The 72,089-nt window shown below is 37.1% G+C and overlaps 1 protein-coding gene across 1 annotated transcript; it reads left to right on the top strand.

Annotated features, from left to right (window-relative positions):
• The first annotated feature begins 20,566 nt into the window (after positions 1–20,566).
• LOC140246651 (beta-1,4-galactosyltransferase 4-like) lies at positions 20,567–42,478 on the top strand. Its single transcript, XM_072325990.1, has 7 exons — positions 20,567–20,714; positions 23,494–23,571; positions 30,064–30,332; positions 38,731–38,847; positions 40,641–40,828; positions 41,325–41,549; positions 42,319–42,478. Exons 1-7 carry the CDS (start codon positions 20,567–20,569, stop codon positions 42,476–42,478), a joined length of 1,185 nt encoding a protein of 394 aa, XP_072182091.1.
• Positions 42,479–72,089: the final 29,611 nt, after the last annotated feature.

Raw genomic sequence — 72,089 nt, 5'->3', positions numbered from 1 at the left:
ATTAATTTCAGCCCACCTATATGTAATGCACTTACGAAGCGTGGCGGTGTAACATTTTTTTTTTTTTATGAGACATCAAACTTTGATTTGCTATTCTTCACATCCAATGCCAATATTGAATGTATAATATGAACGAACCTATTAAAATATGGTGTCCCGGCAGACAGAGTGCTACAAAATTGTCTCTTATTTAAAAAGATATGAGCGACTGAATGAAATCCTTACATTATTCAATAGGAAAAAACACCTCAAATTCTATTTGACACAATGATAATCAATCTTCGTGCAGGCGCTTTGATCTCCATGAAAATTTGTGATTTACAAAATCTGTAACTTTTGGGCACTGATATCCTACTTGACTGAGCGATAGTGAAGCCGATAACGATAACGAATGCGTCCAAAATAACTACTGAAAAGGGATAAAATGAATGAATGCAAGTGAATGCATTTTTGGGGGTACCTTTTTGAGTGGCTCACAAACAGAGTGACCAGTCTTTATCATCGTTTTTTCAGGAAAAATGATTATAGAATCGAAACGCCTGCGAGAGAATTGATGATTGCGGTTTCAAAATAGGAAGTGTTCTTCTATCAACTATAGGTTTTCCCGGCCAATTTCGCACTTTTGTCAGTCCAGTTCTTAATTGCTGCATTCAATTTAGCAAAATATAGCATAGATGACAATCCGCATGTTCGGTAGTTCAATTTTATGATCTCTTCATTCAAATTCATTTTGGAGCATTCAAATTACCTTTAGCCTCATTCTAATTGACACTTTTCAATTGAAATTCGTAAAACAAGCACCATTTCGTTATTCGTTCATTCAGTTTAGAATGATAGTCACGTCATCACGGGCATGCTGCTCTCGTTCATTCAAATTCATTTTTGGCAATCAATTTAACATCTTTTGCAGTCAATTTAGCAGGCATGTTTATGGTCTGGTTCTTTCTTTATTTTTTTTAATGTAGTTATTGTTTTCCAAGCGTCATTACATTTCATATTTTCGTACTCATTTTAGACATTTTGGCAACATTTTCTTTCTTTAATGTGCTTAGTGACTCTTCAAGTCCGAAGATAATGCAATATGTGCATGGCCACAACTTATCTCGCCGTTGAGCGCTTTATTCCGTATGTCGGCCAGTTCTAGGAAGTCAAGGTTATGATCATCAAATATTCCTATAATTCTTTTTCTGTCCCCTTGAGAAAATTGTAATACGTGTGTATCTAACTTGTGCCGTCATGACTGGAAGAAGATGAAGTTAAACTATATAATAGTGTTGGTAAATGTAGGCCTAAAATGGCATGTATGAAAGAAAAGGGGCGTTACAGAACAGCAGACTCGAGTCATGGTCAAAAATACGATACTTTTACTGCTTAACAGTGCGTGGATGAAACAATAAGTCACATAGAAATACGCGTTTAAATGTTATCAACCTTTCAAAAAAGAAAAACATGACATTAATTATTTTGATTGAACATGTTAGGAATTTGACTGCCCATATGCGAAATTAAATGACTGAAGTACCCTTTCGCCAGTGCTGGCGATTTTGAATGACTGAAGAGCACGTGCCAATCTGAATGCCCGTTTCACGAATTCGAAAGGCACATATGCAAATCTCATGGATCGGAATGCTAATTGAACGAGCAACTTGCAATTTTGAATGACAGAATGTGCAGTGACGAGGATTTCGCTAAATTGAATGAACCTTTTATCAAATGGACTGACAAAAGTGCGAAATTGGCCGGGAAAACCTATGCTAAAGATAATTATTTCTTTCGTTCATTCATGCTTTTGCAATTAATAGTCAGTTTTATAGTACTCTTTTGGGCCATGCCGTATTCAAGTGTAAATACTGAATTGTCTTATATGAATAACTGTAACCAATTCTTCTTTCACTCGATCACTGTACGAACCTGCCGACCCGTTCGATGCAAGATCTTACACAGATCGTGTCATGTCGAGCTGGTCTAAGAAGTCTAGTAGAAATCGAGTATTGACCATGTAGCGATCGTGTATTGATTGTGTGTAGATCGGGATGTTCGAGTAGAGAGCTATGTGGTTGTCGAGGAGAGATTCTGGAGATGTCGAGAATGGTCGGGTGTGGATCGTACAAGATCGAATAGCGGTCGGGAAGGGATCGTGTTGAAGGACGATCGAGCATTTGGTCGGGATTGCTCGGGTAAAAATAGGTCATCGGGATTGATCTCGCTTGATCGAGTTGATCTGATCGGCAGTGGGAACGGGGTATAAAGTTGTTCATTAAATAGAATTGATAGAGTCGAACAAGTTGTATCGCAGCCGAGTTTAGATAATCTGGAACTGACAGGTGGAAAAAAAAATCAATTCCGATCAAATTAGATCTCTGTACGATAATTTCCGACCAGCTTGACCTCAACTAGACCAATACCCGATCGCTGTTTGATCGCTTGCATTCTCGACCTCTACACGATATATTTTGACATGTCAAAAATGGTCGTGTGGAAAACCGGACAGATGCCGATCAAGGTAGATTGACCCTGATCGCTCTTTGCGGAGAGATCCCGACGAGGCCAAAACAGGTTGATCGGACTTGAAAGAGTTGATCTATAGTTGGCAGTGGGAACCCACCTTCGTACGAGCGAGGAACAAATAGCACCATAAGGAACGATGTTATATAGTGACTGAGATGATGGTCGAATACTTTGTACCCCTTTTCGTGTTATGATATCCATATCATATTAAGTCTGCGGTATAGTAACAATGTATAGGCAGAACGAAGGTGCGGGGTAATACAGATCACCAAACCCCGAATGCATGGTTGACCGATGAAAACGAATAAAGGGCATTTCAGATTATCAAAATGGCACGAAGAAGAGAAAAAAAGATATTTGTTTGTCTGCACCTTCAAGCGCGATCAAGTCTTTGTACCTCAAGTCCACCTCCATAGACGTTCATTGTGGTACCAGAGCGAAATCTTTCGTCCCCATTGTCACCCTCAATGTAATAAATGAAGTCTGACTTTTCTTCTTCTTCTTTTTCTTCCGCACTAATAAATACGTTGAAAAGGAAACCTTGAAGCCTTCGAGCACACTGTTTGCCTTTTTTTTTTAAATGTACACCTTTTCCATGCGAATGATTTACCAACAATATTTCAACACAATGCGCGTTCGAAAGAAGCCATTTTGCTCAAACACATATCTCACTCTATATACATGCAGAGTGAATGTATCACTTTCCACGAATTGGAACAGTTATCTCTGAAAATACAGTTATGTTTACCTGACTCAAAGGGTAGAGAATAATTTGCCTCTTTAAACAACTATGGTTATGACAACTTTTAAGACATGTTTTTCTACATCCTGAACGGGGACAGGGTTCATTGCATCTTACCGCTTTCTCAAATCAAAATATTGGCATGTATGATGTATTGCTGACTGATATTCAATAGAATAAAAGTCAATACATAAATTACCTTTCAAAGATGAACCCATCGACGTTCCTTTGTTTGTTTGTTTTCTTTTTTTTTTTGGGGGGGGGGGGTTGAGCGAGGGGGGCTTATGAACATACTCTATGTCCAATACAATTGATGATATCTTTGAATGGATGCATGTAGTATATACAATATTTCTACCACGACTTAATTAAGAAATAAGCGATTTATCATTAGTTGTGTTTGTCTCTCTCAGTGTGTAATTAAACTGCTTCAAGGTGAACTTGATCAATAAAAGCGTGACAAAATCCACATCAATTTTGATTAATTGTCTAGTCCTACTGTTCTGGTATTAACTCAATAACAATTTTTGTCGGTTATTCCCGTGCAAAAAAAAAAAGAGTTTAAAATGATCATTGTATGTATTTGCTCAAATTTGTCAAAGGTAATCTAATTATCGGCAGGTGACTGAGTTTTGAACGCTGATCAGCTGTAATTGCCAAATGAGAACAGACATGAGCTGTCATATCAATACCGCGGAAGATAAATTTAGTTATCAATCAACTTTTTGTAGCACCACGCAATTTCAAAAGATATATACCTTTGCCACTCAAAAACAATGCACTCGTTTATGAATGAATTACGTTTGTCCTTCACATTCAAGAACCATGTAGAATTAAAAACAAACAAACACACCACCTTCATCAGTCATGTAATTTGCATGTCACAAATTGCCAAACGACAACACTAGCCACGTTTAAAAGAGACACAATGGACGGGCGAGATTTCCGGTCACGTGACTGCGGCGCGTGGAGGGGAGGGAGAACTTGTTCATCCATTAACCGGAAGCTGTCTTTTTCTTTTTCTTTTTTGTTTAATCCCTAATGAAGGATAGTGAGCGGAAGAATTAATGATCATCGTTGCATCGCTGCAGCGTGTTGGAGTAGACCTGTCACAGCCTGTGCCAATGTATTATTAAGCATCTGATTGTCGTCGTACCGTCCCATTCATTGAAAGAAAATGTGATAAAATCGTGGAAGTTGCCAATAGTACGCACAACGCTCTGACAAAAAACTTCCGCTATCGACAAAGGTGGAAGTACACAGAAAGTGACAGTTTAGATCTCACAACTGTAAACAATTCTCCACAAGCTCACATGTGGAGAAACAAGCAATTTACATTGTACCCAGAGATATTCGATTGGTCTTAGTGCCTGCTTAGACAGTTCTCAGAGGTCCTTAAACGACGGGAAAGTTTCCCAAAAAATAAATCTGGATTGGGTGAATGCAGCAATATTAGTAGAACACGTCAGTGAAAAAAGAGAAAAATCAGACAATCCGTTCAAAAGGTATGTAAGATTTTCTTTTTTTAAAGTTTCGGTGCCGCCATTACCAGATGAGAAGACTACAACAGTTCATGACGTAACAGAAGAACAGCACGATACAAATAAAATACAAAGACAATTACTCAAAATCAAATCTTTTAACGTAATGAAAAAACAATTACATTACCTTTTTCAGAAAGTTGAGGGACAATAATTATCCTTAACAGGACGCACAGGAGGAGTGCTTTTACATGAAAAAAAAAATGTCTTTTTTTTTTTAATTTTTGAATTCTTTTTAAAATGTCTTTATATCGTTTTCCTGCAGTGACGTCACTAACTGCTGTAGTCTTCTCTTCCAGCGAATCTGAATGATTTTAACACTTACAGCCTGACATTAGATTCACAGCAGTCAATTCATGCCGCTAAGGTATATCCGATGCAGCCTAGTCCAGTATTTGATTTATTGGAGGCATATGAACATGAAATGCCATAATTTACAACATTGAAGCCCCGATTCAAATAAAATTATTAAGCATGACATTTTAGGGACATCCGGAATTCTAAAGAAACTGGTACTTCACCATGGGTGCGGAAAGACAATAATATTTTTTATTGTAGATAATTAAAAGCATTTATGTTATCTGATTTATATTGCTGCATAAAAATTAAATTGTAAGAGGGTACAAATTATTTTCACAAGTAGTATGCGGGTATAGAATCGTTATTTTTTCAACAATAAAACAAAGAACCATGTGTTCAGCCCGGTTCGTAACCATAATAGCTTCGCAGTATTCAAAATGTCACTATCGCTTAATTGTCAAGACTTCATAAAGCAACATTTAATTTACGAGCAAAACGTTCTGTCGGATCACATCCGAAACAAAAATTAACCTTATGGTCAGCTTCGACTTAACGTTTGAATATCTTCTTCAGACGCAAATTTGCAGACTGAGTTTACGTAAGCCATCAATTTGAAATGAGTCCTTGGTATTCTTTGTTGCTATAGTTTTGCCCTTAATCGATGTGGCTTCACGAGCTTGCTGGTAAAAAGTTTAGACGAGCCGAGCATCTTTCCGATAACCACTTTTGTAATATGGTGATTTTTTGTTTGTAATTTTGGATTCCAGTGGAACATAGACAAGCACAATGAGGACAAAACTTGCCCTTGTTGTTGATTTTGATATAATAGTCATTTTTCATGATTTTGCCGACCATAGGCCTATACAGTGTAGAATTACGTCCAGCTGGTTCAAGTCAAAGACTTCATCACGGGGAAAATGTCATTCATTTTCATTTCATACCATTTACTCTTCAAATTTTGGTCACATACATAGCAAGCAGGATGCATTTTACTCGAAAAGTTTTCATAGAAAAATGTTTTTTTTTTGAACGGCACAAAGCTTCTACATGGGTGTAATATAGGTCTATAGCTTAAAGCAACTATAGTAAAGCTCGGTGAAATGACAATCCTCATGAACCTTCCTTAACCCTCTGCGTGCCAAAGTGACTACTTGTGTCCATATAGGTTTGTGTGTAAAATGTGTGTATACATTGTACACATTGACACGGAAATGGTTAATGAAATTTGAAATCTTGAGGTGCTAGCACAGGTCTGAGAGCAGCTGGGCGCGGGGAGGACCAGGGTGTGTCGTCACAAAGGAGACGAGAGGACAGTTTTGGGCGATTGCGCACATTGTACATTTAGGCATCGTAGAATATTATTTCACATTAAAAAAAAGCACAGATTTTAGTTGATGGCGCTCAAACAGTGTACAAGTCCACAGGGCGTTCATTAATGATATAAACCCTTAACATGTACGTTTTATGTTAATAATCCAAAACTAATTATCATTCCTTCAACTGATATTACAGCACCCTTATCTTCCGTATATAAGGGTGTTTATTGATAAAAACTCTAAACGTACGTTTTTACGTTAATTTGAAACCAATTATCATTTTTCAGCTGGCATTTCAGCATCTTTATCATTTAAAGGACAAGTTCACCTTCATTAACATAAGGATTGAGAAAATGTAGCAATATTTGTAGAACACATCATTGAAAGTTTGAGGAAAATCGGACAATCCGTTCAAAAGTCATAATTTTTTGAAGTTTTTGTGCAGTCACCGCTGGATGAGAAGACTACTGCAGTGTATGATGTCACATGCGTATACACAACAATATAAGGAAAATATAAAGAAAATTTCACAAAATTTCATCTTTTGAAAAAAGTACACATTCCCTTGACTCGTTACTGACATATGTTATGGGTAATATTATTCCCATTGCCTTTAGAAAGAGGCAAGTCAAGTGCTCTTTTATTATGCGAAAAAAGTGAATATGTTGAATTTTCTTTACATATTCTTTATACTGTTGTACTCATATGACATCACAAGCCTTAGTAGTCTCCTCATCCAGCGGTTCCAACACAAAAATTCTAAAAATTCATAACTTTTGCATCGATTGTCCAATTTTCCTCAAACTTTCACTAATGTGTTCTACTAATATTGCTGCATCCTCTCAATCCTTATGTTTATGAAGGTGAACTTGTCCTTTAACCCTTTACACGACACTAACTGAGGAGTGCTATATACTAGCTGCAAGTGCTGTGATATATGACGGATAATAAGACCAACGGGTCTGAAACAAGAAATTATCGGTTCCAGATGAAACCTGGTGCATTGGCGCCTTTATCCATGTTTTCACCATTACACATACACTCTTCTTGTCTAATTGGATGTTGGTAAACACCAAAGAGTTTCTAAGTATAATAGAGTAAACCCTAACCATTTAGGTGCGTACAAATTGAGAACAGAATAGTCAACTGACAATGGCGCGCACGCACGAAAGAGGTCCACTCACAGAGCCCAGAATCCGGGAGCGCCTATGATAATGCATGGAAAACACAGCTGCGTTGGAAAAATCATTTTGATTCAAAAGAAAACGAATATTTGCCCACATGCCGCTACATTTCAGAAGGACATACGTTCACGTTTACCACAAGAAAGTACATAAAGCAAGAAAGTAAAGGTGAAGTGGTCGCCCTACCCAACCACACAAGAAAACGGGCGAATGACGCCGACCCCTTGTGATTTGCCCCAGGTGACTAGCAATAGTCAGCAAACGGTATCAACCAGGCACATTGTGCCATACGCTTGAATGAATGATTGCCGAAAGAAAGAGAGAGAGAATGAGAGAGAGAGAGAGAGAGAGAGAGAGAGAGAGAGAGAGAGAGAAAGAAACTCGTTCATGTGTAAAATAGACGCCTTATTGTGAAGCCAAAAAAATGTCAAACGTATACACGTCAATTACACAGGCTCACAGATTCAAGTTCAAGTTCAAGTTTATTTCTATTTTTTCCACAATAGCATAATGTACAGATCATCCACTTTCTTTAATAGTGAGAGAAATAATGTAAACAAGATAATGTGGGTGAACAGATTAAGCAACTGTAATTGAAACCTTACAGTAACGATACATTGTCAGGAGAACTGAAGTAATCATAGTGAATTATCAATATCCATGGTGCGAAAATTGTGAGATTTAATGAAATAGGATTAAAACTATATTTGAGTAGACTTGAGAAAAAAATCTGGTACAGAGTAATGATGAACCATATGTCACTTAGAAACAGTACACTCATGCACACACTTGTAATATATCTGAAGTGTAGGTGCTACTGCTTTTATATCTATTTACTGTTGCTGTTTATATAGTGCATGCTACTAGATTGAAAGCATATAAAGTTACACCTGCCTTGGATCTGGAACCGCAAGATGAGACTGGATTCTAGTGTTAGACAAGTAGATTCTACTTGGTTCAGCATGCCAAGGTAAGATCACCGCTTACTTTGCTAGATTTAAAGGAGACCTCCGGATGATTTTCAGATTTTTGCATTTGAACAACTATAAATTCGTTATACTTAGGACAGAGTTTCAGAATTTATGATAATCCGGATATTTCGAAATTTAGAACAAATTGCCATGAACAAGGATGATGACGTGGCAGGGTTAGGTCACCATAAGAATGGGTGAGTTGGGGCTCAAGGAAGTAGAACAAAAGAGGAAGGCATGCATAGATTATACACAGGTGAACTCACAAGCAAGCGGTATTGTAATGAAATTACTCTGCTACATTTCTGAAATATGTGAACCTCCTATGTCATCATCCTTGTTCAGTGTAATTTGTTTAAGGTTTTCAAAGTATTGCTTCTCTGCTCAAGACCCACAATGAATTCCACAAATCTATACATGGAGCTGTTGATTTATGTACTACATGAAATTATGAAAATAGCCTGGAATGCTCCTTTAAGTAGACCAACGGATAGAAGACACTGTTGACCCTCACTGAGTACCGGTAAAGGGATAGTATAATTTTGGTTGAGATGCGAGGTAATAAAAAAAAAACACTTATGACATAGTAGAGAGCATTTAAGTCGAACTCAAAGTTGGTCTATATACCCTTCACTATACCGTTGAGAATTACCATTTAGCTTACCATTTAGCACACCTTTCAGCATACCCCTCGAATTACTATTGGCATGACTGGTCTACCCTTCATTATACCATTGGAGCCCACGACTTACTATCACCACGGGCTTACCATTCTCCATTCACGTGCCGCTACCATCTATTACGTGTCACATGCGTTATTCATTCATCGGTACATTATGAACTGTATTTTATAGTAAATATGGATAACTCCATTATGATATCGGCTTGGCATTTGACTTTTTTTTTTTGCTTCTTCCTATTGCTCAGCAATGAAGATGATGATAAAAATGAACTGAAGCCTGCTTTACACAAAAGCCACACAAGAAGTTAAAATTTAAGAAAAAATGTTCTTATAACATAACGGCATGACACGTTACTGGTAACAGTTAAGTTATTAGAATTTGGAATATCACACAATATGTGCAAATATAAATGGTGAAAATTCTGTTAGACATTATTTCAAGAATATGAGGTTTATAGTAATTTATAACATATATGATATTATTCTTATGCAATTAAAATGGAAGAAGTCTCATTGTCTATCGTATATCGCATATTGTACAATTTGGACTAAACTTTTTCTCCCACGACTGATCATTTTTCCTACGATAAAATTTTATAACTTCCCCTCTAAACTAAAGACATCTTTAAAGAGTGTAAAATCCCCTCTTTCTTGTGGTGTAAAACATATCACACACCTATGACTTTTTTCCTCTGATGTCCCATTTGGTGTGGAATTGCCCAAATACACAATGTATCTATACTTTATAATATCTCATATCATATTCATGAATATATAATGCATATATTATGATAATTCAAAGCAGTTAAAAAAAAAGATTAGAAACAACCAAAGGAATTTAAGAAATCACTAAAATCCAGAGTTATGTCTTTGTTTATATGGGCTTCATGGGTTGTTTTTAACGGCCAAAATGGTGCAAATAGAGTGAAAAAAAAATCTTATACGTGCAAAGGACACTCCTGTGTTTTAGCACCAAATGCTCCACATCTTTGAGGTAATTTGGGTTCCATAACGTTTCCTTCCATTTGTGCTACCTTCGCAGATTCTCGGCTTCTCGACCTTTTTGCTAATGGCAGCGGGTCGTTCAAATGGCCCCGCTTCTACATGCGTGCGCATACTCTATGGGTATAGAGAACCTCTTTGGTGTCCACTTTTTTTTTTCTCAGGACAAGACTTTTCGCCTTTTCTCCCTGAAATTGACAAACTGTATCACTTCAAAGCCTAAATCAAGACTCACATTTTTCACCAGGCATTCAATTGCTAACTCTTTTGGAGGAGTGTGCGTCTTTGAATGTTTCTACAACAGATATGTTGCGCTATACAAATGCTGTGGATCATCATCATCATCATCATCATCATCATCATCATCATCATCACGAGATGAAACAAGACGCCTAAAGCTTGATAACCCATGTTCAGCCTGACTCTTATAGTGATGGTAGTCTTCACGGGAGCCAAGCTGTATATATGTGTGTACTTTGGTTGGGGAGTACTAACTGACCGGGCTTTGTACCCTGCTCTTTGCAATGAATGAACGAAGCGGAATCTTTTTATATCATCTGCGTGGTTGTAGCTCTCTCTACACACGAGACCCCCATAATGGAGGTCATCCCACAAGACCGACACCCATGAGTCATAAGGCCCAGGAGTTCGATATTGAAAAAAAAAAGAGGTCCATGAGCCACATGCAGCCCACGAGTCATGGAGCCAAGGAAGTCAACACAAGGCAAATTAGGCCCATGTGTCCGACACTAGGCAAGCAAGGTCTAGGAGTTCAGCACTAAGCGCAAAAAAGGCCTTCGAGTTCGACACTAGGTAAAAACGACCCACGACTTCGACATTACATCACTAGACCGTTTGTGCCGGACTGGTGGGCATTGTTTGCTTACCGTCAAACTCGCGAGCCTTGTCACACTTGTTTGCTTAGTGTAAAACCCTTGGACTGTGTGGCTTGTGGGCTGTATAGTTCGTAAGCTATGTGACACACGGGCTGTATATAATATACGATTCGTGGTGCAGAACACGTGACGTACACCCATTATATAACCATTCTCAGGATTGCAGGGATGCCAAGTTCAAAATATTTCTATGAGTGAGATTTTCATGACTCGGCATCTCGGTATGCAAATGTGCGCGCGAGCGAGGGTGTGGGAGGGGTTTTTACCCCTGTGGCCTCTCGCGGTAGGGAGCTTTTTCAGTTTTTAGCTCATAATGGTGCGATCAGGTGCATACTTAAGTGACTATTTTTGACTTATTTTGAAAGACAAAAGGAAAATATACCTTCAATTGTAACTATCACTTTAATCCTTTGAGCTATGCTCCTTATTATGGGCCCAAATTGTAGACTTTGCCCGATGCGTGAGAAAAATGGGTACCATGCGTGAGATCGTGAGACGACCCCTAAATGCTTGAGTCTCACTCAGAATGCTTGAGACTTGGTAGCTCTGGGATTGCCTTTTACACCAGAAGGGACGGTATGATTGCTTACAACATAACTCAGCTAGACTCGGGATTCGAACCCGGGTCATCTGGACTGGATCATCATTAAAAAAAAAGACAAATGATAAATGATTGCCACTTTACTCCTTGTCTTTTTTCCTGCAGAATTTTGGCGTCGAAACGAAGGTTCCTGATAGGGGTATTATGGTCGTTCGTCGTCTTGAGTGGCGCCCTCTATCATTTCTTTCCTCTCCAGTCCCGAGCATTAGACTCCAACACAAGCGAAAGACTACGCCAAGATTTAGTAGCGACCAACGCAGGTGAGATATCAACCCACTTCGCCCCTCCCCCCAAATAAAGCTCGAAACAACACATATAAACAACTTTCTCTCTTCACTGAGTTAATTATATGACGTACGTAATTCGTGTCATCAATCAAGTTCATTAATGGCCGGTAGCGTGGGGTGGGGACGAGGGGTCGACCCTGTCGGAAGGAACACAGTGTCTTACAGTGTGAGAAACATAATGTGAATACATTGTGAACACAGTGTGAAATCTCTTTAAACTGTTAAATTCGAGTGTTTTAACAGTGTAAACACATTGTGAATCATCACTTCACAGTGTGACACAGATTATTACCACGTAGACACCTAAGTGTGAAATCATCTACACACTGTTAAATTCGAGCGTTTTCACATAGTCGACTATGTGACCAAACTGTGAACACTCTGTGGGACACTGTGTGCTTTCCAGTAGGGGCGGGGGAGGATGGTCCAATTGAACATTCGTTCACTGCAACGGGGCACATTCAAGCATCACACCTAAACCTCACCCCTGTAGAATAGAATTGCCGGTCTAGGCGCATGGGAGCGTCGTATACGCTCATCGGTAAAGTTCGACTTCACTCGAGGTTCTTGGCTTATAATGTGTGCCTACACACAGGTCAGCGATACTGTACACGTTTATTCGCTACGAGTATTTCTGAATATGTCCGAATCTGGCCAGCCTCCCCATTGAATGGGGGATGTATATCCCCACGCTACCGGGTTTTTGATTAACCTGTATGGTATATACTGACCTTATTTCAAAACATTCCGGAATACCTCTCTGCAGGCAATCCGTGCCATGGATGCCCTTATATGCATAACTCTTATCTGTTTAGTATTTTGCATTTCATACTATTTCTATTCTATATATATTCTAGAAATATATGTATATATAATGAAAACCTATTCTGTATACATTTTTTTTCGATAGATTTATTTTCTATAGATGGAATTTGATTCTATTATTTTGTTACCCTGAACACCATTGTATTTTATCCGTCGACCCGTAAACCTAACTGAGATGGCTATTCCCCAAGAGAATGGAGATGAATGTATAACAAAATAGGAATAAAAAATGGAACCGTTCCGTTCGTTACTCCCTATATAGTGACTGTAGGTCAGCAGATCGTGCGTTTCAACTCGAGAAAGCCATTGAGTGAGTACAGAAGCGATTGTCGCCTCAACTGCAGTCGCTGTAACCATCACTACTGTCGTTCACTTATGATAATAACACATTGGCGGGCCCTGGTGCATTGTAATCTTATGTAGTGGACTCGTGACCAGTCGTAGTTAGAGTGCAACTCCAAATCGTCCTAAGTTGACTCTTTTGAAAAGTACCAACTGATAATACTAAAAGAAGAAAAAAAAATAGCCTGTGAACTTATCGAAATCGGACATAAAAAAAACAACAACCCGCAGATCAGTATAAATTTCCAGACTTTTACATGATTTTAACCGAAGGGTGATATTGGACAGGTGTCAACCACCCATGTAATAATCGCAAAGGGGCTATAATGCTACTACTTAATATATTTTGGTTTAAGCCAAAAATGTTATAGGAATATGTTTCGGTAGGTGATTCAGCAGTATCAAACAAGCCGCTGTTGTTTTGTTCTTACAAGCCTACATTGTATGATTAAATGTTACGACAATCATTTGTCATTAATTTTGTTAAAAGAATGTAATCTCTAAAATGAAAACGATTATTTATTGAAGATTTGTTTGCGGGTTTTTGGACGATCTACAAGGTTGACAAATTGGAATAATATTCATTTTCAAATATCAAATAAATGTAAAACGCTTCCTTTCACTATACTTTTCATTACGATCATTATTGCAGAATATCATGGTACTTCAGCTTTTCCTAACCATGCTAACCCTCAAACAATATTGGTGTCGATTAACAAACTGATTGTGTACCGACAACATATCGGTAATTAACATCATCATGATTATAATATGATGAGTATCTTTCCTCGTTTCCCTCTACATTTCCAACAAGAGGTAAAAACTGACTCAAGTGGCCCCTCCCCCTCGAAAAAAAAAGAACAACAGATGGGTTCATTGATACAACCTGTTTTTGGCGAACTGCGTTTATTTTTGGCTTTGTTTTTTTTTAAACACATCTCTGTTCTAATAATTACATCAGGGAGTATACTCCCAGCAAGTGCTGCTATTCGCTAAGGTCCTGTGTTTCACTTTCTATCGCAGATTCTCTTCCACCATCCTGCCCTATTACATTTTGTTAGTCCAAAGTTTTTCTTTGTGCTTCTGTTGTTGTTGTTGGTGTTGTTGAGATTATTATTACGCACTCTGTGTTGCACCGCTCTGTGGTAGTTAAAGGGAAATGAAACCCTAAAATTTATGCTGACTGAGTGAATGCAGCAATGCTAGCAGAATACATCAGTGAAAGTTTGAGGAAAATCGGACAATCCGTTCAAAAGTTCTGATTTTTTAAAGTTTTGTTGACGAGACCGTTGGATCAGAAGACTCCTAGACAGATCATGATATCACATATATATGACGATATCAAGAAAATATAAAGAAATTATTTTTTACATACCATAATGAAAATAGCTCTATACTAACTTCTTTCATACCATAATGAAAATAGCCCTATACTAACTTCTTCCTGAAGCAGGGGGAATAATACCACCCTTGACGTGATGTAAGTAACAAGTCCAGGAAATTTGTATATTTCATATGGCATGATATTTTGTGGAATTTTCTTTATATCTTCTTTATATCATAGTGCATACCTGACGTCATGACCTGTGGTAGTCTTCTGATCCAGCGGTCTCATCACCAATATTTCAAAAGTTCGTAACTTTTGAACGGATTGTCCGATTTTGCTCAAACTTTCATTAATGTCTTGTATAATAGTATTGCTGTGTTCATTCAATCCATATGACGTTGTATATTTGGGTTTTCACTCCCTTTCAACTCTAACAGACAGCCATTGGCTTTATTCTTCTCAGCATTTTCTCATTTCTTTTTCCATGATTTGTTATCTTTGGCAAGTGAACATTTCATGTTAAGGAACACGCTTTATATATAAGCTTTTAGAAACCTAGGCCTTGCAAGCAATGTTTCTATCTGTATTTGTGACCAACTTGTAAAGTGTGGAATATGAAACAACTAAAGCCAAAACAAGCAAACTTTCGAATGTGATACAACAGATGATATGAAATAAAAAAGAACAAAATATCATGTTATAGCATCCCTCGATGTTAACCCATATGTGAGGAAGTAAAAATGAGAGCAAGCAACCAGAAATTGACGTCATTGTGTGAACAGCTAAAATAATAACAATAATGATAATATATAAACTTTTTAAGGCATCGAATCTTATCCTATTGATATCAATATTTTGTAGAGCAACTACTGCACACACACACACGCGCGCGCGCGCGCGTGCGCGCGCGAATTGAATAATATGACACATTAGCGTGGGTATAGCATTGCATAATTAATTAGCACCAAGACTACGTGATTGTGTGGGAAATATACACACATAACACAGTAAGCATTTACACTGCCAGCCTTTGACAATATATTTTTTTTTCTCCCTGACGATTATGACCCTGCCCCTCCCCCGCTCCCTCCTTCAACCGAATGTTTTAATTCGTCATTTCCCCCCGACACTAGCTAAGGTTGGAGACGGAAATGACCTCATTGTTACCTTAATTACTTGAGGGAGAAGTGTTATGCGAAGAAGCCGACCCCAAGCTAAAGATCAAACCGGGCAGTAAGAAAACATGTCATATTCACGCACACTACTGGTGCCACATTGCAGAAAATTAATTCCCGTATAGGCATTAAGTGTCAAAATATATAGGTATACATGAATGCATAAAGTATACAATGTCTTTCATGTTTCATATATCCACGTAAGTTGATTTCGGTGGCTCAAAGGTCCCTAGAGAAAGACTACTGTTTCATCGCTCAAAATTGTCATCATTCCTTTCCGCAGAAACATTGAAGTTGTTCTTCTGAATACAAGGGGGGGGGGGGGGGACAATCTCCCAAATGAGGAATTCATACATCCCCTCCGCCCTGCTGCTAAATGATCGTTTACAATCTGCTGTTGCTCATTTTGACACGATTTGTTGTAGTGTATTTTAGTACCACAGGTATACGACTTACAGATGACAGCGGAGTAACGTTGGTCGGTGCTATTAAACCCTGTCTGTGCCAATGCATCGAATGTGCAGAAACTTTACGCAAATACCTATGGACAGGGAATTAATATTGCATGGAAAGGGTTGACAAGCAAGGGACAAAATACTGTAGACACGAAGATTCCCGTTCCTTTACCTGTGCCACGTGATTTGAGAATAGTTTGAACGTCCATGGCAAAGTGCAGTGACCACGAGGTCGAGGTCAAAATAAATTATACAGCACGCATCTAACTACAGTTGTCTCCCGTTATAACGAAGTCCTCGGGACCGGCAGTTTTCTTACGTTATATCGAAATTTCGTTATAACGGAACAAAAAAAAAAAAAAAAAACAACAACAACACAAAGAGCCGATAATGTTGTGATCTGAATTTTTACTTCGTTGTAACCGAAATTTCGTTGCAACCGTGTTCGTTATAAAGGGAGTGCACTGTATTCTGTAATAGTATGCTGTATATATTCGTGCGGTGAAAGGAGAAAGAAAATTAGGGAGACATTATGGAGAATTAGGAAGATACTATAGCACTCAATGAATGTTTACATTTTGTCGCACCTGATCCAAAACATCAAGGAGGCGAATAATAACAGCATCGAGCAGAAAGCCTGTTCAGTGCTCTCGCGGGGGTTTAATACGCGTGAATCCGAATGACGGTATTTGTCATAACTTCTAGCCGCCAATGTAATCTCCACATAACCCATCCTGTTCTGGTGTTTTGTTTGCTGCTAAAAGTGTCACATTGTCCTCATTAAATTTGAGTTTTTAGATTTGCCTTCGTAGTCTATACTGATGATTTCCTAAATCCCCCCCCCCCTCCAAAAAAAGAAGAAAATCTGTAAAAAAAAACAACAACCCAAAACAGCCAAATAAAATCAATTTGGCAAGACAAAGACATCAACGTATGAATGTTTTTAGAATTTGTAGCCAATTTAAGGATTACCTGCGGATTCGAAGATTTAGCAGCTGTCGCTAACCGATAGGATTCCATTTTAAGAAGAATTCAAAGTTTATTTGATGAAAATCTGGTTTAGAATGACTGAAACATCCAAAAACAAAGTAAAACTAAGCGTTCGTAAAAAAGTGTGGTCCCACACTTTATTAGAATCGCTCTTGTTTTGATATCTCAGCCATTTCAAAACCAATTTTCATCAAATAAACTTTGAATTCCTCATAGAATTACATGCTCTTTCATATGTTATAAGAAGTTTCTCAATACCTCACCAAAAAATGTTAGAAACCTGAAATTAGGTCTCAACCAAAACTATACGATCCCTTTAAAATGCTCCACCTTTTTAAATACATTTACTAACAACGGAGCAAGGTATATGTAAAATGTTGGGCTATTTTATTAGGTATGCTTGTGATATGGATGCGGCAACCAGGCGTATGTTAAAAGCAAGCAAAGCGGATACATTGGTGACTTTACGAGGCCTCTGAGTGTCATTGTATTCCATTACAGGGGTAGTACCTAATATCAGATGCATTTTAATTCCCTGTATGCAGAAGGAGTAGAAGAAGGTGATGATCCGTCAGACATTATACATTTTCAAAGTTTTGATTAGATTCTTACGTCATCATTGTTGGATATTAAAGAAACCTTCAAAGGTATTTCTGCTGTCATGGTGAAAGAATGCAATAAAGAGAATGTGAAGAAAATTCTACAAACTGTCATTTCTTATGATGGAAAATTTATAAACATTCTCTCAAACTATTTTTGACAAACGTGAAGGGTAACATTTATAACCCCGGCTTCTCGAGGACACAAATCATGAGCCCATTCATTGTGGTAGGAAAAAAAATGGAAGTACAATACTAATAATGTGCCATTTTCTTTCAAGTTCAACTATATCATTTTGTCCTTTACTACTATGACATCATGAACTGTTGTAGCCTTCTTTTTCAGCGAAGATAACAACAAAACCATAACTTAAAAACTGATAAGACTTTGTCTTCAAAAAGCTTCCTGAAACTTCAAAGATATGTTCTGCATACATTATTGTGCATTCTTTGAACCACCTATAAATTTGGGATAGATTCCCATTAAACGTCAAATTTGACTCTATCACGAACAGCTGATGTCAAACTAATAGAAATTGAACGTTTCATAGAGATCTAAGGATATTAAAACATATTTTTATTCTGTCACCACTGCCAAAATGTATTAGGATAGTAGGATATTAAGAAATATTCAAAAAGGAAATCCAGTGCAAATATAAGTTAGTTTGATAAAAAGAGTGAAATCTTACGAGTTCAATGGTATAATTTTCATCGAAATCAGATGAAAAATAAAGAAGTTATGAAAGTTTGAGTTTTGCTAATATCTGCAAAACAGTTCTTGTACAGTGGATATGAATATGCAAATGAGTCAGCTGACCATGTCATAGCCTCACAATTTTTCATTGACTGTGTACAAAAATTGACGAAAATTCAATGTTTCTGTCATTGAAGTCTGAAACATGATGTTATTCCTGGTTGAATAACTTCGGAATAGTGATCAGTTAGATATATCAGGATTTGAGCCTTAGGCATAGTTGCGATTGAATGAAAAACCTAAAATTTCAGAATTTTAAGTACAAACTATATGGCAAGTTGTGAGGGGATGACAGGCTCACTTTGCCATTTGCATATTCATATTGACCGTTCAAGAGCTGTTTCCTCAAAAATTAGCGAAACTTCAAAATGTCATAACTTCCTTATTTTTCATCCAATTTCGATCAAAACTTTACCGTTAAACTCGTAATATTATACTCTTTCTTATCAGACTAACTTATATTTGGACTGGATTTCCCCTTTAAGTATAAAGTAAATCGGCAATCCACAGATTATCACTTATTTTGAAACATTTAGGATTAACTTTCAAGTGTATTTTTTGTAGTTTCATGTAAAACTTTGACAATAGGAGATTCTGTTAGTGCATAGAGCCACATACAGCCCAGATTTTTTACACTTAAGTATCGTTAAACAGCACCATTTTTTAAAATGCCTATTTGTTTATTACAAAGGCAAAAAAAAAAAGAAGAAAAATGTCCCCTGAAAGGTGATCAGACTTTTGCACTCCTTCTCTTGTTTCTCTTTCTCTGGCTGTATGAACAAATCTTACTCCGCATGGTGTAGCAATTTTATCAAAGTTTCCCTTTAATATAACCACACATCGGACATGTGTTGCAAGAGTCGTGTGCCGAAATAGCATACACAGCCATGAGTTGATTAGTCACGGAATCGCACATCTAAGGGCGGTCTGGGGGCAGCCAGGGTTTGGAAGTTCTTCAAGGTTTCAGCTATAAATCATCTTCGATACGTTAACTCAGTCAAACTAACAACTGATATATACACACACACATGCATGTGTACATATTATATCTATATGTGCATACATATCTAGTACATTATTTGATATTTGATATTTATTTCTGCAATGTTATGACAAAAGGAATATACAAATACATTTTTCTTTTGCACAAATCATAGGTTTTTGAAAAAGAATTGATAATCTTGATGAATACAAAATACTGATAATTGTTTGATGCAAATTACACGGTACATTAATAATAATAATAATAATATATATATATATATATATATATATAATGTTTTAATAATATTTATTTATAGTTATTCACATAAGCTTTTTTCTGTATTTTGTTTTGATGTAAAAATGATCTTGATGTAACAAGTGAACAAAAATTTGAGGCCCCAAGAACCGCTTTATGTCGTGCTTGCATAGTGCCGAAGTTACTCCTCCCCCCCCCCATTCCTGCTGAACCTTATTTCACTGGTTTTGACCTCTTTGCTACCATACGATGAAGTTTGTTCACCCCCCCCCCCCCCTCGTGAGCACCCCTTTAAAGAGTAACGCAACAATGACGACAACAACATGCAATGTAATGGTTAGGGGATTTCCCACCTTCCAACCCCCTACCCTGCCCCACCCTCACCCTATAACCCCACGTACTCAAGCACATTTTTATTTGTTTGTTGTTGTTTTTTCACAAGCAGTCACTCTGTATATAATCATGTCAACCTGCTGGCAATCACCTTATAGGGCTCCTGTTTTGAACCATATTCTATAGAATACTATGCACACTAGAATTCAAGAAAGACATTTAGAGAAACTCGTGAAAGAAAAGGGTAACATCCTAATACCTGTGATAGTTCAGTTTAAAGTTATGTATGAAAAGTTGAAACACTTGTCTATATGATTATCTATATCAATTTTGCATTATTTTGCAAGGAGTTTTAATAGTCAAACTTGGACTTGGGACGTTCTTGAATATTTATGTATTTTATTTTGATTGCAATGAAAAAAAAAATAAGACAAAACTAGCACAACACGTTTGTGCACATGATAAAGGGTGTCAAGATAGGTCTGTCATTGTAACTATGGGCTCTCCACTCCAGTGGCGGATCCTCGCGTGGGCGCACCGGGCTGTAAAGGCTCTCCCCCTTCACGGAATTCCTGGATCCGCCGCTGCACTCTGTGTTCAGTTGACTAGCGGGGAGCTGAAGGGGGAAATCTCTGGCGTGATAGGTCGGAAAAGTCCAAGTCTGACCAGTCGCGGTCACTAAACTATTTTTTAGCATGACCCCTAACGTCCTTTTAGACGAGGGGCGATTAAAAGTGATTACTGCACGAGAAGGGGCCCGTAGCAATATTTATAGCACCCTTGAAGCGGATGATCATGTATAGACACAGTGACTACACACCAAAAAGAGTGAGATTATATACACTCATTATTCAAGTTCACTGTCAAGGCTTAGAGTACTAAAGAATAAAAACAAAAGAAGAGTAAACTTTTCTCATGAATTGGTAAAAATGACGAGGTAGTTTGTTGTTTAATTTCCTCTGTACCGTTATTCTGTAATAGTGACGTAATGAACTGTTGAAGTCCTCTCATCCAGCGATGGCAAAACTGAAACTTTGATAAGTCATATCAATTTTATTTATGAACGGATCGACCGATTTTCATCCCACTTTGCTGATGCGTTCTACTAATATCGCTGTGCACATTCACTCAGTCCACATTATACACGCGTTTTTGACATGAGTAGCATTCCTTTCAATAGCTGTGAGTTACTCGTTGACACACAATCGCCCCTTACAGTCATCATTATACATTGATGAAAGGTGAAATCTGATCAAACTTCCTGCAAATGTTGCAAATTAAAACAAAAACGACATTTATACTCTGCAGGGGGACATGACCCTTCGATAGTTTTGCGACGAAATTTTCATGATTTCTAGTGTCATTCTCGGTCATTTTCTTGTGTTCTTGTGACGTCACACGATACTGACTAATCGTTCCACAAGCACCGTTTCTCATTCCGCTGAACCTTGCATGACCCGGCGAGGTAAAAATAGTCTTCCCGGCTACTGCCGGATTTAGGGTTCGTCAGATCAGGGGAAAAAGAGAAGACACCCAAAATAAAATGAAAAACAAACAAACGAAAGAAACAGACGCGAAGACAACGCATTTTGTTTACCGGAGCAAAGGTGGATTTTAAGGGAAAAGGCGGATTCATTTTTACTCCTAGTCTCTTTTTTTTTGACGATTATGAGCATTGGAATAATTGCAATTGCATAGTTGCAATGCCATTAGTAGCGATGAATTCGACAGTATAATCATCATTATGATAACGATGAAAAGAAAATTATGTTGAGCCTTATTATGAAAATGATATGAATAATAACAAAGTCAACAATTTCACCTTGTAGATTGGACAAGCAGAATGAAAGACGTTTCATCAAAATCAGGATAAGCTGTTGTCACAAGACTTTAATATAAGAAAGCATTCAGTCCCACATTTCCAAACGTGCCTGAGCGATCCAGAGCGAAATCCAGAGATTTTGGAAAAGGTATATGAAACGCTATGTAAATGTATCCACTGTTTAATTTCATTCATTTCATTACATTTTAATTTCCGACGAAAGTATACAATATGACATTTGCATATAAACAAAGTAAAGTACAATGCGACTTTTGCATATTCAAATGAGATTTAAATGCACGTCATTTGTTTGCAATGAGGCAAAACACATTTTTACGTAGATAGAGAAATGTATGGGTAAACTATCTGGATCGTATCAAAGAAATAAAAAGTCAGAAATGGAGTGCACTGCTAAAAAAAGCCTAGCTTGTAGAATGCAGTTCCCTCGTGAATAGTTAATTGGTGTAATAATGTAACGAAACGATAAGACATATTGCTTGGCAAAACAGAACATAAAACAAATACGCAGACAACTGCACACACAGACAGAAACAAAGCAGCTCTCTTACATACGCGTGGAAAGGAAAGCGTGGAAAGAACTAACACAATTCTTTACGGAATGCTCCCAAAGCAAACATTGCCACCTCATTGAATACGACCTCGCGACGTGGTTCAAAGGATACCAGAACGGACCACACCTGTGCCATAAAATTGACCTGAACGCACCCTTGACAACCCACATTCACGTTGTGTAATAACTTGCGTTGGTATTCTTGTTAAAGTTTAATGTAAGTTTGTAGAGCAAGTCTTTACTTTTTTGCGGAATAAATAAAAGAGCATACAATTTAAAGAGAAATTAAAAGTTCATTTGATGAAAATCAGCCCAAACTGTATCATCCCTTTAAAGGTGCTCCCATTGTGTCACTGGCCTAAAAGGTGCAAAGTTGCACCCGTGAAAGTGCTCTCATGTGACACTACTAAAGGTGCAAATTTGAACCGATTTCACTTAGATAGTAAAATAAACTCAAATTCTTTGTGAATTCTTCCGGTCTAAAAAATGAAAACAATATTTATTTTACTTCCTTTCAAAATATTTTACCTTAAAACAAGTAATGTAATTCGTCACCTAAATGATTAATCTCACCAATGTCAGATGGAAAATGAAAACAAACAAGTAAACAGGCGTTTATCCCGTAACTTCCATCCTTATCCTGGTGTGCCATGCCCATGACAATGTGTATAAACATTATAATGGCTGGACAGTGTTGATTCGTGTGCTCATCTACCTAGATACATTGGACCCCCCCACCCCCCCCCCCTTCTCCATCTCCCGGTAAACATTTGGGCCGCATGTCATGGCAATTCCTTTGAATCATTGATTTGTATGAATTCCAACAACGACCAAAAAATTCTCGAGACTGATTGCTTTCTTAGTGTAACATAAAATCTTTTCCCCCATTCGATAGCGAGCTATTATAGGCCTATACCACGTATACAAGAAATACATTGTAAGCCTGTCATACGTTTCTCCGCACTAGCCCCGCGCATTGTTCATTGTTATTACTTTGGTTATTATCAGTTATTCTTTTTTTTCCTTTCAGTTGTATCCTACTGCAATGGCTCGAGAGAGATGACGGTTAAGCAGGGCTTTCCAAAGTGTACATTAGGATCACCAGAAGGTAAGCGTATGTGTATTCATTTTATTTCTTGCATGATTGAATTAGACAGCGAAAAGAAAGCAAAACGAAAGAAAAAAATGCACGCTTTGTTTGTTTTGTTTGTTTGTTTGTACATTTCCATCTGTGAAGATGGCTGGATAGCCCATATTCAGCTCTGTTAAGCTGGTCTTCCATGGGATCCAGTTGGATGTGAGGTGAATGTAAATGAGTTCAATACCTGCCGACTGTCTGTTTGACGTCACCAAGTTTACACGCAAGCAGGTCGCATAACATGATCGGAATGTTTTGGCATTTTTCTCTTTTTTTTTCTTTCTTTTTTTTCCAGGCATGCGTACGTTTATAGCTAGCTAGGGTCGTGCGTTTATAGCTGGCTAGCTGTGAGGACGGGTGCGCGCGCGCTATGTGGTGAAGCACGTGGGAGGTAGGTTGCAGGCCCTAGGTCTGATCGCATAGGCCGAATTCACGAAGGTGGCTTGAAGCTAGACCATGGTACAAAATTTTGTACCATGGTCTAAAATAAGCGTGAAATAGGCGTACCTTTGACATGCGCGTTTGCTACTGGACATCTGTTAAGTTACGCAATCTAATGTCAATCGCAGAAGAAATCTGCAAAAACCATGGTTTTTGCTATGGTTATGTTTATGGTTTTTAGTGTACATTTTGCCAGTATCCGTAGCCTACTGCAGGGCATTTGTATACCCCCCCCCCCCCCCCGAGGACAATTACCTCATGCTAAATAGGGCCTACTGGTTAGTGATAAGTTGGTTAGAGTAAAGATTAGGATTAGGTTTAGGGTTAGAGTTTGGGTTAGGGTTCGGATAAGGTTCAAAATAGGAGCAGGGTTAGGGTCAAGGGAATGGTCTGGGGTAATTGCCCATTGAGTAATTGCATGCACTAGACCCAATATTGCACAAGAACCTGGTCTCATGGTGGTTTGGTCGCCGGTACGACCTTAGGTCGTGTATAATGTGCGGCGGGTTTCATTTGGTTGTTTATTCATTTCTCTTTGTTTGGTTTTTAAACAAATGGAGCTTGCCTTGCACGGTTTCAGGTCACTGCCTAGTATAGAAAAGAGGTAATATGCGTCAAACGCAACGAAACAAATCCAAGGACAAACCTGTCTTATTCTTATTCCGAGTGGGTAACTAAGCGGGAACTTCCATTGCCATTCAGACACAATGCCCTCACTCGTATTCACACACATACACACACACACACAAAAAATTAAACAAATAAAACCTAAACTTTGGATGACATCCATTTTTCCCAAAACTTGAGAAAAAGTTAACACTGACTACATGTACTACGTGTACATCGTGAAGGCTTGGAATGTTATTCGGAGGGAGGTTAAGTTCCGCGACAAGCGCCCCCTTTTGATAAAGTGCTTTGAGAAAAATGCATGCCATCAATTTTGAATTTTCCGTTGTAATCATTTTCAAGCATTGGTATTAAAATTCACACTTTATATCATAATGGGCCTACCCTGCGATAGAACCCTATCGTACATATACATGTTAGTATTATGTTATTCGCGTATCATGCTACGCTTGAATGAGTGAGTGCGCATGCGCGTGTATGTGTCCATCTGCGCTCCATGTAATTTACCACTATCATGCTGTCAGTATTTCATGTCCGTTTTTCTTTTGGGGGCTATATGCTTAATACGTATCATCAGCTTCCTTTCAAATTCTTTTCCTACGAATTTCTTTTCTCTAATCTTTCGCACAGAACAGACAACTTAACTTATAGTGGAGCGCATAGCTTGAAAAATTGAAGGAATTGTGCATTTTATGATAAAGCACCAAATTTCGCACACATGTTGACAATGACATTTGAAATAAATTCAGATATTGGGTCATCGTAAATAGCGCCCTCAACGGCCATAGCAGCCATTTTTTTCAAAATGGCCGCCATAAATGCCATTTTTGTAAAAATTTACAAATTTCAGAAGGGAAAATCAATTAAGATTTTGCAAATGTATCGGAAATAGCATTCAAAATAAATTCAGATATTGGGCCATCGCAAATTGCGCCCTCAACGGCCATGACAGGGATTTTTAAAATGGCCGCCATAAATGCCAGTTTTCGTAAAATTTTAAACAATTTCAGAAGGGAAAATCAATAAGATTTTGCAAACGAGTGGGAAATAACATTCAAAATAAATTTAGATATTGGGCCATGGCAAATTGCGCCTCAACGGCCATGTCAGCCATTTTTTCAAAATGGCCACCATAAATGCCAATTTTCGTAAAATTTAAAAATTTCAGAAGGGAAAATCAATAAGATTTTGCAAACGAGTGGAATAAAACATTTAAAATGAATTTAGATATTGGGCAAATTGTGCCCCCTAATGGTCATGGCAGCCATTTTTTTAAAAATGGTCGCCATAAATGCAATTTTTTTCTCTGAATTTACTAATTCCACAAGAAAAGTCAATAAGATCTTGCACTCAATTTAAAAAATTTCGTTTGAAATATATCTTGCGCCTATGTTTAACATTATTGTAAATAGCGCCCTCAATGGCAATTGCAGCCATTTTTCAAAATGGCCACCATGGATTCCATTATTTCTTATTTCCTGATTTCACAAAAGGAAAAGTCAATAAAGTTTTGCACATAATTTGAAAATCATGTTTGAAATAAAAGTCAACAAATGTGTACATAAATTGAAAATCATATTTAAAATCAAACAATATAATATCTAGGTTGCATTAACTGTAGAAATTGTTCCTTCGCAAATTTTCAAGAAGAAAAAAAATGCTTATAACGGTAATTGCAGCCATTTTCCAAAATGGCTGTCATAGATGCCATTTTTCTTTTATGAAGATGTCCTAATGCCGAAGAAGACAATAAACATTTTTTTGCGCAAGTTGACAATTACAGCAATGATGAATGCATATTTTAGGTGGCAAACATGAAAAATTTCCGAAAAAGAGTAATATGAATATCCAGGGATAATGGTGCCATGTATCAACTTTGACAGTTACACCATATCATTGAATATATGGGACTATATGACGTGTATTTATTCTAAAATGTAACTTCCTAAACATTCTTAAGACATTCTTAATGGCCTTTCATTTTACGAAAAAAGTTAATTTACTTTATGCTATGCTTCCATAAAAACACATGCATTTGATATCCATACTGTTAGCCGTCACACGCGAAATACTGCAATTAGAACTAAACTGAAACATGAATTTAGAACTAACCCATGAATGAAACCTTTTTTTTAAATTTAAATTTCTTTGAACACCAGATTGCATTAGATGTAATTGCTCTTTAGCAGTGTGTGGAGGCCATTTTGACAAAGAGCTGCCATAGCCGTTGGGGACGATGTTTAAATGGTGGCTCAATATCTTCATTTCAAATTCAAATTCAAATTCAAACTTGAATTTATTTGAATGTCTTTTGTCAATTTGTACAAGAAATTGTATTGTCTTCTGGCATTATCATATTTTCAAGAAATAAATAGCTGCCATGGTCGTTGATGGTGCCATTTGTAATGGCCTCATATATTATTTTCTTTTGAATATAATTTTTAACATATGTACAAATTTCATTGATTTTCTCTCTGAAATTAGCAAATCTTTCCCCCCCAAAAAAAAAAAAAAAAACGAAAATAAAAAAGAAGCAGACATCCATGGCGGTCAGCATGGCCCTTGAGGGCGCCTTCTAAGAAGACCTTATACTTAAATTTATTTTTGAGCAGAATTTTCAACTTGTTTGCAAAGTCTTATTGACTTTTCCTTCTGACATCAGCAAATTTTTGGGGAAAAAAAGTGGGGGGGGGGGGGCATCCATGGCAGCTGTTTGAAACTTGGCTGCTATGGCTGTTGAGGGTGCACTTTTGGATGGTCTATTATCAAATTCAGTTTGAATGTAATTTTCCACCTTTGTGGAAATTCTGATTGACGTCTGCAACATTTTACGAAAAAAAAGACATTCATGGTGGCCATTTTGAAAAATGGCTGGAATGGCCATTGAGGGGGCAATTTGCAATGGCCCAATAAGTTTACTTTTGAATGTAATTTCCTACCTGTTTGCAAAATCTCGTTGGCTTTCCTTTCTGATTTTAGTAAATCTTTTCGAAAATATAGCATTTATGGCGGCCATTTTGAAAAATGGCTGCCATGACCGTTGAGGGCGCAATTTCCGATGGCCCAATATCGAGATTCACTTTAAACGTCATTTCCCATTTATAACCAAAATTTCATTGACTTTTCCTTTTGAAATTAGCATTTTTCTTAATGAAAAAGTGGCACTTATGGCGCCCATTTAAAAAAAAAAAAATGACTGCCATAGCCATTGAGGGCGCAATTTTCAATTGCCCAATATCTGGATTTATTTTGGATGTAATTTCACGCTTGTTTGCACAAAAAAGAAAAAAATTGGCTTTCCCTTCTGAAATTTGCATTTTTTAACAAAAATTGGCATTTATGGCGGCCATTTTGAAAAAATGGCTACCCTGGCCGTTGAGAGCGCAATTTCCGATGGCCCAATATCTAGATGTATTTTCAATGTTATTAACATTTATGGGCAAAATCTTATTAACTTTTCCCTTCTGAAATTTGCAAAATCATCGAAGAAGTGGCACATTAGACAGCAATTTAAAAAATGGCTGTCATGGACGTTGAGGGCGCAGTTAACAATGGCAAAATATTCAAATTCATTTTGAATGTAATTCCCACTTGTTTGCAAAATCTTACTGGCTTTCCCTTCTGAAGTTAGCAAATATTTTGAAAAAATGACATTTATGGCTGCCATTTTGAAAAATGGCTGCCATGGGCGCTGAGGGCGCTATTTCCGATGGCTCGATATTAGGAATTATTTTGAATGTAATTTCCCATTTGTAACCAAACTCTTGTTTACTTTTCTCTCCTAAAATTAGCAAATTTTACGAAAACATGGCATTTATGGCAGCCATTTTGAAAAATGGCTGCCATGGACGTTGAGGGCGCTATTTACGATGGCCCAATATTTAATTTAATCTGAACGTGATTGTCAACCTGTGTACGAAATTTGGTGCTTTTATCACAAAATGCACAATTATTCGGCTATGCCGCTCCACTATTACTCTATAAACTCCCCCCCCCCCCCGCGATTATTTCTTTCATCGCCATGCACCATCCATATCCTGCATCTCCAACGTAAATGACTATAACAGTAATTATGCTTTAATAGTTCCACGTTCACCGTGCTACCCACTGTTTACTAGAATCGTTCTTTTCTCTCAAAACAGAATTCCATGTGTAACTCGACGCACTGCCTGTGGCAGTTTCAAACTTACATGCATTCTGACTGCACCATATAAAGTGGATTGTTGACAACAAATGAATAAAAAATGAGATTTGCTATAGGTATCTGTGGAGGTATTCTGAGCAGGGCTTAAAAGATGGGTAAAGGCGATGTGATGAGTGAATCCCTGTGGACTGGTTAACAGAGTACTTATGTCTCATGCTTGTTGATATTGTGAAGATCACATTCGTTTGGCACATCTCGAATCTTAACACACTCTAAAGAATAAAAATGGTAAATAAACATTTGAAAGGTTATCGCTCCTCCAACCTTCTTGTAAATGTTAGATTCAACACTCAAAATGTTAGAGTTAGTATTTTTGAAATGGTAGTTCAACATATCAATATATGTTACACGCAACATTTCGAGTGTTAAAAATGATATATTGAGTATGAAATTTAACATTCAAGGAAAATGTTGGATTGATTGGATTGATGTTGATTAACCATTTCATTTTTAGAGTGCAAGTTTCAGATTTCACTTATCGATCTAAAAGAGTTAATCTGCTGATCTTCTGGGGGATTTCTCCTAACCTTAGTAAGGTGTATTGTGGATTCGGTGAATGCGGAATTATAATAAAGCAGTTGAACATAACAATGATGAAGAAACCTGAGGACGAATTGATAACAAAATCTGTTCAAAAGTTGTGAATGTTTAACGTCTGAGATGTAATTCATCATGTACTGTCATCTCCCGACAGGAAAGTTACTACAGCTTGTGACGTCAGAATAGTGCTCTTTTTAAGAACATAAAGAGATAATTCCTCATTTTATATTTATTACCACTACAAAGTTCATGTCTTTCTTCCATCTGAAGGCAGGAAGAAATTGATTACCCTTAACACAGGGTACTAATGTCAGTGACGAATCAAGGGAATGTGTATCATTACATGTAATAAGGAATAACATTTTGCGGCAACGTTTTTTATATCGTTTCGACATCACAAATTGCTGTAGACTTCTCAGATATTAGGGCACATGGGTTTAAACAAAACTTAAGCGATACCCCTTTGACTTTTAAGTAATCTTTGAACGACTTGTCTAAATTCATTATGACATTGTCAACGCATGTCCATGTGTGCATGCTATGTTTCAGTACTTGGAATGTACAGTCATGATAGTGGACGTGTTCTGTGTATGCTTTGTTCTTTGTCTCATTATAATACAAACTGCATATTTTTTTTCTCAATCCGACAGATCTCAACTCCCGGTATGAAGTCAATATAAGCTCGATAGATATGTCAGTAATCGAGGATATTGTCTTCGGAGAATTGAAGGGCTTTGCCGAGATGTACGTCGATCAGGTGGCGAGTAAGATGATGGCCGCGTCAGCTGTGGGTGGCACTCCGTACTACAAGAACAACACGGAGTTCAGAGACGCTGACAGCAAAAGCCTTCTGATTGGGAATTACACCTACCTAGCCGGCGGTAGGTGGCGCCCCAGATATTGTCGACCACAAGGAAAGGTGAGGGAATGCTTTTGTGTGTGTGTATAAATAATTATTGCCTTGATCACATTGTAACGTACATGAAAGAAACAATATCTTAAAAGTATTGTGAAAATGGGTCGGAATGGGTTCAGTAAAAAAAGTAGGGTAATTAGCCCATGGAGGGCTTGGAGATTTAGAGAGCAAAAAAAGCACATTATTCTAACAGTCCCCTTCGTTTTTCAAAATCAAAATCAAGGTTGCATGGTTCTATATGGCCCTCATTGGCTACTACCAGTAGCTTCGCATAATAAGTATAAAGAGATGCTTGGTGGTACAAAACTTCAAAATTGCGTTAAACAAATACATACTATACTGAACGTTTTCGACGTGCACTCGTCGGAGTAGAACCGCACGTATGAAACAGACGCGAACATAACAATATATACAAAACGAGCAAACCATTCAAGCGAGCGAAACAGTGCGTACGTTGATTGGCTGACGTCAACATGAGTCAGAATCTAAATCAAAAGAGCGTCAATGTGCGTACAAACTCCTTTTGCCTGCATAGAATAGGACTGGTCAGCTGAATGAATGTAGCCTCAAGCACTGTTTCGCTCGCTTGAATGGTTTGCTCGTTTTGTATATATTAATATTGTTATGTTCGCGTTTCTTGTTTCATACGTGCGGTTCTACACCGACGAGTGCACGTCGAAAACGTTCAGTAATATGTATTTGTTTAACGCAATAAGTAAAAAGTAAAGTTGGAAATTAAGTTAGTTATCAATATATATCATTCCGATGGCGTAATTCTTCACACAAAAATAATATCAGGGAATGTCTCTTGTTGACCGAATTTACCACATCTAATTCTTCCTATAGAGAGTGGGACAATAGTGGAGTGCTCAAAAAAAAACCAAAACAAAAAAAAAAAAAAAAAAAAAAAACTTGTCCACACCCGTCTTCAAGTACAACAAAACAGACTTGATCATAAACATTTCGGTGGTGACGACATTGTTTTTCAGACACGAAAAATGTGTGCTTTTTTTTTTGTTTTGCTTGCTCTCCTCGATCATTTTTTTTTTCTTTTTTGCACAAGCACAGCTTTGTCATTGAAGGACTGGCGATTATGATTGTAAACATTATATGCCAACATAGGAGAATGTTGATAAGCCTACCTTTATTGGTGTAACACTTAAAGCTGTTGTTATGTTTATGAAAAAAAAAGGAGAAGAATGGGGCCCTATTAAAAGGTAATTTGCCCCGGACAATACTGACATCAAATAAGACGACATCATAAACAGTTTAAACACCATCAATATTGAAAACTATACACTATACAGTATCATGCTAACATAATGTTATTTATCATTACAATAATAATTGATAATTACGATAACAATGTATTGTGTCTCCATGAGGAGTTCATGATAATAATGATAAGTGTTTCTGTATAGGGGAGCTCATGGTAGGAAAGAATGGTAGAGTAAGAAAAGGAATAGAGAAGAAGATAAAAAGCGAGATGAAAGTTCTGAATTTGATTGCTACTGGTAGCCATGCATGGTTCATAACCTGCTGGCATTGAACCAGGCTTATACACGGGTATTATAGAGTAACTTTGGTTTTAGGGGTGCACACCCTCTATACAATGCAATGAGCAGTGTATGAGAAAAACAAAAAGTGACACTATACCAGTATTGTATTCTGGTATTTTGATCTATCAGCTATAAAATAATATAATCTAATCTATATGTTTTTCTGTGATCTCTCCCATAAGCAAGTGCTGAGAAGTGATCAAAGATAATACAATGTCTGTGTGAGATATCGAATACAGGGTTTTATTAGATATACCTCCTTATGTATAGGGATTGTTATGAGGGGTGTGTTGTCTACGAAATACCTCCTCCGCTTACCATGCTATAATCACAATACTAGTATATCGAGTTTGATAGCAAAACAAGTTGACTCCATTTTTGCTAATTTAGAATATTTGCAATTATAGCTGATAAAAGCAAAGAAAATGATGCTATGTAACAAGTGAGGAATTTGCTCTACATGATTATGGATATACTGAAATTAAATGTTTGAATACGACGCCTAGTCCATTTTCGATTAGAATCCTCAGATCAGTTCTAACTTGGATACCACTTTTTAAGTTAATCACACATTTCTGAATGCCTGGGCTTAATTTTTTTTACCAATTTGAATTTGAATTTCAATTCATGTTCATATTTCTCAACGAAAAAAATGCATGAAATATAACAAAGTATGATGATTCATAATGTACAACTTGGATATGCAATAATGATAAAAAAAAATTGCTAATGTGGAACATTGCGGTCGATGTGTCAGAGTTTGGTTCAAAGTAAAAATGCGATAAAGAATTATAATGTAACCTACTTATCAAAAGCGTTGGTCTGAACAGAGGCCCAATGTGATAAAGTACGTCTTCAACAATGCGCTTTAAGATGCAATCAACTCTCGATTTTGAGATATCAGATTACTCGACGCACTGTATTGTCGCTACTATAGACATTTGTAGTTATGTATAGCAGGTCATTATACCAGAGTATAAAATTATGATGCTATGACTATGATATACATCTACGGTCATCGTATACAGTTATACCATGTATACACTTAATACAGAATGAAGGCTACCATACCATGTATTATACACTTAATACAGAATGAAGGCTACCATACCAGGACCTTATGAAAATACGTATACGAAGAAACACGAACAACACATAGATCTTCATTTGTTGTGTCCAGGCTTTAGAAACCTCCATCAGTCCATGATCTAATGATCGTATTTTTTAATATTTATATAAAACGTGAGGCTGTCGTTGATGTAGTATTACATGTACTACATGTATTACATGAACTGATGTATCTAATGATCAAATAGGTAGCCTTTGTCAACACTAACTGGGGAGGCATGCTATTCCCCTGTGCTCTCATATACGACATGAAGATACAATGTACTCTTCGGTTCTGCAAATTAAGCTTGAACGTGAATCATATTTATTTCTCCCTGACATTGTAGACCTATCTATTCGACCTTCGATAGGAGCCGTGTCAGAAGTTTATCATCCCATTTGAAGACACTTTCTCATAGAACTTAACAGTGTAAAAGAGGTGCTAATATTGTTATCGAAATTACTTTGAAACTGCTTTCGTTTAATTGTTTTCACACAATACATGTTAAACCCAGTTACAAAAACATACACATGTACATACAATTACAGTACTTTATTGCAATCGTAACAATGACCACACATGACGTCATTTCAGTCATGCAGTGTGTATTAATTGTGTGTGTGTGTGTGAAATCAGTGCATCGACTCGTTACATGAATAATGTTTGTATTGGGACAAAAGTTGAATACAACAGTTAGCATTCTGAATGGTCACCGGAAAAAAAAGGGGTGGGGCTTTAATAGCTGATTTGCATCTGATCTGCATTGAATTATAGCAAACGCATCACGCTGATCGACATGGCCATTATGGATAATCAGAGCTTCTAAAGTAAATACAACGATTCGCCGAAGAATCAGAGTTTACTCAATTGATATTCATCTCATCTACATTGAATTAGGGCCTACATATCATGCTGTCTGGCCGTGATCAGAGAATCTAACGTGAATTCAAACGTATCGATTCGCCGCGTATAGGAATAAGACTTGACTCAGATTCGCAAGCTGTGCGATCTGCGATGGTGGCTGCCATCATGCCGGGTACGCCATAGGGGAGGAAGCTTTTCTGGATTAGACCGAACCATGCAAAATGCGCTCCGCTAGTTATCTCACCTCCATGCTGGAAATCTCCTCTCCCTCCCCTCATATTTCTCCCTCTCTTTCTCTACCCCCACCCTTCTCCATTATATTAAAGGACAAGCTCACCTTCATATATACATGTGATGCAGCAATATAAGTAGAACACATCAATAAAAGTTTGAGGAAAATGGGACAATCCGTTCAAAACTTAAGAATTTTCACAGTTTCTGTGCAGTCACTACTAGATGAGAAGATTACTACAGTTGATAATGTCACACACGTAGAAGGATATAAGGAAAATATAACGAGAATTCCACAAAATTTTATTTTGTTAAGTACACATTTAGAGGCAAGTCATGTGCTCTCCTATTATGCAAGAAAAGAGAAAATATGTTAAATTTTCTTTACATCGTTTTACACGTCACAAGCTGTCGTAGTCTTCACATCCAGCAATTGCGCAAAGAAAGTTCAAAAATTCATAACCTTTGAACGGATTATCCGATTTTACTCGAACTGTCACTAACATGTGATATTGTTGCATTCTGTCAATCCACATGTTTATGAAGGTGCAGCATGGCAAGAGGGGGACCTAACTCCGCGTACATTTTAAAGCGAATCATAATGGACCGACTTCACGAAGGTGGTACAAATGAAACCATGGTTTAAACCATGGACAAAAACCATGGAGCGCCAAGTGTCGCATGGAATATTTCGTTACGATTTCAGTCATTTCGTCGATGAAATGATTATTTTGTAGGGAAATGGCAACATTTTGTAAGTAAATGAACATTCCGTCTACGACATGATAATTTCGTTAACGAAACAGTCATTTTGTTAACGAAATGACCAATTTCGTAACGAAATATTCCTTACGACACTTGGCGCTTAATGGTTTTTGTCCATGGTTTAAGCCATGGTTTCATTTGTAACCCCTTCGTGAATTCGGGCCAATGTGGTAAGGTTATGTGATCTCAGCGACGGGAGAAACACTAAAAAATAGCAAAAGAAGGAGAAAGTTTGAGAATGTTTATACAAGCCGTTCAAGCATTCTGTTTTCGTAAAGTCTATCTTATTAATCCGTTCACCGTCTTTTCTGAATAGAACGCTTCCGCACAAAACTTGATGTCACACTGCAAATATTCTTTTTCTAAATTCACCAACTCCACATGGTGTATACTTTTGGTAAACATAGGCTTCTATACTCCTTTACACTCTGAATTGGTGTGTCCTCACATTAGTAGCAGGATGACAATGTAGCCTCTTGTCAAAGACTGTTCTCACACACTTAGGGAAATTAAGGAGGGCAGTGGGTATACTCTCTAAATTCTTTAGATTGAGATGAGGAGCCAATCCAAAATTAGATTGAAAGTCTACATCAAATAGATTTTAATAGAAGTTAGTCTTTTTCTCATTTTTTCTCTAATTCTGGATTGGTCCTTCACCACAGTCTTGTAGATTGATTTCCATTCTGAGGAATTTAGAGGGTGCGACGATATGAATGTCAGCCTGGGAGAGAGGCTACGTATGTCTATGATTCAGACGGGGGACTTAAGGAGATCTCGGATCGTAAATCTTCTGCCGGCTTCAACTGACGCGTGACGTTCACTTATTTCGTATCGACACTCAAATGTACCCTTTCCTCCCTCCAGAAACTCACACGCCTTGCTAATCTCTGAATAGAAGAGGTTAAAGGCATTATTTACCATATGCAGATAAAACAAATATCCAACTTTAGTGCATCAAAATACTTCTAAAATGTGAGTCAGGGATAGAAACAACCAATGTGAAAATTTGAAGCAGCATAATCAACGTTAAATATTGATAATAATAATAATGATAATAATAATAATAATAATAATAATAATAATAATACATCACATTTGTAATGCGCTTAATACAATGTTTCTAAGCGCACAGGGAAGAGACGAAAGGAAAGATGAAAATTCGGGAAACAGACAGGTCAAAATATAAGTAAGAATAACATGACATAAATCAAATGTGTACCAGTAATTAAACACATACAATAATTGAATTACACTCAACACATTAACTTAGGAATATTGATAAATATTGATAATTGATTGATATAATTGATTGATTGATTATTTGATTGATTGATTGATTGATTGATTGATATAATATAAATAATTGATAAAAATATTGATAAATGTACAAAATGTGAACACTAAGTATAATGAAAATATTTATAGCCTAAACCGTCTACAGTCAAGGTTTATTGAGAGAAATTGCGATATCCTCTTATATTTCAGGCTTTATTGCAAAATATTTATATGATAGGATGATTTGTGATACAACTGACCTACACATATGCATCAAATGTGATATCTCAGTCATTTTTAGATCACTGATCCCAAAGATAAACAGTACCTGTAATGGGGGGGGGGGGGGAGGGGAGGGGGATTCACATTCAAAAAATAACTTGATTAGTAGTTTTCACGTTTATGAAACGCGTATATAGAGATATAACGTGTGCAAAAACAGAATGTAGAAATATATGATATATGACAAATTGTATATCAAACATTCATGGCTCGGTTCACTTGTACATGCGTTACGGGATACAAAGAGTGTGTAAATTGCTTGGAATACGTTCGTTTAAACGTGTCAATAGAGAAGTTCAGTTTAATGACTTGTACCACCGAAGTCATGTCATGAATAAAGAAAAGGGGCATTATGCTCAGCTTCTAAGCTCTTTAATCATTGTTAAAAATCTTCCTTTAAGTCTTAGGACAATTAATCATACCAAAATAATCATGACAGAAATTTGAAACAAAAAAGAATGGATGATCTCAGTAACTCATATCTAAAAGTCAATTTTGGTATAATTAGATATTTGCTCACAGACAAGTCAGCCATTTTTCTTGTTATTTGTCCATTGCGTGTCACTTCCTTACCTATCTGTATTGTGATACATGATCGTCCATTTCTTTTCCAGCATTTGTATATTTGTGTATGTAATTCTTTTCGTCAGGTCTCATTTTCATTTCTTTTGTACATTGTATGTTAATACTGTTCTTATTACTATTTATTTGTATACGTTCTGATTACATTTTATTCATTGTAACTTTGTTTGTAAACATACGCTTTGTAAATGAAATTTTCACGGCCTCGCTGAAAAAATAGTGAACAGCAGAAAGCAGGCGTTTTATCCTTGATTAAATTACCCAAACAAACAAACAAACAAACAAACATACTATGACATCTGATACGAGGTCCTCTGTAGATTGAGAAGATCTCGATTGGAAAACACCGGCGCTCCATGATTTGGTTGGCAGGCGAACCGTGATGTAGGAAATCTTTTCGGCGAGAACGTGCTGAAAGATATCTTTCACACTTATACTAATTATTACCCGATTGCCGACCCATTAGACGTATCAGGGCAATAACCCTCCCCACCCCCGGACAACTACCCCCCCCCCCCCCCCCATCCACCGGCTAAAAACTGATTATTGAGAAGGTCAGAGTAAAGGTTAAGGTTATATTTTAGGATTAGGGTTAGAATTTGGGTTAAGATTAGGATTAGGTTCAGGATTAGGATTAGGATTAGGGTCAGGGGAAGGGTCTGGGGTAATTGCCCAGGGGGTAATTGCCCTACACCCGTCTCGACCAACAGGTTCTTTCAGTCAAAGTGCGAGACGCGTTCATGGTAAAATTAGATGATATGAGCCAAGCAAAAGTCCCCGCTTGGCAAATGGACAGGTGAACTTTTGGCATTCATGTGCACCATATGCAGGTCACTTAATTAGCGAAAATGCTGTACATTTCAATACTGGATCAACGTAACAATGCCATCCTTGGACAGAGGCCGACTGGGCAATGGCACAGCGTTACCTTAAAACTGGACGAGAGCCCGAAGTCCCATTTTCGCACGAGATAGAGCTAGGGCTATAAATACAGTTTTTACGACGTGCATTCATCACTTTCATAGAAGAAGATCTACGCCTTTTGAAAGCACTGGTCCCTCTTACTATAGAATATGCCCTGTCAATGACTAATCAATATGCGATCGGAAACGCGTATCATAATATTATACTCCAAGGATATCATACGTATATAGTTCGGTTTCGAACTCACACACGTATATGCTCTCTGTTTTGTTTTTTGTTTTTCTCCAAGCTCATCCAAACTTGTGTGTTGTAAAAGTAGAGTTTGCCATAACACGTCTTAGTATGTACCCATGAGTGTTCTGTGAAGGGCGGTGTTGATTTTTATACAGTGTCAATACAGTCAAGTTGCTTGAAACCACACACACACACAAAATAATGATGATGATTGATTGAATATGGCTGGAAGTCCATCAGTCGTGTTTCGCCTACAGGCATTAATCGTTATGTCTTGCTCTATGTAGTAATGTACTACATGATGTATTTACAGCTTTATTAATTTGGTTACTGTTGTATGCCGAAATTCGACGAAATTTCAGTCACTTTCAGTACGTGCCTCATCGATAGAATGAATCTACCAATGATTTTGTGTATATCTTCTCTTTTATGTTTTGTTTTAAAAAATGAGATAATTGATTGTAACATCTTGATACGTTGCAGAAAATACCTTAGTAAAACGATTCAATGCGACTAACACTACGCATGATTATTAAATTTATTTTTTCCCTGCTGTTTCCCCTTTTGAATGTTGCAGGTTGCCATAGTGATTCCATACCGAGACAGGGCGGAACATCTCGCTATCTTATTACGTAATCTACTACAAGTCCTGACCCTCCAGAACCTCGAATTTGGAATATTCGTTGCTGAACAGGTAGGATCATTGACCCTGATCACCGCAAATGAATTCAAAGATATGTTTCTCTTGTGTGTAGTCCTATCTTAGCTTTCCTAATTTTAAAGGGCAGTTCCACAATGTGTAAATTTGCTTCATTATACGTAGGGGAAACTTAGTGGAAAGGACTAGTGTTTCAACAAAGTGAGAAAATTATGGAATGCCAAAATGTTCATAATTGTTACGTTCAGATGATGATCCTTAATCTCAAGGATGAGCTAACTTCGAGAATAATGTCTATGGGGTGCCAAGTGTCGCATGGTCGATGAAACGTAATCGACGGTGCGACGCTTGGTGCCCCATAAAACTTATCCTCGAACTTAGATTATCCTCGAGGCCAAAAATCACAGTCTGAAAGTAACTATCATAGTTTCATCGAATACACTTAAAGTGGTTTCAAGATAAAGAAGCTATCTCCATTGTTCCTATTCTGTCCGCGTCCTCTTCACAGAGCGGCAGAATAATGCCGACAATTCGTAGTTCGCTCAGTCCCAGGTGACTATAATATGGCAATATTCAGTAATCGGTATCAATTCGTTAATTTTTTTTTTTTATTCTTAGATTCTTCGACGTTTGCATTTTCCTTCTTCATGATTTGCCATTCCTTACAACTGTAAAATAATTTCATGAAAGAATTCCCCTTCTGGGAATCTACGCCATACAAGCAACGCTTCTTTATGGATGCCTCTTATTTTTATGTCCTAATTTATTTTATTTGTTTTATTTGACAATTCACTCGTTTTAATTTTTTGTTAAGTATTGGTTCGCTTTATTTTTTATACCGTGAAATATGGAACAATGAATATAAACAACTATAATTCGTCATTGTGCCGTCCATGAACTTCTTGCAGTGTATAAGCACGAGTGCTATTCCGTTAAAAAGATAAAAACAAATAAGTTTTCCCCTTGGAACCTTTCAACTGCAACATTCCCGTCGCGCATGGCCTAATTATCATTCATTGTTCTATCTCTTAACGCTGGCAAAGTACACGCTTGAGAGGATAGTAAGCCGCTATTGCAGATTGGAGGCAGGCATATTAAATTCTGTATCCTGCTTACAAAACTATTGAAGAATATTGTAGACACACCAAATTGTCGCATATTCATACAACGTCTGGATATAGGACGTATTAATATCATTCTAGTCACACACAACATCCTGCTATACGATCCTTATATGGCAGCGTCAGACCTCACACACTGTCATGTTTCATGAGAAGCTCATGAATATGAATGAGCCTCTTACTTGCGCAGAACGAACTTTGCGAACGACTTTGCTCATTGTGTTTTTAAATGACATGGGATGTATTGTGTGGTTCGCGAGAAAACCCCGCCTACGCATACGACAATTTGGTGTGAATACAATATTTGAACGAAACAATACTCAAACCATCGTGTCGTATAAAAAGTCCCTTATCCATACGACGTATATAATATATACGTGATATATATATCCATATGAGAACTCTCCTGTCAGAAGGGGGAAGGAGGTTGTTTCTCGTATTCACTGGGCACATTTTTATATTGCTGACAGGCAAGAGACCCATAGCCATTGGGAGAGTATAATCATATCATAATCCCTTTTCATGGGTAGCTCTATCTCGTTAATCTTTATTTCCTGTTCATATGATGACGTCACTTTTGCGTTTCAGTTGTGAATTTGATCAATTTGCACCAACATCAAATTGCACAAAAGGGGAGCAATATCATATCTAATTCACACATTCTGAATGATAATAATGAATCCCTTGTGTGTTCACCGACGTACACAGGCAAACGACGGAACGTTTAATCGCGGGCTGATGAAGAACATCGGGTACTTGGAGGCAACTAACTTTGGTGACTGGGATTGCGTCATCTTCCACGATATCGATCAGGTGCCGATGAGGGCGACAGCATCGTATGGCTGTGAAAATATGCCGCGCCATCTCTGCGCCTACCCAGAGGAGATGGGCTTTAAGTAAGTTTGGTGTAAAATGCCACTCCGTCTTTGATTAGATTTCCGTGTACACAGAGTCAAAAACAAACAAACAAACAAACAAACAAACAAACAAACAAACAAACAAACAAAACAGACAGGATATGGTTATGATAGTCCGAATAGTATCCGGGATACTGTCTTCAATTGTGGTCTTCAAAGCTTTTGTAAACACAAGAGTGAAAATTCGATCAATATCGGTAAATCAAACTTTCGCAATTTTTCTTCATTTCCTTTTTTTTTTTTTTTTTTTTTTTTTTAGGACTACACGATCACCGGAAAAGTGTGAGGTAATGAAATCATCAGCTCAGTCTTTCGCATACTCACATCAACCGTTCGGAAAATGTCTTTTAAAAAAGAAAAAAAAAGTAAATAACGAAACCTCACCTTCCACTATAACTTATTCATGATTTTTATGTGTTTCATTTTTTTCGCTTGTCACAGGAAAGTTTATAATGTTGTTTCCCTACTTGCCTAGATTGATGTATGGCGCTATTTTCGGCGGTGTCGTGGGGGCGTCGGCTGAGCAGATGAGGCAATCGAACGGGTACTCGAACGTCTACTGGGGGTGGGGCGGGGAGGACGACGACATAAGGGCGAGGCTACACAAAATGAAGTATAAGATTTACCGGGACACCACCGACGGCTACTTTAAGACGCTACAGCACAAGAAGAAGACGGCCGATCAAATTTGCAAGGAGAGGTCAGTTCGTCTAGCTATGGAGTAGGTCTGTATGCATGGTCATAGCAAGCCCCATAGCTTTGTTCGTGCAGGGGGGGGGGGTGCTGTTAAAGGGTCATTGATCTCCCTCCCACCCCGCCCATCTCCAAACAATCAAGAGTATTGTTTACCATTGGGAGCAGTGATTCAAAAGAAAAAAAAATGTTCGAGTTACCACATTTGATGCATATGTGTAGGTCAGTTGTATCACAAACATCCTACCATATAAAAATTCTGCAATAAAGCCTGAAATATAAGGAGATATCACTTTTTTTTTTCTCAATAAACCATAATTGCAGACGGTTTATTCTAGAAACAATTTTGTCATAACCATTGTTCACATTTTGTGTATTCAAATTGATTATACTGATTAACATTTTTACATTAGTTCTCTATACCTCACATTTTAGAACTATTTTGAAGTACTAAAGGTGAGTTTTTGTTTCATCTGCAAATGGTAAATAATGCCTTTAAAAACGTTCCCAAGCTCCTTTGATATAAAACGTCATTCTTAACTGGGAATAGTACACCACATTAGCCACCTCAACAGCATTTTGTAGTTATAAATTGGTAATCTGTCATCACTCTATTGTAAATTGTTGTATTCTTTCACCTTCCCTTCCTTGTCCTCCTCCTCCCCCTCCTTTTTCTGTCTAGGAACATCCTGTTCATGATTTAAAAAAAAAGTGACATTACTGTAGTCGGCCTCCTCTCATGATTTCTCTGAACTGTTCTCTCCTCCTCTATCCAGAATTTGCTTCCTGCGACATTTTTCGAAACGAATGCACTGGGACGGTCTTAGTAGCGTGCGGTACCGGGCGAATGTCACCCTAAATCTTCTCTACACCCATATAGCAGTCGACGCCAAAAAGGAAACGTGGAACACGTACGAGTGCAAGAACAAGAAATAGTTTCCGCGAATGAAGACTTGAATAATATGCAGGTAAATATCGTATTATAGAATGTAGTTAATTAAGTTCAACAATGGTCTACATCATGCAAAGCATAGCAGACAATGTTGGGAAGGGAATACACGTTACAAACGTATATTGTTATGCGGTATCCTCATTTAGCGCTAGCTCATCTACTTCGTTGTCTTGTCCTCCTCCTTCTCCTTCTTCTTCCTTCCTTCTTTCTTTCTTGCTTTTTCTATCACTTTGTTGCTTAAAGGGATGGTACAGTTTGGTTGACATGGGTCTTCAGATTTTGTACCTGTGTATAATGATGAAGAAAAACTACTTATGATATACGAAAGATATAATTCTCAAAGATAATCAAAGTTTATTTAATGAAAGTTGGCGTTGAAATGACTTAGATATTCAAAGACAAATCGGTCGTAATAAACGTTCTTATTCTCCAGCAATTTAATTTTGTAGAAGATGCTGCAGCGGCAGAGCACGAATACACAAACACATACACAAACGTGCACACAATTTATTTTCAAATACTCCTTTTTTTCTTTTTCATCATTTAGAGTTACATAAACAGCGTAAAACAGTGGCAGATAAAAACAGTATAGTCCCACAGGAATACGAGAGATGATAACAGTTCTCTTTATATTTGTTTTGACCCTTTTGCAGGGTGTTCGACAAGACGGCAGAATGTTGAGATTTCACCATTTTGAGGCAGAAGCATCCACAATATCCTGACAGAGTCCTAAAACGTCGCCGCAGTGCAAACAACAAAGATTTGGAAGTGAAACTTCGCGACACAAGGCTGGAAGGCGTCTACATTAGTTCCATGCGTGGATAGTTCTCAGAGTTTGGCCAGTGATGTTATGACGTCATAAAAGCATCGCATTCAACGTGCTTCTACGTCTTTGCCTTTGTTTTTGGTTTTGTTTGTTAGTTTTTGTTTGTTTGTTTTTTGTGCGACGTCTGAGCGCGATGGATCCCCAAATGGAAGAATCTGACTGGCTTAAGCCCGTTTGCGCAGAGACTTCGAATGTCGTGGAAACTTGCCGTGGAATGCACTGGGAGGTGTTGGCGCTTTTTGCTTTGTCGATCATCTCATCAACTTTGATGAACAAAAGTTGTTGCGCCCGTCGGAACTGCTTGTTGTCATACACAAAATGAATGGGTAAAAATCTGTCGGTCCCTTTCAAACCTGCTTCCTTGGAATACTAACGGCATTCTGCTGCGTTCGTAGCAAGTGCTTAGAGCGGAGATAAACATTGATGCATTGGGTCCGATCAAACTTCAACAAACTGCTGATGGCCCAAGAGAACTCAAATTGTGAATAGATTATGATCTTTTTTTTTTGCTTGTGTAGCTGTTTTTTTTTTTATTGTGTTTCTTTTTCTAATCGTGGGTCTCGGATCTTTGAAACAGGAAAAGCATGTGGATTGCGTCACGATTAATGACAGTCATCACAGACTGTAGTAAATACTACCTAAATTCAAGCTTCCTCTTGTATTCAATGATTTAAGTGCGTATGAGAGTCACTGTGTAAAATATTATATGCTCATAATATTATGACATATAAGCTCTTTTACACCATTTATATAGATTTATCTGTCTATCTATATTAATATATATAATATTATCTATGTGTATAAATGGTGTAAAAGAACTTGTAGGGCATACGATCACGGCAGTTTAATATGATTTATTGTCCGTGCATGAGTCGATGTAAAATGCAGGAAAATATACGTTATAATTGGTGTGGGTGTTTTTTGTTTTTTTTTTTTTTTTTTTTGGCGTCGTTGGCTGAAATAGATTCACATTTTTTTCCTTTCCTCTCTCTTTCTCTCTCCTTTTTTGTCTATCCATTTTCAATGAGCAAAACGAATTCTTGTAAATGTGTGTGAGATATCGTGTGTGTCGTGCGTTTCGCCGTGCGAGGCGTAATAAGAGTTTCAAATATTTTGTAATCGTTATAGTAATGATTTTGGTACCGCTCTTTCGAGGTCCCGGTGTAGTCTTAATTTCAGCGGTTTATAGGCATTATTTGCATGATGCATTCCAAACCAAACTAGCGTCTCTCAGGTTGGTGTAGATACAGAGTTAAAATGATGACAATAATGATGGTCAATGATCATGCTCATTTTATCAACCAAAAAAAAAAAAGGTAATGGACAACAATTCAATATTAAATCTTACACACAATGTCCATGTTAGTTATATTTTTCTTTTCTTTCAAGAAGTGACCAAAGTGAAAATGCCCACACGAGATATAAAAATAATGATGTTTAGATTCTGTAACACTGCAAGATTATCACTATCATGGTCTCGAATCACGAATCACGAATCAGATTCTGTGGCAACAACGACAATGTACAGTCCTGATGGTATAAAGCGAAATAAGAAAGAAGGAGTACGGATATGCTAAAACAATGTTTCCAGAAAGGGAGACACTATGTACAGACACACGTGTACTTTTTTGCAAAAATGTTTAAAAAATAATGATATCGCAAAACTAAGACTATTCCACTGGAATCTATTTCAAGATCTATCATTCTATTGCTATGACTTTTCGTTTAGACCCATATACCTCAGTAGCTCCATGAGACAATTCAGTAACTCGGCAGATTATACACGAATCTACACAAAGCAATGGAAGAAATGAAGAGAAGAAGAAGAAAAAAAAAGAGCTTCTCATATTAAAGTCCACATGAGAAGTGGCAAACTTTTCGATAGCGCCCTCACTCGGTCTGTTCAGATGTCACTGCAAGTGCTGACGTCACGCAGCCTCCGATACTGTCGAGTCTTGCGCGCAAAAGCTGCGACTGAATTCTCGCTTGTAGGCCTAAAATGCATTCACTGTGAATGATGTAATAGTGTGGCGCGTATCCAAAAATTCCACTGTTTGTATAATCTGTTCAAACGATAATAATGCCTTTGAATATCGTGCCTATACTGTAGATGTGTAAGTCGTATATATAAGAAGTCGTCATCTTTATCATGCGAGTGTTTTAATGAAGGTTGTTAGCGTAAACAATCGTAATAACAGTAATGTTGTCTTGTATTTATTCCTGTCATCATGCCATTGTCGTAATTCATGATTGTTTGAAATCATATGACGATTAAGAATTTCTTCAAAGTCCGAGGAATGTAGATGTCGAGCAATCGCATATTTTTTGTTTGGATTTTTTCCCGCCGCATTTCTCTTCTGCGAAGTCAGACGCTTTGTTGGACATTCTGTGAAGGGAGGGGGGGGGGGGGGGGATGGGCAATGTTGCATGAATCCATGCTGTTACTGAATCATATGTGATTCGTTGTTGGGTATCGGTGGACTCTCTAATGGCTCGAATTAACAAATGTAATTTTAAATCAAATTAATGGTGTGAATGTAGTCCATGGATTATAAAGAGAGGGCGAAATATAGGCTTATCTATCACACGCGCGTAAAAGCGCGCGTTTGTTATAGGATATCTGTTGGCGTGGGCGAACTGTCACACTCATAAATATGCAGACGAAATTTGCATAAATCATGGACGACCGGTAAATGTAAACCAGTTTGGTGACTTCGAGCCATGTGGATAGGACTATATTGTTTGGGATCGTGTCCATGTTCAAATAGATAATATTATGAATCGAGGGTCAGTCATTGTCAACATCATATTGACCTCATGAATATGATTAGATTTGCCATAGTAGATATGCACCTGCTGTTCATTACCCCCTAGAATCCTACCCAGTATAATTCCCGTGCATGCTTTTATGTTTCTATCAAAATGGGTTAAATGCTTCGTTGCCAAAGTAGGAAGCAGTTGCATTTTTTTTTTTTTATATAAACTACTTTATTTAATGACGATTCAGTAAGTTTGACGAAACCCAAATATTTTAATCAGGACACAGTGTTACATCATAACTTTATGAGTCGATACCTACCTTTTTGAATACAATGGTGACTGGCATACCTTTGATTATTGATGCAATAAACTACAGTGTGTTGATCAAAGCAATATTGTGTAATACGTCCTTCACGTTTTAGACCCATTGTGCTGTACCAATTTAATTATGCATTCCTTAGTAATTTCTGAACCAGCTTCATGACATATTGTGTTGCCCAATGCCACTACATGTAAAGATTTGGGACTGTTTGTAGAGCGAAAAAAAAAAAACAGGAAGAGGGGAAGGGGGAAGAGAGGGAGATGACAAATTACAATATTGAAAGGAGAGGAGATGGATGAAGAACAGGAGAAGGAAGAGGAAATATGATGTGATATAACATAACATAATATGATATAATATAATATAATATAATATAATATAATATAATATAATATAATATAATATAATATAATATAATATAATATTATATGATATAATATAATATAATATAATATAATAATTATTATATTATTTATAAGTATGTTGGGGAAAGAGGAGGAGAAGGAGAAAGGGAAGAGGAAGAGGAAGACGATGATAATGATGATGATGATGATGAAAAACAAGACAAATCAGGAGGTTTTCCAGAAGGGAGAGGAGAATGTAAAGGTGCAGAAAAAGAAGAGTGAGAAGAACAAGAGGTATAGAAGAACAAGATGATGAAGGAGGTAGGCGTACAGGAGTATAATGACGTATTGAAGGAGAAAGAGAAGATGAAAGATAAGAAAAAGAAGAAAAAGGAGGAGACTGAGGGAAGGAACAGAAGATGAGTAAGGAGTAAGGAGGAGTTTTCTATATCCAGATGAGTCGGATGAATTCAAACATGTTGAGTTTATAGAAATAAGAATTTTGGTGGTGGATTTGGTATGTATATTTGAAACAACCTGAGATATTTCATAAAAGAACAAACTGAGTGTCATGGCTGAATCTGGGTTTTTTTTTCCGAGTTTGAATAAGTGAAAATTAATACAAAGATAACAAGGAAAAGTAGAAATTACGCGGTGCGTAATATATGTCCCCGCCGGAAGTAGCATTTAGTAGCAAAATGTACAATATAGGTAAAAAGATGAAGGTCAAAGGTCAAAGAAGTCAAAGGTCAAAATTCTATGTGGAAGTTTTGAAGCCCTCACCTAGTGCCATCACATAAAGCAAACGGAATCGAAATCGGGTTAGAAATGGCGAAGGAGTAGCATTTTGTAGCCAATATACAATATAGGTAAAAAATCAAGGTCAAAGGTCAAAGAAGTCAAAGGTCAAAATTCTGTGTAGAAGTTTTGAAGCCCTCACCTAGTGCCATCACATAAAGCAAACGGAATCAAAATCGGGTAAGAAATGGCGAAGGAGTAGCATTTTGTAGGCAATGTACAATATAGGTAAAAAATCAAGGTCAAAGGTCAAAGAAGTCAAAGGTCAAAATTCTGTGTAGAAGTTTTGAAGCCCTCACCTAGTGCCATCATATAAAGCAAACGGAATCAAAATCGGGTTAGAAATGGCGTAGGAGTAGCATTTTGAAGCAAAATGTACAATATAGGTCAAAGGTCAAGGTCAAAGGTCACAACTGAAATTCTGTATAGAAGTTTCAAAGCTCCCATGTAGTGCTATCATATAAAGCAAACAGAATCAAAATCGGGTTAGAAATGGCGAAGGAGTAGCATTTGAACATTTTGATCACACACGGACGCACACACGGACGGACGGACGGACACACGGACGGACGGACACACGGACACACACACGTACGGAGCCCGTTTCATAGTCCCCTGCTCGAACTCGTTCGGCGGGGACAAAAATCATAGTCTGTCAACTGAACACTGAAAACATAAACATTAAAATGTTGTTTAATGGGATACTGAAAGCTATACAAAATGGTATTAACGTACCTAACAATGCTTCTAATTTTTTGGAAATAAGATGAGGAAATACCTGTACTGATGCTATGCAACAATATAATGATTTGATTTCTTGAAGTTGAAAAAGAAAATATGTCGCAAGAATACTGTCCTAAAATATTCCTTCATTTAGCCAGCTGTTTAGCGCCTCTTTAGATCACTAACGCTAAACATATTATTGACCCCCATTCTACTAATAAATAACTAAGATTGTTCTCTTTTTGATAGAAGGAGATATCAGAAGTAATGTTGATATTGGCAATGACCTCCTCAGAAAAAAAAAAGAAACAAAAACATAATTTCCGAAATAGCAGATCCCTTACACATAAATTTATCGCTCACAACTTACCTTGTACCATGTGCCGAAAAATGAAATTACATTGTATATGCATGGAGTACTTAATTATGTTGGATCGGTTTAGTGTTTCTCTTGATACTACTTAAATGGATGTATAGATGAAATATGGATGATTATGATATTGGTGCATTGATATTGTGTTAAACAAATCAGTAAACGCTTAAATGCAAATACACAAGGTGCAAAGTGCACAGCGTTATATCAATATCACATGTATGATCGTGACTTATCTAAATTTATCCGCACTCTTTGCATAGCTTTTGCGTGAACGTATGTATTAAAGGTATTTTGTCAAGCTTTTTAGAAAGCAACGTTCCAGAAAATCAGTACGATGAAGGAAATAATATTTCCAAAATCAAGCATTATGTACATTTCACTTTTTTTTTTCAACATCATGAGAACATAATTATGGTCGTCGGCCGGTTAATACTATGATATATATACATATATACAAATATGTATATATATATATATATATGAAGAGTTTGTTCGCAAAAACCGATAAGTCCATTTTTGAAGATTTTGAAGTGCGGTCTCTGTCATAAAGTGCAAAATAATACCTTTTAAATGATATATTGGTCACTACATATAAAGGTACATTTTTGAAGTTATGGTCAAAAGAAACAAAATTTTCTTATTATTCTCTTTATTTTTCTTGACCTTTAATCGCAAATATCTCCATTTGGCAAATATGGACTTATCGGTTTTTGCAAACAAACTCTTCATATATATATATATATATATATATATATATATATATATGTGGATGTGTGTGTGTGTGTGTGTGTGTGTGTGTGTGTGTGTGTTTTGTACATGTATGAACGTATTGAGAGGTATAATTATAATCATAAGTATAGGAAGACCATTAAGATCTCTCTATTGCTATAATAGGTACGTTCTCGCCAACTCTCATCCTCTGTGGTCAGAGGGCATCGAGAATCTGTAATCGCTGTAAAACTCATGTTAAGGCCGTGTCACACCGGGCAAGCTACGCGGGCTTGTGGCGAGGAGGTAGTTTCCAGCACGTAGAAGATTTTCCGGGGGCGAACAGGAATGTTTGCAATTTTCGCATTTGTTTCTTACCTACTAGACGCGTGCTATTTAGCTTCTACTTGCGTGCATTCCATGTGACCTGCGTGAGAGCCAATTCCTGCGAGGTGCTGCCGGTAAGGGTCTCCTACTGGTGTTCTGCGCGTACCTCTGCGAGCGAACCCCCACGACTCACTCGGAACAAGTTTTGAGCATGCTCAAGGCCTAGTTATACCGTATCTGGGGAAGTTTTGGGGCTTGACTTGCGGGGAAACAAATTTGCTCCCTGGAGCTCTCCGCAGTTGGTCCGCACCTGACAGTACCTAGCGTGTATCTCGCCTGCACTTGCCCGGAGGTGCTCACGCAAGTCCGATTTAACCGCAGCCAAGTTTTGAGCATGACCAAAACTTTTTCCGGGTGAGTCGCGGGGATGCCCGGAGAGGTCCAAGCAGAACACCAGTAGGAGGCCCTTAGCGGCAGCACTTCGCAGGCAACTCCCACGCAGGTACTTCGCAGTCCCCGTATGCAGCCAAGATAATGACATTCCTTGGGACTTCAGTCATTCCTTCAGAGGAATTCCTTCACTGATTTGTCAGCCCCCACGCGACTGGTACAAAGGTCACACAGTATACCCGCAAGTAGAATTTAAGTAGAACGCATCCAGCAAGTAAGACAAATGCACTGAATCGCCCAAATCCTTGTTCACCCTCAGAAATTCCCGGTATGCTGCAAAATCCCTACACGCAACAGAATGCATAGCTTGCCCGGAAAGGTGTGACAGGGCCTTATTAACATAGTTGCGGGTAAAAATATTTGCGTGCACACCTCCTGGTGACTACGGGTGAGATACGTGCTAGGTACAGTCATGTGCGGCTCATTCCGGGGACCTCCGGGTAGTAAAAATTGTTCTTTGCAAGTCGCCCGCAAGGTTTGCCCGGAAAGGTGTGACACGGCCTTACGAACCATAACTTGCGCACACGGTGGCCTACCATTTTTGATAATGGCATGTTGTGATGTATTCAAAGCATGCAGTTTCTTTCTACTTTCTACTAAGGTCTATACTTTGTGGAAGCGACACAAGCTCTACAGGCTGATGATTATAACAATGATTATGAGTTTTCATATATAATCCAATGTAACACAGAATATGTTCTCAAACCGTTTTACAAACAAATGTACAAAAGAAATTGGGCGGCATACCACAAACCTGTTTTCATCCGTCATGATTTCACTTGGAGCAGATTCTGAGAATCAGATCGCAGAGTAAAATCTGAGGATGCTGACCGCCAAGAAAATGCCCAATTGAAAAAAAAAAAAATCAAATTCACATTTCAAATTCAAATTCAAGTTTATTCCATTTTCCGACAATAAAAAAGCAACACAACTTACATCACTCTTTCTTCAGTGATAAAAATCGTATCAAAAAAACAAACAAAGTGAGTTTAACAGAGTAAGACAGTACTTGTATACTTGCAGTAAAGATACATTACAATGCCTGAAGTAAATTGAAATAAAGTGGAATATCAACGTACACAAGGCGAAAAACGGAGGGACCCACTGAAAAGACGAAACTTGTAGAGTGTGGGCCCCTCGGGAGAGAAAGAATCAGTGAAAATATTGGTAACAATTATCGGCATCGGAACAACAACGAAAATGTCTGAAGCAACAACAGCGAAAATAGTTGTAACAGCAGAAAAAGAAAAAAAATAGAGAAAAAAAATGTTTAAAAACATTGACAAAATAGAAATAGAAATGGAAGCCTATAAAGAGTCAGACAGAAAAGGAAAAACACATAATGACAACATTAACGTGTAAACGGACATAAAGCGACACTGGGACATCGACGAGGCTATAGTTACACGTAAAAAAAAAAGACAGGCTACGACAGGAAACAAGACTAGCACAACGGAGATAACGATACACGATACACGTGTATCGTATACAAATATTGTAGTCGGATGCAATATCTATATCATAATGTATATATATATATATATATATATATATATATATATATATATATATATATATGTATATTATATATATATATATATATATTATACATTATACACATTTATTCATTCATTCATATACACACAATCTATATCCCCCAAGTAATGATATACCTGTCAAGTTTGGCATTAATTTGACTATGCGTTTACAGGAAAATGAAGAAAAATGGGCCCCATCAAGTTGGTCTCACCAGGGAGGGGGGAACCTCCCATGCCCATGATAAAATCTAAAACTGCATGACTGCAGTCGTTGTTACTGATACTCTGTAATTTCTGATCTTAGAAAAGACTTTTTAACATTCCTTAATTTGGGGGATCTGGTGGAAAAATATTAAGATCCTACCATCCCGATACTCCACCGACCCCCCCCCCCCCCTCCGGCCCCGAGGAGGGCAGCCCCGGATCTGCCGTATGCATACTACATTCATCAATGTATACATTAGTTCTAGTACTTCTGGTTTTAGCGAAGTGTTTTTGTTTTTGTTTTTGCTTTTGTTTTGATGGGCTTTGGGCCTCCTGTAACATCCTATGGTAAGCATCTAATGAGCATTAAGAACAACTTGAGATCCTATCCCCCTGTAGGGATGCTACCTACCTTGTGATACTCCGTCATGAAGTTTTCAAGAAGAAGACGGAAATAGAAACTTCGACCAAATTCCGTCTCCCCCTTACCTCCTGTTTTCCGTGTCTCTGATAATCATTGGAACTTTTTTCAAGAAGCAAATGACCACGTTATATAACAAATGAACAAGATAATACACATTGGAATCATAACGAGCATCCACGACGTTAATCTTCAAATTTCTGTTTTGCCCTCTCTTTGTTCTGCCCATGAAAATTGACTCAACCTTATTTCCTACATTAAGATACTATATCTGATTACACATAACATCAGATTTGTTTAAAGAATACCATTTCTCCTCCTAATTGTCTTTTTCATTGTCATTCCAACTAAACATTCTTAATGGCTATTCTCCCCTTTACCAAATTAGTTTTAGGCCCTATAGCTTTGATATATACAGTATTGTACAGTATGTAACAGAAATGTAGTTTATATCTCTTTGTTTATGCCATTGTTCTGTATTTGTGTGAATCTGCTCAAATCACTACATTTTATTTCATTTTATGTTGTGTATATACAGGGCGCCATTGAAAAGCAGTTAACAACATGTCAACATCTAAAAGACTCTTTTTAACTTAGCGTGCTGAGCATCAGCTTACTTGTGCAAGCTATATAAGTCATAAACAAATTCGTAGGAAAGCAAGGTTTGAACACCAAATTGCAATTAACATCTCTTTTTCAAAGTGTGTTTCGTCGATATGGATATCATATCGATATTGATATCATATCCACTGAATGTGTAAGCATCTTGAGATCCCTGGTGCATATTATATTCTGTTAAAGTCCAATAATTTAGTCTTTCTTAATGACCCTTATGTCTGAATAAACTCTAAGGCCCGAATTCACGAAGGTGGTACAAATGAAACCATGGTTTAAACCATGGACAAAAACCATGGAGCGCCAAGTGTCGCACGGAATATTCCGTTACGAAATTATTGGTCATTTCGTCGACAAAATGACTGTTTCGTTAACGAAGTTATCACTTCGTGGACAAAATGTTCATTTAGTTACAAAATGTTGTCATTTCGTTACAAAATAATTATTTCATCGATGAAATGGCTGATTTCGTAACGAAATATTCCATGCGACACTTGGCGCTCCATGATTTAAACCATGGTTTCATTTGTACCACCTTCGTCAATTCGGTAAAGGTAAACATCTGTTGTTTAATTCTGTCAATATTATACTGGATATAATATATGCTGAGACGTGACGGATAAAGCCAGTTTCAGTGGAACACATAACAATACATTAAACGTCTTATCTATTTTTTGTGTGTTTATGAATACGTGAGAGCGAATGCAAATGTACGGTTATTATGATCAATGTCCATTTTTTATCTACAGCATTTTTAAGGTAAATACACATAGCACACAAGAGCAAACTTATTTACATGAAATGATGGAACGAGTGCTAGACCTTTGGAACGACATACAAGTTAAACAAATAACATTTCATCGAACAGAAGCAGTCGTGACAATCCAAAAGAGTTGGCGCTATCACACAAGGCGGCCATTTTTTTTTTTCAGAACACTACCTCTTTTGCGGCTACAATAAAGTTATAGAAGCAAGAAAAATCATCGCTGTGAGGTAGGTCACAATTTGCTTTTCAAATATATACCAAATTCTGAAAGCTGTATAATGGGCCTAATACTGTACTTTTGTGTGTATGAGCTTTATTTGTGAGAGAATGATCTGAATAGCCTTGGTACGATCAGTATGTCTCCGTTGAGAGACTTGATTTATCAAACTTCGCCCATCATTGCCCATGTTGTCTAAAAAGTGCTATTTAAGTTCAACGTAGGTTTGGTACTCTCCAGTTAATTGTCTTTGTATCTTTATATCTATGCATTTGATTATCGAATTTGACTTCATAATCACGGATTAACGCATTGCGTTTTTCAGCATAGCATTGACGAACAAGGATATTATGGAAGGAAAGGGTTGAAAAGAAACATAGGATACAGGCTTTACTGGAAAGAGCGCAGTGTCCCACAGTATGAAACACAATGTAAAACACAATATTTTGATTTGATTTGATTTGATTTGATTTATTTCTGCTTAATTCCATTACATCAGATATGATTATGTACATGTCATTTATCGACAAACAGTATATCGATTCATAGTTTTTAGTACAATTATACAAGACAAATACAAACAGCTCGATGGAACTTAAGCAGAAGGGTCTCCAAAATAAGCCGAGGCTTGACGGTATGGAGACTATATGCTTACCTACTCTGAATAGAATAGGGAATAGAGAAAGAGAGAAATAGGGAAGGGTAGGGGGAAAAGGGAAAGTTACAGAGTGTGTGGGTACCACTCCAACTACTTTACAATAATAGTAATGATGATAAATACAATAATATAATGATATTAAAGTTAACACGTTCAGTTGCCTTTGCCGGATTATTGACCGAATATGCACAATGAAAATAATAATGTGTGAATACAAAGTATCCTATACATATTGTTATCTGACATGGAATAAAATATATCGTGCTTATTTTATGTACGCAGCAAATGGTAAGGCACATCGTACACATACATGCTCATATAATATACCTATACATACATATACAAACTCATATTCATAATATGGATAGATGAATAAATCGTTATATGTATGCACACATACATGCATTATGTATCACGTACATATTCATATATATTTGATTATAATACAATAAAGGAATCAGAATGTTATCCTGGGGAATACTGCTTAAGGAGGTAAAGTTTTACAGCCTTCTTAAATGAATACATAGTGGTCATGTTTTTAATTTCGATGGGAAGGGAATTCCAAGTGTCAGGGCCGGAGTGTCTGATAGAATGATGGGCGAGTGCGGTTTTGGGGTTAAATAAATGTAAATTTGTGGATTGTCTGGTTGGATAAGAGTGAATCTCTGAATTTGACCGTAATATGAACACTTTGTGAACAATCTGTGGAGTCTCATCACTCTGTTAAATTTGAGCGCATTATTAATTTGTACACACATTGTGAGGTATCAATTTACAGTGTGAAACAACTCTCTGTGAAAATTCACACCACATTGTGAAATCATCTTCACACTCTATTCAAATTCGAGCGTTTTCACATAGTCGATTATATGAACACACTGTAAGACGCTGTGTTCATTCAGGCATGGGGTGTCCAGTGATTGTCCAGAAATTATTCATAAGTTTTGAATAATGCTGCTAATATGACGATTCAGAATAAATCCTAGATTTGAAATTATGGATAACATTGGGAATGATCCTCAAATAAAGAGACCGTCGTTATTTTTATCTGGTGTTGTATGTCTCTTTCTTTCTCTCTCTCCCTCTCTCTCTCTCTCTCGCCTGTTTTCTTGCTCATATTCATTTTATCATTGTTTGCAGATGTGTTCATAACTGAGCTACACTATCCTCGAGTCCTTGTATTCCCGATGCCAGATGAAGAAGCAGATATATAATGGCGACGATGTGTTACTTGTTTACGTTACTATCAATTATTTCAACAGGTTGGTTCTTTGTCAATGCTGCTGACACCGATTGACCGTTTGTTGTTATTGGAGCAATAAAATTAGAAACTTAAAAAGAACAAGCTGAAATATATATTGATGAAATTTTATCATGATAACCATTAACGTTACTGTCTGGATTTACTATTGTGTCGTATAGAGAATCCAGTCATTTTCTCCTGAAGTAGAGAGAAGTGTTCAACATCATTTATTTTTCTTGAGATAGACTCCTCATTATCTCGTCTGTATAGGCTACTTCACAACTCTATAGTTCGTTCGTTGATGTTATGCTCTTTTGCACGTGCAGCATCATTAGTTCTCTTGCATGATTGAAATCCATGTTGATAATGTAACGGCTACAAAATGAATGGTATCCGCCAATTACAATGATGCAAATCTTAGATACTCCAGAAATGTTGTGCGATATGTTCATATCTGTTATATATCAAGGCATAACAACGGCAGAAAGGGATCAATATGTATGTGTGTATTTTATATGCAGTTATGGCGTCATCGGATCAAGTCTTGCCAGTAACAGTTGGACAATCAGTAACCATAAAGTGTCATTTGACTTTGGAAAGAAAACCTGATGTACGCTTCTGGACATATGCCCTCAGCCCGGACAGGTCAACATCATCCTGTTCCCACGTAACATTCTCCTTTTTGGTGACACTGCAGCCTCGTAGTGGAATAATGATATACAACGAGGATATACAACTTCATATCAAAAGTCGAGTTGCTGTGACAGCAACATTTGATCTAACAATTCAGAATGTGTCCGTCCAAGACAGCGGTTGCTATCGGTGTGGACACATCTACCAGGATGCTGGAGAACAAGTTGATAGTCCAATACTCCTGATAGTCTCTCAACCTGATGAAAGTGAAGTTCGGGATAAACCACAAACTGAAAGCACTTTCACCGAGAGTAATGAAAGGGAAGTCACAGAAGGTAAACCGTTCCGGTTTAATATTAGATAATTCAGTTTACTTGACCAATGAAAAGAATTTGCCGGATGACCAAAGCATATGAACTTCATTCTCATAGCAAATGCGTCAACTTAAAGGACAAGTCCACCTTCATGTACAATGTCATGTGGATTGAGTGAATGAGAATGCAACAATATTAGTAGAACACATCAGTGAAAGTTTGGGGAAAATCCTACAATCCGTTAAGAAGTTATGAATTTTTAAAGTTTCTGCGCAATCACTGCTGAATGAGGAGACTACTACAGTGTATGATGCCAGATGCGTACAGAGGTATGAGGAAAATAAGAATAAAGAGTATTCCACAAAACTTTACTTTTTGAATGAATGCACAATTCTTCTTCACATTACTAACGCATGTTCAGGAAAATACTATTCCCCTTGCCTTCTGAAAAAGAGAATTCGAGTGTTCTTATGGTATGCGAGAAAAGTGAGACTATCCTGACTTTTCTTTATACTTTATACATATCGTTGTACTCACGTGACATCGCAAGCTATGGTAGTCTTCTCATCCAGCCTTGACTGAGCAGAAACTTCAAAAATTCATGACTTTTGAACGGATTGTCCGATTTTCCTCAAACTCTTATTGATGTGTTCTACTAATATTGCTGCATTCACTCAACCCCATGTCTATAAAGGTGAACTTGTCCTTTAAGCTCCAATTGAATTCATCTTTGATTACCAAACACATGATCCACTCTTCAAATGTCAGAGAACATGTCTAGCGAAAGTCCATACAGGAAAACAAAAATGTTTACAATTTTTTTTTTGTCTGTAAATCTCAAAGAGAAAAGATCTTACATGATTAAATGTATTGATCGCTGTTATGACTGCGAATGTTGTAGAACTACCTATGGAGCCAATTTCATCCTTTTGATTTATTTTGCTGCATCCCATAAAATACAATGACATTAACAGAACGGCACAGCCTAAAATGCCTCACGTATGATCGTTTTAGAATCTCAAACCGTCTAAAGCTCCAAAGGAAAAGATAATATTCGTACTTTCACCAGTTAGTGTCATTGCATATTTTTTTTTTATGTTTACGTAGTTGAGTCATAACACTTTTTTTCTCTCTCTACACGTTTTTCCTACCTTTCTCTTGTAATACAAAGTGTGATGTGTAAAAAAAAAATCACTCATAAAATAATGCCAACACTTTGTTTAATTTTTGTATATCTTATTGAAAATGGAGTGCTGAACTAAAACTGAACAAAATTATGTTAACTGAACACGAAGACGAAAGTAAAGTAGCCCTATAGGACTAAAATCGAATAGACTGTTAAAATGTTAATTAGCCAAAATATTATTTAGAGGAAATGACGAAAAATTAGACAAATTTACTTTTAGAGCAGATGGTATTATAACTGCCACAATTAGACGAGATGGTTATTAGGGTGTAAGACCAATTGAATATTTGATCCTCGATGAAATAAAAGCTGAAGCGGTTAGTAGACCAAACAGCAAATGGACGAACTGTCCATAGAGAGAAAAAAAAAAAGAAATGAAAAATCAACTAAATGACTATTAAATGAACAAATGTTAGACCAGTTGTTTTTAGACTAAATGGGAGAGGGGGGAAAAGTCGACGAAATGGCAATTGGATCATCGCATATGTATTTGGCGTCTGCCTTTTGCTCTTCGTGCATTGATTTTTTTTTTGGCTTATTTGTTAGCCTTTGCTTTTTACCTCCTATCAAAATTGTGTTTACGTCTACGGAGAAAAAAATTCGTACGTGAAGTATGCCATTTGTTATTTGTCACTACCCAAAGACTGTATTGTACATATTGAGTATATGTGTACGTTGAGTTTTTTGAGTGATGTGTGATAACATTTGATTCGAAATGACTTTCTGAGTTTCTCCTCACTCTTCCTTGGCAGAACCCAGAAATGAACGACCTTTTACCATTCAGGGGATTTTCATGACTATCTCTGGATTTCTCACGTTGACGTTTATCGTTGTTGTCGGCAGCAGATGTAAGTTGTACAATTGTATAGATTTTTTTTTTTTTATTGAATACAAGATTTATGTGATGCTATGATCTTTTACAATTTTGTGAGGAAAAGGCTGAACAACAAAACTAGCAGTTTTCTTTTAAAGAATCTCAACAATGTTAAAGAAAAGTAAAAAGCAATATAAACTTACAGTGAGATATTATATTATCATTAATCCTCAGATATTATTATTTTTTTTTTTTACTTTCTATTCAAGTTAAACAGCGTCGTACACTTCTACCTTACTTTGTATTTTGGTTAAGAATATGTCTCATAAGTTATGCAATATACCACCACATTGAAGTAAGTTAAGTTGGTTAAGTAAGTCGGTTACTCCAGAGCTTCTTTTGTTTGAACATTTTGTACGGTTCGTTATTCCGAAGGTATGTATATCACAAAGAGAAATAAAGTTCGTAATTCCGAAAGTTTCGTTAGTACGTCCGTGATCATATTTCTTTATTAATGAACCTTCCGTCTAACGACCTTTATATCATTTTCGGGTTTACGAGACTTGTTTCATTTTCGGAATTACGAACCTTCGCTATATTAACCTTTTAAATAAAGCCGCAAGTGTCCAGATGATGGACTCCCTTTTCAGAAAAAAAGAAATACATAAAAGAACACATAATTCAGAAACGATATGAATACCACATACAGAAAAATATAAAAATAATTCAGTGAAATTGGATTTTCTCTACTGAATCATTATTGAAATACCAGTAAGAATGTGGAACATTTCATATAAACACACAACACACAAACATCTATATGCAGATTTTTTCATAGAAAATGAACAATGTTAGATGAGATCTTCCATGTATAATATATTCATAAATTATCATTGATATGTTGCTTCGAAAAACGTAGAGAATTTTTTGTTCATTATGATTGAGTTGTAATATTTTGGTTTTTTTTCCGCCTTGTAGCTTGTATATACACCTCTTCAATTTCATGCAATATTTGACCGTTGATTTCTCTCCTCTCTTTTTCACTGCTGATATTTTTGTGTAATAGTCTTCTATTTGATTTCTACTGTACGATCTTAAATCTAAAGCTTGTATTTTGGATACTGAATATTGTCATGCGTGATTAAAAATCGAGTGCAAGTCACGAAACCAACACCAGCGAGTCATACAGCCCACGAGTTATACAGTCCACTAGCAAACAGCCCACGAGTTCGGAATCAAGCAAAATAGGCAAATGAGCTATACAGCCCATCTTTGAGTTCAACACTAGGAAAATAAAGCCCATGAGTTCGACACTACGCGAAAAAAGTCTCCGAACACCGACACTACTCAAACAAAGCCCTCGAGACAGACACTATGGGAAATAGGGTCACGAGACCGACAGTAGGTGAAGAAGGCCAATGAGCAAGACGTGCTAAGCAAGGCCTTTATAAACCAATTAAGAGTGCGTGATTGTGTATGGTGTCCCGGTATACTCTGGAATAAGAAGGAAATGAGTGGTGAGAAAGGAGAGTTGCTACAATATCATCACGCCAGTTGCCCTGCAACACCGCCTGCAATTTTCAATATCGTTATTTCGCGTGTGAGCGTTTCTGCAAAAGGTGAATGAAATTCACTTGAGGTTCATGGCATCTTTCTACTTCAATTCCAAAATTGCGAAATCACATCTACTTCTTCTCCTTTTTTTTTTTTTTTAGTTGGATCATTTTGGATATTCTTGCTCCTCCTTAAAAAAAGAATGCTGGGTACGGCATCGGTTATCTCAAAGGGGGTATCTCATCGGGCTTGAAACTAGTTCGCGACTGGTCGCGTCTCCAGATTTTGCTAGTTGCAGAGACGTCTCCCAGACGTCTCCCAGACATCCCATTAGAATTACAGAGTCTCCAATTAGTCGCAAAAAAAAATGTTTGATTTTTCGCGAAGTTTCCGCGACGTCTTTGAAAGGTTTCAGAAAGGTCGCGGTGACTAATCATATCCACGACTGTTGAGACATCTCCGCCGTGTGTACGTCGCCGAGACCTGCTGGAGACCAGAAAAACAGGTGAGAGGTCCCGGAGACGACTCGTCTCTACAACTCTATTTGAGGCTGTTTGGACTACGTTTAGCTAGCATCTCACCAATGGAGACGTCGCCGCGAAGTCTCAAACCTATCAGTCGCAGCAGTCGCTGAGACGTCTCAAACATAAAAACGTCATGCGGTTTCAACAAGGAGACGACTCTGAGACAAACGATGGAAGACGAACGATGGAAGGAAAATAAGAAAATGAGGGAGGGAAGGCAAGGAGGACTATTGAGGAAGTAGGGTTCCACTTCACATCGCATGCGGAGCTATTGCCAGACACTGTTTATTGGCACGGGTAAGATAATTGACAAAAAGAAAATTGTATAGAAACAAAACGGAAAGATATTTATTATCCTAATAATTTATCATTTAAGAACAAACGGAAACTGTCTTTATTTTCCTCTTGACTGCAGCAAGACTCAGTGCATCTTTTAGAGCTCACTTGATTGATTCCAAAACGTACTCTTGACAAACAATTGTGCGGAGTAAGGGTTAATGAAATTCATTGGATATATTTCCTGTGGGATACTTGTGAAAGGTAAAATTTCTACTAAATACTTTTTTCAATCAGCGTTGCTTCATTCGTTCGATCATTTTACACACAGAGAAATTACGGTTCTAATTTGCACCCTAGAGGGTGCATATCGTTGTAACACCAGCGGCTCCATTTAGGGTTCTATTTTTGGGGGTGCTTATTTAGCACCCTATATTTAACACCATATATGGTGCATATTTGCACCCCTCTATTGGGTTCCCTTTCTGCATTCAATAGGATTCATGTCGTTGTAACACCAGCGGCTCCATTTAGGGTTCTATTTTGGGGGGTGCTTATTTAGCACCCTATATTTAACACCAGATATGGTGCATATTTGCACCCCTCCATTGGGTTCCCTTTCTGCACCCCATAGGGTGAACAAAAATTCAGGTGCAAATTTGCACCCTTTCTAGTTCATATCGTTGTAACACCAGCGGCTCCATTTAGGGTTCTATTTTGGGGGGTTCTTATTTAGCACCCTACATTCAACGCCCTATAAGGTGCAAATATGGACCTCTATACAGGGTTCCCCTTCTGCACCTCATACCTGCACCCATTATGGCTCATACTGTAATTGTTGTAATTTTGCACCCTATGGGGTGATAAAGTCACCGCAATATAGGATGCAATACAATTTGCACACGTCTCTATATAGGGTTACCTTTCTGCACCCCATATGGTGAAAATTATAACCTTTTTTTTTTTTTAAACCAAAATAATTATATACTGGATGCATTCACTGACTTCACAAACAATTACCTAAGGTAACACTCCAGACATGAAGCAAAATAGCATGCATAGATTTACACACAGTTTCTCAGTCAATTAAATCCACAATCTTTCGAAAACTGAAGTCAGAGACTTCAATTCAACAACAAATAGAACATAAACATGATGAATACAGTGCATACTTACATACAAATTATTAACATTTTGATATATGTCTCATGGAAGAGGGACAAGTTAACAGCGATTTTCTTTTTCATGGTTTACTTTAAAATGAACATCAAATATACACTGTATTTCTACAAATTCTCATACGAGATGCATATTTTGTCATAAAAAGGGCAATGTAAATCAAAAATTTATGAAATTTGGTCAGTACATTGATTAAGAAGAAAAATATTCGTTCTTTCCATCAAATGATTACTTTTCTTCTTTTAAAGGAAGTTACCACATTGACAAAAAGCACTAATTCTTTTTATATAAAAAATCCCTGAAGCTTTTATGTGCAGAGTAATAGTAAACTATGTGACAAATATCTTTCACATTGTCCTTCTACTTCTAGAATGGATCATAGATATGTACCTTGAATTTACCGGTACATCTTACGGTAATCAAAAGCACCTTTATGACGCTCTAACAGCGATATGTCAACTCTGATTTCTCTTTTAATACACATGTTATTGCCAAAACAATGAAGGGTATGGCAAAGTTCTGTCATATATATTTTGAAACTCACTACTTGTACTGACATATTCCATCCAATTCCAAGCTTGAGAGCTTGCGAATGTGCCCCATTATACAATTAGTATACTTCACATTTTGTTTTTCATATACAATTACACCAATGATAAGAAAGGTGAAAAAAAGAATCAAAAAATGAAGAATGCACATCTAAATTTGGTTACTTTTTTATGCACACAGCTAAAGATATGTCCCAGTTATAAATCTCGGGCAGAATAACACATCTGAAAACACTTTTCATTGCATCAAATTAACATTAACAATTCCACAGAAAATGTTACCTCAGAAAGGGAAAATAAGGTTAACCAATCAGTGGTATGACAAACTGGACATAAAGAGGAAGGAATATGTCTTCAGTGAGACAAGTTTAAAAACAATTCTTTTTGATACATTGTTTTTTTTTTTTTCAAGCGATGGAAACAAGAAGCACATTGTACTCAGTAGACCATCAATATAATTACACAATGTATGCACTTTAGCCCCAACATTCAAAATATTGTAAAGAGCAGTCGATTTTTCACATTTATAAAGCAGGTGTTGGTATTGGCACCATCACAAGCATAATGATCAGGAGCAAAATATATTATTATGACTATTATCATCATTATTATTACTATTATTATTATCATCATCTTATTATCATTATTACTATTACCATCCATATTTTACAGAGATTTATGATCATGCATGAGAAATACCTCAAGTGTTGATGTTACAGTCTCACAACTCTTCCAATCATTTTAACACTTAATTTTCACAAAACCTTACACAAATATATCAGCACTTTATACAACCTACTTAAAGAAAGCTTAAAATTATAATCAGAGTTAGAGGGCAAGTCCACTTTCATATAGACCTACATGTGGATTGAGTGAATACGCAGCAATAAGCCAGTCCGGAGATAGCTCATGTGCACATAGGTACAAATGACCTTTCATTTTTCTCAGTTGGTTAGGCACTTCACTCAATTCAAAGTGACATAATGCAGCAGCTTGCCCACCATAGCCATTTATGGAACTCATATTCAAACAAAGAATGAACCTAACCAGTGTAGATGAAGTGAACAGTATGGTTCATCAATCAACACTTAGGGAATCATCTGTTTTATTAAGTGCTGTCTTGAATATGTTAACAAACTTTTTTTGTGTGTTAACATTGCCAAATACCAGGCTTGCTGTCAAGTGGATGTACTGGCAGGCACCATTTATAAAGATTCCATGAATAATCCTAGCATTACAGATGCTTATCTCAGTGAAATTAAAAAACCAACCTGTCTCTCGGTACAAATAACCTTTTTCTGCACATGCTCAAACTGGTACCCCGAACTGGCTTATACTATTAGAACACATCAGAAAAAAAAATTGAAAAGCGGACATTCAGTTCAAAAGTTAATAATCTTTAAATCATTTGTGCAGTCGCAGCAGAGTGAGAAGAGTTTATGATGTCACATGCGTAGAACAATTCAAGGAAAACCTAAAGAGAATTTCACTTTTTTTTTCTTTTAGGAAAAACATGCACATTTCCTTGACAAGTCACTGACGTATATAAGGGCAATGATAATAATTTCTGCCTTCTTAAAGAGTGAAGTCCAGTGTTCTTTTATATGCGAAAAAAAAGTAGATATGATATATTGAGTTTCTCAGGTTTTGGAACAAACTCTATTTTTCAATCCTTATATACATAAAGGGTTTGTGAGAAAATCATGCTTTTGTCAAGTGTCACAAAGCTACTCCACTTATGACATTGCATTGCCAGAGATTGCCCAAAATTGACATACATTGTGTGGCTGTCTACTACAAAAAACAGCAGGCGACTTATTTTTTTTTTTGTTCCCTACTTAAACAATCAATTCAAAGTGTGCATGTGTTGTTGAAGCACTGAAGCTATCGATGGTGAAGAAATAACTAAAATATGAACAATACAAACTAACCCCATCTACAATGTGTAGTATGAAATATAATGGAAAGCATACTTTGAGTATTTCATATCTATTAGCAGATTCATATTTTCATCCATAATCCACCCTCCCCCCCCCCCAAAAAAAAAAAAGATAAAAGTGAATAAAAGTTAAGTTCTCTTTAGGTTGTGTTTAAATTTGTAATATTGCAAGTTCGTTCTCTTGTATTTTTCTATTATATATTTCTTTAGAGTATTCTTGTAAATATTCAAGGCCAGTGCATTCTAAGAAAGGGAATAACCTGAGAACAGTTTAGAAGACAGAATAAATAGTTATCGTTATCTATATGAAATTAGACATTTTCACATATATTTTGCAAAAAAAAAAAATGCTAATCTTCATTTCATGGAGTGGCTTTATTCTCATCCTCAGCTAAAAACAGGGAGGAGATTACTTTCTGGATTAAAATGGAAAGATGTTTCTAGAGCCGTGGTGTTTAGCAATTCTAATGGGGGGGGGGGGGATTCAATGTGACCCGTCTCAAATTTTATATGGTTTAAACATACATGACATATAGGAGTCTCATTATTATGCCTCCGCCCTGAATGGTGCTGGAGGCATATGTTTTCAGGTTGCCTGTCTGTCTTCCGGTCTGTACGGATGTATCTACGGAAAAATTGATGGGCTTTCATCAAACCTGGTTCAGGGATACTACATGATGCTGATGATCTTATTGGCTTTTGGACTATATCTGCTAAAAGTCAAAGAAAATTTGAAAATAACTTTTTTGCTACTTCTCTAGTCAGGGAAATTGGTGTACTCGTGTGTACTGGTTGGTTGGCGCATTCAGTTGGGTACAGCAAGGTTTCATCCTCTGCTTTCACAGGAAAGCCGACTCCCAACTTCTTGTTCTCGTAGTCAAGGTATATCTGCTCCTCTGCTTCAGCAACCTGCAGCTTGGTCTTCATAGCTAATCTCATCTTACGCTGCATAAGTCGAAACTCCTCGAGCTCTAGTTTTTGATGCGTTTCTACACTGCAAAAAGTCCGGTGTTGAATAGTGAACACCGAGCTGGTGTTAAATTTTCGGTACTCATTTATGGTGTTAAATTAACACCTACGGGTGTCATTTCCAAATTTTAAACTGTTTTTTGAAGAGTTTCTTAGTAACTGCACTTCTTGTTGATTTTTAATTTAAACAAGACGATCAAGAATTTTACATTAAAATACTAGATTTTTGAAAAAATGTGAAAATAAATTTACACCAAAGTAACACCAGCTGGTGTGGTCCCTTATTGAAGCTGGACAGGTGTTAAACCATTGATATTAACACCAGCAAATATCAAATCAACACCATGTGGTGTCATTTTTGAATTAACACCAGTACAGTGTCAAAATAACACCAGGTACAGTGTCAAATTAACACCACGAAGTGTCAGGTGAACACTTTTCAACACCATCACAGTGCATTTTTAACACCTGTGGGTGTGGTCCTTTATTGAAGTTTGATCGGTGTTAGATTTAACACCCGTGGTGTTAAATCTAACACCGATGTTTTTACAGTGTATAGCAGCTGCTTCAGCTGCCAAATAGTATGCCCTTCTGGCCATCACTCTCAGAAGAACTGGCATGGCTTCCACACTGACTCAACGAGGAACCAGGATTGACATCCTGAACATCTTCCATCTCCAGCTCTGGCATCCTATATGGCTCACCAGTCTCTCGAGGTTGACCTGCATCACTCATCCTGAATACCATTATTGAACTTGATGCATAGTGAACTCGATGATAAATAATCAATCAAACACAGGTCCCTTTGGCCCAGTATGAGACCAAGCTAACACCATGCATCAGCATGGATCAGCAAGGTTCAACCTGTAATTGAATAAAACAAAGTTCAACATACAACCAATATTGGAATATCTACCTGCTAAAGTATGGGATCAAGTAGTTGTACTTCTGAAGTGATTTACCGTTTAAATACCTTGTTTGTGTGACTTATTTTATGTCATGTCTAGCACATGCAACCTCTCCAGTGGATATTATCTAAATTAACATATCGTGTATCATTGCTTATGCTCTGTGACTATGACATTGCTAATTCATAACACACATTCTATTTTCATTGATAGACAACAAGGGGTCAAGGCCAACCTAAATTTTCTGACTTTAATCTTCATACATGTCTTAAATTCTCCTAAATGAACCAGGAACACTATTTTTCTTCATTAGGCACATCATACATGCCTACATCGTTCTTTCTGTCAACTTCACAGAAACCAATATCCAACTGAGTCTCAACTCGGCTCAAACGTAATAATTCCCATTAATGAAAATGATGCGACTATATCCGGTCACCTATTTACGTACGTACCTTGGTAACTGTGTCCAGCAGCCCATACGCATAGCGTAAATTTTACGCTATGCGTATGGTGCTGTTGGTCGTAGTTTACCTTGGTTGAGGCTTTCCGTATTAACGTGCACTTTCATTGACTTATTCGCTATGCTTTACTGTATGTATGATCGCACTTCTGACATGTTAGTACACGATGAGACCTCGATACAACTCTTTCGCATCAGTTTTCACCACTCAGCATTCTATGAGCATAATTCACACATATCATCATCGATTACTGCGAAATATTTTCAACGGAATTACAGTACAATTATCTACTCACAACGTTTGGCTCATCAAAAGATTAATTCATCATCCCAACCTCACGGTCGTCTGTCCATTCCAAACGAGGAACGCCGGTAGTATGCACGTACGTATACCGCGCGACCTACGGCGTGGCGTGCGCATGCGATTTTAGCTTTGCCATTGACCAAGTGCTCAACGGTCCACGCGTGCACGCATAATACGTGTACTTTTACTCGTTTGCTTTCTCTCTATGATAACGTCATTGAAATGATATTCTTGATCCCGGTGCGAGAAGAAAAAACACATTTTTAATTCAAGTAGCAATTCTTTTAGTACAGTACATGACACTGTTACTCTTTAACAACGTGTAGTTGTATTTTCAAATAAGAATATACGATAATATCCAAAAATAGTGTGGCATTTTAAGCAAACACCATTCAACACCCACATGTCAGCTCTCGGGAAAGACTATGGAATGGTTCCAAATTCGAACCTTTAAGACTTGGCTCCCTTTAGGGTTCGGATTTGCACTCCTACAACCATCCCGAACCCTCTAAGGTGCCACTTAGTTAGATTTGCTCGTAGGGTGAAAATAAGAACCCTAATAGAACCCTAATTTCTCTGTGTGTACGGTTTTTTTTTTTTTGATTGGTTAATGAAAAGAATGAAAAGAATTCGGGATTATCCCACAACATTCATTAACATGCATATTATCGACAGAATATTCGATTTATGAGTCGTCATGAATATAAAACAAAGAGAGATATTGCCAATGTTTTCAGAATGCTGGAGTCATCGGAATCACTGATAATGGCGTGTTCATAGTGAGGGCCTATATGAAGATAAGATATCAATTAGGAGGTATCAAAATACAACACATACAAATCTTTATGCTCATGTGGATTTAATGAATGAGAGATCAGTGGTAAATTTCATGAGATTCAATCTGCGCTAGGTTGACGTATCAGATTATGAAAAAAAAATCACGAAATATAATGGCAATCAAAGATAAAAAAACTGACACTTGTAATGTACATACTAAAGTTCAAAGTGCAAAGTTAATTCGCATATGATAAACAGGAAAAAAATATTCAATGTGTATTCAAAGCAGAACATAACTGAAATAATAACATACTATGGTAATAACTACTTCTATAATATGTTATGATCATTATAATATTTGTGAGAATAAATCAATGTATCATTTCGCTTGTTTACCTGCATTGTTTTATCCAAAGCTTAACTATAGATATTATAAAACGTGTCAGGGACTACTGAGCGGTTGTAATAGGTTACCGTAGCTAATTTCTTTTACTATTTGAATTATACTCAGTCACGATGTGCATGCATGATGTCAATGAACGACCTACGCAAGGTTATAGGTCCCTACCTTATCTTGCTTGTACAAATGCAGTTGTTTCAGTCTCAAGCTCGGTAGTGTGTCGAAGGGCATTCACAGTATGTTACTTTTCCCTTTCATGAAATTAATGCAAAGGGCTTTTTACATTTGTAAATTTTTGCTTAGCCCCGGACCAACGGTGGGGCTAAGGGGGGGGGGGGGGGGGGGGCCTTAGCCCCACCGTTGGTACGGGACTATCCTTAGCCCACTTTCTGTTTACACTCGTTTTTGCCAAAGTGGGCTAGCCCCACCGATAGTACGGTACTATCTGGCCCTGCAAAATAGCCGGGGTTAGCACCGCAATTGCGGTGCCAAGCAAGTGAGTGTAAACAGAACGAAAAAATAAATCTGGGCTAAGCGACGGAGACGGAGTCCGACCCTCACTGACCAATCAGAAACGAGGTAATCAAGTGCTGCCGGTGCGTGCGTGTACGTGTACAGTACACAGCGTAATTATGAATATTCATGTGGTTTGGAAAGTCCGGGGCTAAGAAATACGAGTGTAAAAAGGTCAGTTTTCTCCTAAGCCCCGGACAAGAGATAGTACGGGACTAATTTGCGAGTGTAAAAAGCTGAAGAAATTGGTACGGGACTAACGATAGTCCTGGGTCAGAGAAAGTCCGGGGTTAAGAAACACAAGTGTAAAAGCCCTCAACACTCTCTACAGTTACATATATGTAGTTTACATGTAAATGGAGAGCGTTGTTCATCCTGTCGGTCTAGTGTGCCTTCTTTGCCTACTGTCAGTCTCGTGAGAGTAATTTGCCTCGTGTCGACCTCGTGAGACTTTGTTTGTTTGTTTGTTCATTTCCATTTGAGGGCATGGCTGGATAGCCCATATTCAGCTACATTCAGATGGTATGGTCTTTCATGGGGTCCAGCTGGATGTGAATTTTCATTAGTGTCGGTCTTGTGGGCTTTGTGTACTGTCGGTCTCGTGGACATTTTGTGTTTGTAGTGGAATTCATAGGGCTGCATGACACAGGCGTAAGCTGTAAACTCTAGAGCTGTATGATTTAGAGACCTTTTTTCAATGTGGGTCTCGTGAGATGACCTTATTAAGTCACTGAATTTAGAGTTTAATTTCCATGAATTGTATCCTTGTATAACAGTAAGTCCTGTCAAGAACATAGAAATGATAATCAGCTGTTATTGACACAGATGCACATTACCCGATTCACACACACAGACCTTAGGTTAAAAAATCAAAATGTGTATCTTGTATATCTCCATGTAAACGTCCCTGTTGTCGGTTTGAATTTTCAGTCCTATTTTCCTTCATGTTAGAACCGTAGTATATAGTAAATATAGTAAATAGTAAATATATATCTTTTATTTATTGTGCCTTTGATTTTTTTTTTTTTTTGTCAACAGCCTTAATGCGAATTCTGAAGAGGTAAGCTTGTCATTTTGGTTTTTGTCTTTCTTTTTATTTGGGCGAGGGGCATTTTCGACTTTAAGATTCCAATCCCATCTCATCATTCCATCAAATTACTTGAATTTCTTTCCGTTTAATCACACTTTCCGGAAGGTTTGAGAGCAGGGTTTTGAAGGCGTTGAAAGTTATACAATCTTTCTCTTTCTGAAAAAAAAAAATAACGCCGTTATAATAAAACAATTTTAAAACAATGATACATATCTAACGCACACATTTGGTTCATTCGATGTAATTTTCTTTTTACACACAATAGGGACATGTCAGCTTCTGAGGACACAGGCTCCACATCACAATCTCCTGATCCAGCCTACAGAGGTGGTATTTCATGTATTCTTTAAGTCATACCAGATTTTTTTTTCCTCAAAAAATCATAGTAATCTGCTTTATTTCTTTTAAAAGTGCATTAGTGTGTCTCATGTCATGTTTACATGTTCCTAACAAAAAACAACTGATGGGGTGGGGGTACCATTGGCATCCATATACATATGGGTGTCCGTTATCTGTTTCCTTGTTCCAAACTTTATCGTTATTATCATTATCATCATCATCATCATCATCATCACCATAATCATTATCATCCTCACTATTTATTCCTTCCTCATTCTAAGAGACCTCTTGTGTAGTGTATAGAACATCAAACCCACTTTGCAATCAAACCCACTATGCAAATTGCCATGATTCTAAACTACAGTTACTCAGAATGTACTATATAAAATGGTTTATTTCCAAATCCTGTTTGGGTTTTACACTTGAGCTTCTGCAGTAATCATTATGCAACTATGGACTTTGTTAAGAATATCACAGACAAAATTGCATGTAAACTCCAATAGTTTACATAAGATTTTTTTATTATTTTTTTTTCCGAAACACTCATTGTGCCGATGATTTTCCCCTTTTGATCATTGGTATCACAGAAACCTGGCTCCACTATTTCAGCAAATGTACCTGATCAAAATTTGCAATATAATGTGAAAAGATTGCCTGATTGTTCATAGATCCTCATAAGTCCAAATATATCATTTCAACCGTGATAACAATAATAAGAAACTACTTTTTTTCCATGTGATATAACCAGACATGCTTGATATCCGCGTATAAATAAACCAACAATATTTCGTATGAAATTTCAATGAGAAATACGAACATTTATGGGGAAAAAATGGCAAAACTCATGAAAAATAAGAAACCTGGAAACATGCCACAGATAGCAAAATCGATTTTCAGTTCAGTACGTACAAGAAATAAGCTTCTTAAGATATAAATCAAAATATTCTGATCAATTAAAATATAAACGGATGATATCGAAATATATAAACTACTGTTATAATAAAATTCCTAAGACTTGTACTCTTCAAAGCTAAATAAAAAATTGCCAAACAAATGTGACGACTCAAAATGAGGACTTCGTGAAAATTCTTCCTGAATCTATTTCTCGATCATTATTTTTGAATCCTACAACTGCCAGTGAAATTACTATCATTTCGAAAGATCTGGATTTTTGGAGGGCAAATTATGATGGTAGAATAAGTACCTTAACACTCAAACAAATCATACATCACGTTACTGGTCACCTAACCTTTAATCTCTTCATATGTTAAATATGTTAAGAATTACAAAGGTAATCCCTATTTCTAAGAAAGATGATCCTTGTAAAATTATAATCATCTATTTCCACAACTTGCACAACAAGAAAAAACGAATAAACAATACAGGACAACATATCAATCATATGCAATACAGAGTGTGGAGGAAGAGGCGAGGCCATTGACCTGTCAAGGCTTCTCCATAGTAAAAGGTAATAATTATGACACCATACAAAAAGGACAAAACAAAACAAATCTAAACATAACAAAACTAAAACTATTTATATATATATAATATATATATATATATATA

Source organism: Diadema setosum, chromosome 3 (assembly GCF_964275005.1).
Source record: "Diadema setosum chromosome 3, eeDiaSeto1, whole genome shotgun sequence".
NCBI lineage: Eukaryota > Metazoa > Echinodermata > Echinoidea > Diadematoida > Diadematidae > Diadema > Diadema setosum.
Note: the sequence above shows the minus strand (reverse complement) of the source record. Positions and strands in the feature narration are given on the sequence as shown.

Coding starts and splice junctions, on each gene's coding strand:
- LOC140246651 (XM_072325990.1), top strand. CDS start 20,567: ATGGGCTCTCCACTCCAGTGGCGGATCCTCGCGTGGGCGCACCGGGCT. Junction 40,829..41,324: donor CCAGAGGAGATGGGCTTTAA/GTAAGTTTGGTG, acceptor CTACTTGCCTAG/ATTGATGTATGGCGCTATTT. Junction 41,550..42,318: donor GATCAAATTTGCAAGGAGAG/GTCAGTTCGTCT, acceptor TCCTCTATCCAG/AATTTGCTTCCTGCGACATT.